Here is a 58,562-nt window from a genome sequence, read left to right as displayed (position 1 = left end):
TACCATCTCTCTCCTCTCATCGCTCTCATCCTCCCTTTTCACTCCTTGGAATTCCCCCCTTTTAACGTCCCCAAAATCTTGAAATTCACTCTGCTCCAATCAATTTTGTCCCTATTATCCCAACCGAACCTCTTGCTAATATCCAGCATCTCTAAAACTTCGTCGGCGCTGATAGAAATCTTCCAATTTCCGTTCAGGACTTTCTCCACTAGCTCCTACTCAATTTGATCCCGGTAAACGGCGTCATTAAGGACCTGGTCAACAAGCTTCAGCCAATCTTCGAAGTCGCGAACGCGGAGATTTTTGTTGACCTATTTGAGGTAGGATGAGGGGAGGGTGCCCATCATCTTTCCTTTGTGTTTGCTGGGCGTGGCGACGATGTTAAGGTGGATAGGACAGTGATTTTGGGATTTTATGGGTTTGAAGTGCAGGAAAGGCAAAAATGTGTGTGAAAGTGGTAGGTTTGACGGTCAAGTGTGGAGACAGAAGAAAGTGCTAAGAGTAGTCGTGGATGGTGGTGGAAAATGATGAGGTAGAGAAGACAAAGTGTGAACAACGTACAGAAGTGTGAGTGTGCCTTTTGATCCCAACTAAACCAAAGTATTTTTAATGAGTAATAAAGTTACCAATTCACCCTTCGTCATAGAATGGTTAAAATTAATGCGGTGTCGTATCAAAACACGGAAAATAAAAGATTAATTAGATTTGGAGGTTGGAGGCCCCTCCAAAAATTCGAAACTTCTTATGAAAAGGAATTAAGGGTGTTATTGCTATGCAGTTGAACCTTTTTAAACAAAGGTGTGCTACGGCTTCCTTTTGTCTAATTTGCAATGAGTGCGAGGAATCTATAGAACATCTTCATTTTTTTTTTTTTTAATCTTTGGGTTGATTTGGTATGGTTCGATGGCCCCATGATTACAAAGTTGATAAGAATTATATTACTAATTTTAATGCTTGGCTCTTTAAAATGTTTAAGGAGAATTTTGGGGATAAGATGGAGATGGCAAGAATTCAAACATTATTGGCCTTCACGTGTTGGCACATCTGGAAAACTTGATGTAAGTTTATTTTTAACCTTAAACCTCATTCTCCTATGCAAACTGTTAGGGTATTCAATGTGCTTATGCTATGTTCATGAAGGCAAAGGAAGAGAACACAATCTAGCGAGATGCAAGGCTTATTGTTCAGCAAGACAATCTTTGGTCTCCACCCCTTCCTAAATGGTAAAAATTAATGTTGATGCGACTTGGAAAGTGGGGGCTTCAAAAAGTTATGTGGGTGTTGTCATGAAAGACTAGAGGAAAAAATGTTTAAAGATTAGAAGAAAGGAAGTACATACCTCTAGTGCAGCAGTTGCCGAGGCTTTGGCGGTCCTAGAAGGGTGTCATTTGGCTCAACAAAGCAACTATTCTCAAATTATGGTAGAATCTGATTGCAAGCAAATTATTTATTATTTAAATAGTGGTGCTGAAAATTGCAACTGAAAGATATACCTTATTTGAAATCGCATAGGGAAATTGAGGTGTCTCTATCTCAACTGTGTGTGGTTCTGGGTGTCAAGATTGGGGAATGAAGGGGCGAACTTTGTCGCTAGATTTCGTGGAGCGGAGATGAACGATTCTGTCTGGGTCATCAAACCCTCATCTTCGTTGGTGAGAATTTTCAACAAAGATGGATTACCATGTCCTCATTCTTAGTCAGGGCTATTGAGGGATGGGGAAAACGTGGTAGCCGTGTTTGGTAGCGTCTTTTATATTCCCCTTCTCGCTTATTTGTGTTTTATTGGTCAGGTGTTTCTAGCTTTCTTTGTTTGTGGTGGTTGTTGCCTTGGAATGAATTTTCTTTTTCTCTAAAATAATAATAATAATCTTAAAATGTTTGGGGAGCAATATCGAAGCTTACATGAGTTGTTTACCAATTATAAGTCAATTTTTTGTCTGAAACTAGTACTGTACCCTATACCATGCTTAAATTATCCATATTTAATTTGACAAAAACAATTATCCATGTTTAAGTCTTAAACTTATCTAATTATAAAATTCAGTGTCTCAAATAATACTATAAATTTTGATGAACGCATGAGAATGTATGCTTGAATTTTTACTCTCTCTTTAGGGCTAGCTTTGAAAATTTAAGGGTGCTAGGCGAGGTTTTGAAGTGAGGCCCTAAAGTTCTTTGATCCCTAATTCTAGGGCTGGGCATGGGTCGGGCCCAATTTTGAAGGGATCGAACCAGACCTGGGTTTAAAAGAAATGGGTCGGGCCAAGCCGGGGACAACATTTTCTAATATAGGAACCAGACTTAACCCGACCCAATTCGGGTCGGGTCCACAAGTCCTTTGGTTTTTTTTTTTTTGAAAAAAAAACCTAAAATTTGCACAGATTCACTACCAGTGCAGTCTGCAGATTTTACAGTTTGCACAAATTCACTCCCTGCACAGATTCACATCCAATCTAAACATTACAAAGTCTAACATCTAAGTCCATAGATTAACAATACATCCAAAATAGCAACATTACATTGTCCAACATCGTTTGATACATCAAATCCTAGACATTCAAAATAACATCTGAGAGACATCTAAAGATCAAATCAATATACAAAATATTCAAGAGTCTGAGAGACAAGAACAATGTAATTAGCTTCATTCTTCAAAACTCAATACAATCATAGTAATCATACCTTACTCAACACAACATGACATCATATTATCATAAAGTACAAAGTTAACTTCCGTCAGTAAGTCTGATCTGAAAGGAAAGCCATAACTAATCAATTGTTGACTTGCACAACAGTGGAAACCACCACCGTTGATCTTAGTTAAAGTTAATCAAGATAGCATCAAGTACTTACATCTGTTGGGTTCCAAAGAAGAAGACTAGTACTTTCTTCTAATCAGCAAAGTAGCCATACTTCTCTGGTTCAGTTACCTGCAGCCAGAAAAACCAACTTGATAATCACTTACACTAAACATAAAAAGAGACAATTTTCTACATTCACCGTTGGGAATCACGAAAAGCAAGTCTAGTAACGAAAGCATGTGAAGAATAAACAATCAATGCAGTGGCTACACTTTCATAGCCATTGTGTACGAGAATCACAAGTAAATACGATTAAGGGAGCTTCAACCCCCTAATAGGAAATAAATAAACTTTCTTTCCCAATCTAACCGTTTCCACATGCATTGAAAAAGAACACGAGAATCCTAATTTCGAAAGGATAATACAGAAATCTAAAGCACCTATGCATTTCCACTTTCATTTAACACTTCCAAATACCAAGATTAAAGTAAGATAACAAAATCCCAAACAACAGAAATTGCAAAGACGAAATATTTACTCAATGAAATTAACCAAAGAAAGAAATTCAAAATTTCAGATCCAGAACACCAAACCAACACAGTAACAAACTAACTAAGCTTGTAGAAAAGCACAAAAACCCTAATTAGAGCATATTCCTCAATTGGGTAGCCGTCTTCACTCGGCATATAGCCTAAATAAACAGATAACCGGTCAAGTAAAAGAAGCAAGTAGCTCTTAAATGTTGTTTATTCACCCTGGAAAATTTCCATATAGGAGCTAATAATGTAAAAGTAAGAACCACAAGAAACTAAATAGGTATATAGCTCGACTTGCATTGATTATAGCCATTTGCCCCTCCCTCCCATAACCCCAACACCCACGAAAATAAAGTCCCAATACGCAATTGGAGGGCAAATTAACCCAGTAAAATCAACACCCAAGAAAATTCTCGATATTCATCAATCTACAAATTCTAATTTAAAAACTCTAAAGTCCCTACACCGTAAATTCACATTAATAACAAAACCCTAATTCAAAATTACCTAAATTTTAGAGGGATGATGGTTGGTAGTAGTGTCCTCGACGGCGGTGATAGGATAATGGCTGGTAGTAGTATCTTCGACGGTGGTGATGGGATGATGGCTGGTAGTAGTGTCCTCAACGGCGGTGATAGGGTGATGGTGGTCGGTGGCGGTAGTGTTGTCAAAGAGGAGAGAATCGAGGTTCTAGGACTTGGGTTATCTGGGTCTTGGGATGTCGTCGAGGAGGATGGCTGGATGGGTGGTGCCATCGTGTTGGTCGTAGTGGCGATGATGGGCTAGGTTCTTTAGGATGTCGTCGGAGTCGAGGGAGTTGAGGGAGTGATGGATGGTGGAAAGGTGGGAGTGAGGCTGATTCTGGAAACCTGGACTCGGGATGATTAGGGTAGAAACTAATGGTTCATATTGGATGATAGGTTATTATTCAATCTCGACCGTTCATTATAATTAGAAACAGGTCGATCCAGGGCCCTATTTTTCTAGGGTTTAGGACTTGGCCCGCCCTATAAATGACACAGGCCTGCCCTGCCCCATTTATTTTCCAAAACATTTGGAAGCGGCCCATACCTAACTTAGGTTACTTGCCCAACCCACAATTGCTTTACCCGTTTGCCACCCTTACCCGATTCTTTATACATTGATGAACGGATCAGAGTTGGAAGGTGAGATTGATGAGGCAATGCTCGGTAGTGGAAGAGGAATTGGATGGATCATGTGGAACAATAGAGCCGAAGACTACATTAGAAGTTTCCAGATTATGTTGTGTAGCTTGTGAACCATATCTATTGATTGACTCATTTTGTGTTTATTTTGTTTTTGGCCCATGTTTTGTTTGTTTATATGTTTACTTTGGGCCTATAGCTAGCTTGTATATATGTTTTGGTTGGTTGGTAATAAAAAATAACTTTTACCAAATACACACACACACACACACACACACAAAAATTACTTAAATATTACACGTCTCACGTTTTTAGACACACATGCACTAAATATTTGCAGTCAAGAGTCTAATATTGAGAGTGAAGAATAATAAAACTTGATGATCAAGAGAGTAAAGAACAATAAAACTTGATTGACGAGTATAATAAATTCAACAACGCCAATTGTTTGTCTTGTGTTTTTTCTAAAATCAACATTACATTAACGAATTGAATATTAAAATAATCCATTGTAATAAATTATTAAAAACCAAAATATAAATTCAAAGTTTTGATTACCTTAAAGTACAATCTTCAAAAGCATATGATAGTTAATTTAAAAAATCGATAAAAGTGGAGAGATTGGGAAGCCAAACATTTTCACTACACAAACAAACGAACTGTGATATTTCTTACTTTTTTTGTATTTATATGTTATTTACAAGATATAAAATTTTTTGAGGGCCCCTCCGAAGTGAGGCCTCTAAGCGGACGCCTACATGGACTACCCTCAAGGTCAGGTCTGTATCTCTTGTCCAATAAATCTTCACGTAATACTAGAGAGACTAAATTTTCAAACCAAATTTGCAAATCAAATGATTCGTCATCGATAAAAAATAAGCACGTTAATCGATACTTAATTAATAATATAAGGGGTTTTCTAACTTTAATCCTTGAAGAATAAATTTAAAATAAACCTGGTGTTAAATTACATATTGATTATAGTCCCTTAATGTGTCCTTAATTCAAAATAATTAATGTGTATTTCATTCAATGTCTCCCATTAAATATTTAAATTTAGGGTAAATATCAATTTACTACCCTCAAGTTTTGTGATGTTCAACATTTGGTACATGAAGTTTTTTTTCGTCCTAGAGTCATAAGTGTTAATTTTAGGCAACAGTAAAGCGTCGTCTTGGGTAGAAATTGAAGGCTTGTTCACCTTGGAAGCATCTTCCTTGTCAGCTTCCGTAGTAGTAACTGAAATTGGAAATCAGAGACTGAAAACCCTAAAATTGGAAATCCGCATCATGGTGGCAGAGTGAAGGGTCGCCTAGGCCTCACAGGGTCAAAAGGAGAGAGGGCGAATGGGTGGGTGTGCGAGGTGGGTGGGTGCACGAGAAGAGGAGAGAAGGGAGGGAGAATGTGGGGAATGGGTGGGTGTGCCGGGATGATGGGTGCAGGGAAGAGAAGGGAGGAAGAATGAGGGAAGGGGAATATGGTTGTGCCCATAAACTTTTTTTTTTAATCTTTTTAATATTCACGTGGCCCCTATATTGACACGTGATGCCCTAGTCATTGTCCACGGGGACGTCACATCATCAGTTAACAACTGATTTAACAGCTAAACCAACAGATGTATGAGATTATCTCAAAATTAACACTTTAGGTATGACTCTTGGACAAAAAAAACTTCATGTACCAAATGTTGAAAACCATAAAACTTGAGGATAATAAACTGATATTTACCCTTAAATTTATTAATATACACATTTTAATTTATTTTTTGACCAAACAAAAGTTTTTTTAATTTATTAATTCTATTTAACATTCTTTTAACTTGAAAAACTCATTTATTGTATCTAAATGTTAATACTGAAATGTATGTACCAAAATGTATATATCCAAATGTACGTACCGAAATGTATCATATTAAACTAATGTACATAAATATGTGTATCGAAATGTATGTACCCAAATATATGCATCAAAATTTATTATATTAAACCAATGTACTTAAATGTATATATCGAAATATATTATACCAAATTAATGTACCTAAATAATTGTATTGAAATATATGTATTGAAATGCGTGTACCTAATATAATCATATATACCAATGAGTAAATGAAGTTTTCTACTAATACAATCAACCATCCATAAAGATGGGTTGGGTACTGTTATGTATTTTCCTTATCGTATATACGTGGGGTTGGCAGTGGTACACTGCTCTGCTGCTCTCTCGACCTCCTTTGCTTTGCGATCATGTCAGCTTCTTGGCACGCTCTCACCGGCCTCGGAGCTCTCTCCGTAACCGCAAAACAGCGCCGTCTAATTCCTTCACCACCATCAGTTGCTCACTGCTTTCTCGCCAGCTTCCAAGAACTGTCGACGGAGCCTCCGCGAACCCAAACCACCGGCGCCGCTATAAGCTTGAAAGACGCCGGCAAGACCGAGAAGCAAAACGACATCGTTCCCGATCATAACCAAGCCGAAGAAGTAGAAGAAGACCATGGAATTTCCAAAATCCCGGTCCCCAGGCAGAAGTACATCCCCGTTTCCAAGGCCGAGCTTCTCGACGGCGTCGTTTTGAACTTGTTCAAGGACAGCAACGGTGAAGACGACGATGACTTGCAGAGCTTTCTTCTTCTCTCTTCGTAAGCCCCAATTGAACGACGTCGTTTGGGCTCTGATTGTTTGGGACATTTTGAACATTCAATGAAAAGCTGTTTGCTTTGCAGGTGCTTGGACTCCATTCTTCACGCCGAGCACAAGGGAATTTTGGAAGAAATGCGAGCTGATTATTTCAAATCGAATTCCGCGGAGAACAAGCAAAATGGCGATTTGGTTGATGGGCAGAGCTCGGATTCTGCTAATGGGAGTGTCATCAATGGAGTCGAGAGCATTGAGGCAAATGAGGATGAAAAAAATGAAGGTGGAAACGCAATGCCGCAGTTAGATTATGTTTTGGAGTTGCGAAAACTCTTGGGTTCTCCGGCTAAGAACGTTGAGAGGTATCACCAGTTGCTCTACAAGTCAAGTTTTCTTCTGTTTTATGATTTTATAAACAAATTTGTAATTTAGAAACTTATACAGCAGAAGTTAGGAGCTTAGAAAACCTTCAATGTTAGAGGGATAATCCTTAGTGCTGCCGGTTTTTAATATACTTGCTCTAATATCGGGTTGAAGTTGTATATGTGGGTACGTATAATGCATATGCTTGTAATTTGTTACAAAGTATCCTAGTCAATTTCATTTGTATCAGCAGAGAACTCTTCATCTCATTTCATGGTATGAAATCAACTGTTATAAGGGAAATAGGACAAAGGTGGTAGTTTTTCGTTGTCCATGTTGCTTTACAAGGTCAGTAACTTTTGGGGTAAAAGTTTGACAAGATTGAAAGAATGATGGTATAACCTTTAAGAGGCAGGCACAGTGTATGTTTATGTTCTATTTTACTTTTAGTTGTTGTTCAGACTCATGTATGGAAGCCTTTGACATCCTATGCAATCTTTTCTTGTGTTGTAGAGTTGCTGTTTCCACTCGTTTCCAGCGTTCTTTCATGCAACTTCTTAATGATGCTCAGTTTGAAGAACTATCCGAAGGGGATTTAATGCTGACTTCTGCATTGAACACAGATTATCTCCTTACTTTGCCCATATATGTTGACTGGAAGAAGGCATCTGAGTCCAACGCAATTATATTCAGGTGAGTATATTTTTAGGCTCAGTCCTCTGTTTTCATTTTTATATTAACCTTTGATCGCTGAACAATAAATTTATATGAACATTTTTTATTGAGCCGACCGCTTTCAAGTTAATGTCAATTCCTCTTTCAGGCGAGGATATGCAACAGAGAGGGAGAAGGGTCTACTACTTGTAGAAAAACTGGAGTACATACAGTCCAAAATTCTACAAGGAACCTTCTTCATCGTATCAAAACCGTTGGCGAAATTTGGGAGCTGGATAGTTGAGGTCATTGTGTTTTTCAGAACAATGGCTGCCTTCATCCTGGGGCAGCATCCTTCAGGTTTCTGTTCCTTTTCTCAGTTTCTTTATATTTAGTTTGACATTTTTTTTCTCTCTTGGTTTATGACAGGCATTCCAAGTTGCTTGCGAAACACCAGAAGTACAAGACTTGACTAAAAGAATGAAGCTTTGGCTTAAGGAATTGTCTGTTTTCCAGCAAGCATTTCGTTATAGCGAACAAACTTTTGATGATCTGCTGGGAGTAGAGCAACTATCAAATAAAGACCTCCCAATTTGGCTGGCGGCACAGAGGGCAGTATCTCGTTATGAAGGGCGTTTATCTTCAGTTGGACCCCGTGGAAGGCTCCTAAAGAAGTTGCTTTCATGGATTGGACTTATTTCCCCTACACCAGAAACACCATTTGAGCTGGATGGCGATACTAATGATTCTGACCCTTATGCAAGGTTTTTTCCACTACCTTTTACTTCTTCACATTTCATCATACTTCATCCATGTTTTTTTCTATTTCCAGCTGCTTTCTTCTTTTCATCTAATTCAAAAAGAAAAAATTGAACTTAACTAGCTAAAAGAATTAATAAATATTAATATTCTTGACTAAATGAATTCAAGCTGAACGTGTGGTGTTGATCTCTCAAAGTTTGATTTGTTTTGTGTCTTCAACTATTTATAATTGAATACTATGTGTTGTAACTTGTACTAGGTCTAAGGATCCTCTTTCAAACCAAAAACCTAAAAATGATTATACAACCAGTTATGTCACAAAAGAAATGATTATAGCAGTGATTGTGCAGTAAAGATTAGTCTTGAAGAATTCACATGGAAGTTAAACGTTACTCGATTGGCCAAAGAAACTGATTGGTGGTGTAATGTTATTTTAACAAGTGATTTTACATTTTTAACTGATTGAATTGCTTTTATATGCATTGATATTGTAGTTGGAACTTTATTGGTCAGCTAATAGTAATATTGCTTCCTCAGGCCGATCTTCTTATCAAGGATATCACTCAGTGACATATGGAGGCCTGCTACTAGGAAATACTGTGGAAATGATATTTGGAAAATGCTAAAAACTTCTGTTTCTATTCTCTTCTCTCAGTCCATCCTCCAGGTATTGCTCATATATAGTTTAATTCACTTCCTTATTGCCCATTTCGTATGAGCAAAGTTTCTGCGGTTATTAGTATTTCTGTTACTTGTGGATATGCAAGTTACAAGGTCATGGTAATAGTATATGGTGTTTTGGAAATCAGGAGGCAGCATTTCAAGAATTAATTTTGCTTTATACCCAAGAAGTAGATGGCAGGAATGCTGACTACAATGCTACTGTTCCATCGTTGCAGTTAAAGATTTATGAGAAAATTCCCATTCCGGATCTACCAGTAAATACTTCTGTCTCAATTTTAAAGTTCATCCATTGTAATTTTCATTTCTTCTAGCATATGGTTTTGTAATTTTTTCTGTGCCAGCCTATGGTATTCTCATTTGTTTCACTTTGTAGGTTATCTTTCCCCACAAAAAGCTGTCTTTCCGTATCATAGACACGGTATGTTTATCTTTGCTACATGCTAACAATTATGTAGCTTAGTGGATCCATAATTTGCTGAAGTATCTCTCCTCTCCTCACCTGATTCTGAGTACCATCATTTTATTAAATTTTGACTTCCTTTTTATTTTATTTTATTTTTTTTTTTCACTTGCTAGTCCTTTACTAATAATTTTGACTTATTTTTTTACCACTTGCTAGTCCTTTACTAATAAACATTTTGAAAACTTAATGAATGTTTTTATCAGCTTGGTTTTTGTTGCTATGACTTATCTATGCATCTTATCACATAAAGGATGCTTAAAATTATTTAGTTGGTTGTTTATGGTTTTGTCACCCTTGGAGCCAAATCCCACTTCCTTCTTGTGGAGTGTCGGTGAATTGAATTCTAGTCACTTTGGTTCTGTATAATTTGACCGATGAATTAGGAGAAAATTAAGTAGGATCTGTCTGATTATTGAACAAAGCCCTTTCAGATTTTGAGCCTCATTTCCGTGTACTGTTTTAACTTGCAGGTGCGCTTGGACATTGCCTCAATACTGGGGCTTTCGGCATTCTTCATAAACTACAAATTTTTTAATGTCTTATCTTCCCCGTATGTATTCTCTTTGTTTTTAACTTTTCAAGTAGTTTGCATAGCTAGATCTCTCTCTCTTTATGGGTGGGTGTGTGGACATTCCCTTGTTCAAAGTACTTGTTTCCTCCTTTTGTTTTTTTTTGTTTACATGTTCAAGAACAATTGGTACATCATTATGTTCTATACTCTTTAAGGCTGTGCATATTTTAAAGCAGTACATTTAGGACATTATATGCCTTTTCTTCCAAGTTAAATTTCTCTGTAATTGTCATGAACATATCCTAGTTTAATCTAATACCAGGTCAGCAATAGTTCTTGATGTGGTTGCAATCAGCGCTCTTATAATTTATGTGTCCCGTGTGGTTTTGGGATACAAACAGACGTGGGATAGGTATCAAGTGAGTCAACTATATCTTTGGATTCAAATTTGTACAGTTACATAGTTCTAAATGCTAATTTAATCTGAGGTACTTAAGTAGTGATCTACTAAAGGAGGTTTTTGTTACAGCTTCTAGTCAACATGACGCTCTATGAGAAAACCTTGGCAAGTGGATTTGGCTCAGTTCATTTTCTTCTGGATGCTTCTGAACAGCAACAAGTATGAAACTATTTCAATTATTTGAGGTCGCTGGATATGTAGGGAGAAGGGTACATTAAGGCGGGAAAGTAGCAGCTTAGAGATTATAAGGATTCATTTACTGGGAATTCAATGAGTTTTACACAAGTTAGGGAGAACTTCCTAAATATCAAAAGCAAAACAATGACAATGTTAAAAACAATAAGTTGCATTCTGTAAATTAAACCAGAAAACAGCTTAAATCAGTTGCCTCATTCAGTTAGTTGCTGTACTAAATGGTTTAGTCACATGTTAGGTTAGGTCCTGCTATTAGATTGGTATCCTGTACTTTCCCTACATGACATCCTTTGCTATACTTTTTGCAGTACAAGGAGGCCATTTTGGCGTATGCAATCCTTCTCAAAGCAAACAAGGGGAAGGTTTGATCTCACTGCCTAACTTGAGTGCTATGCTTCATGTTAGAAGTAATTTTACTCTTCACTATGATCTTTGTTCATTAAATCGACTACTAGGCTTGCTTCTTATAAATTATCACCTTTACATATTTTTGTTGAAAGTACACTACTACTATTGTTCTCTTAAACTCATGTAGAATGAATCTATATGAACATTATATTGTTGATGAATCGGAAAAACATAGGCAGCAAAGAATAACAGCAGGCTGTAACAAGGCTTGTGAGTACACTGAGTAGCATAGCTGAATAATAAGTGAAAAAATCGGTAGTGGTATGGATAAGGAAATCAAAAGATAGCTGAAAATGATGAGTGTGTGCAGAAAGAGAACAAGGTACTTTCTCCTTATCATGTTCATAGTCGAACATTTGATCCTAATTGATTTTTTTTGCTGATAATGCCATTGCCGTTATAGAATGTTTGCCTAGGAGGCACATAGAGCAATGGTTTAAACTTATTTGATCATTCAAGGTCTTACAAAAATTGATGGCTACAATGAAGAGTCTTTCTAGTTTCCATTAAAAAATATCTACTCGCTGAACTGCTAAGATTCATGGGGCAAAGTTCTTGTCATAATTGTGAGTTTGAGAGGGCCAGATGTATCTGTACAAGCTCTTGTTTTTGGTTTAAACATATATTTTCTTGCACTCGATCTGAAGTTCGGTATGTTTCTTGCTTTAGGCATTTCTTTAGCTGCACGAAGCACCAATATTTTTTTCTATGACTGCAGCTCACGTGTCGCCAGAGTGTTGGAGACGACTGCGAAAGATTTATGTATGATGTGTTTAAACTAAAGGTAAAACACCAACGTCTGTTGCACGTCAATTTTAATATATTGTAGGGGTGGACCGTGGAGGCACTGCCTCCCCCTGTCTGTGCTTCCAGTGATTGTTGGCTTGAACTTTAAACTCATGCAGGTTGAAATGCCAGTTGACAAGGCAGTTGCTACATTATTAAGGCTGGGGTTAGCTACAGAAACTCCTATTGACGGAAGGATTAGTTTGGAGGCCATTTCCTGTTCAAAGGCACACAATTCCCTGAAAGAACGTTGGAATAGTTTGCTCGGTTAATATTTCTTATTGCTGGTTTGCAGGTCCAGGTCCCATCAATATATACATGTCGCTGCTACAAACCATTTTCACGGGAAGCTTATAGAAATTATATCGAGTAATTGTATAGGTTATATTACATCAAAAGGTGTAAAAGTTTCATTTCTTGTTTGAAGGTAGAAACAGGGAATGTTGTCAGGAGAAAACCAGGATCAAATATTTTCAAGAGGACAGGTATTCATTACGCGATTGAGGTTACGATGCTTGTGTATAGGAAGGAGTCCATACTTAATAGTTGGTTAAATACCTTGACACTCTGAGTATTGTATAGAGAATGCAATCAGAAATTTTTTTACTCACTCTCTCCCACCTGCATGATTATATTGCTTTACCGTATACTACTGTTGCAACATATCATATAACTTCTGGTGATCGTTGGCAATGCTGGAATGAAGCTTCGATTGTAGGTTTTTCTTTCGCTTGCGAAACGCTTTGGTCCGAGTACAAAAGGAAAACGAAATATTGTGATGGCTGTGGCTCTTCATGCGTTCCAGTTCCAGATTAGAACCAAACCCAAACATAACGTGAATGTAGTGCTGTTCCTGGCGACCACAAGGTTCTACGCGGATCTTTGATAGTGTATTAGCAATGCCAATATGGTATAATATATCCAAAAGAGTCATTGAAAGATTTATTTGTCACTCCAATTTTCTACAGGAGACATTATTAATTTTGTATAACTTGACGTACAAGAAAAGGACGTTTCTTTATTTTTTTGTCTTGAATAATATTCAAGCCCAACTGGCCACTTAGTACAACGATTTTTCTTCACTTGTAAGTGAGAGGTCTTATGTTCGATTCTCGCCGAAGACAAGTTTGAACCACATTATTGCTAGCCCATTATGAGGTTAAGCCTACTCTGTCCTCTTAGTATAGATAATATTGTTTGTTCAAGAAAAAAAAAATATTCAAGCCCAAACGTAGTTTATAAATAGTCAAGCCCTAATGCAAAACCTTAAAACCCTAAACCCTAGCTCCTCCTCTGAATCTTTGTTTAATCTCCTCAAATTTTCCGATCTGTGTATCCAATCCAAATATATCCTGATGACAACGAAAGATGCCTCCTAGAAAGACATTCTATAACTGCATTGTCCGCAAAAAAAAAAATTCAATTAGAATCATATTGTTCGACCGTGAACATGATAAAGAGAAAGCATTTTGTTTTCTTTGCGCACACGCTCATCATTCTCAAGTATCTTTTGATTTCAATCTCAATATCACTGTCGATTTTATCCCTTTTTATTCAGCCATGCCAGTCAGTGTACTCACAAGCCTTGTTATAGCCTGCTGCTATTCTTTTCTGCTTATGTGATAGGAGCATATTTGTGCAGCATTATTATCATTTCTTTGCATTTATTTACTTAATCTCTATTCGCTATAGTATTTTATGTTATTTTGGTTTTATTATAGGTTCAGTTGGTAAAGTTAACAATTGGAGGTTAAATGGAGCAAATAGAAGCATTTTTGGACTTGGATTGGATAACATGTGTGGACTGCACAAACGATGGATGTTTTGGAGTTTAAATGGTGTTAAACATGTGCTGAAATTTTAAGGAATTGAAGTTGATGCATGGAAGACAAGGAACTGCATGAGAAGGAGTCCTAGTTGGAGTGAAACACTACCAAGAGATAAGGTGGCAGTTGTCCACTATATCCTATCCTATCTCCGGCTGAATGAAAGAGTCCTAGTAAGCTTTAAATGCTCTCCAACCGATTCCCTAGAGTTCTACAATAATCCAAACTCTCTTGCACACTTATATATACTTCAATTCGTACTTGAATTTTCTTCACTCACACCACCTTCTCACCTATGTTGCACCATTCTACCATAATTTTGTGCAGCCATTCAAGTTATTCTACAATTGAAGATGCATCATTTCTAATTTTCTATCTTGTTTATTTTGTTTCAATGTTTATTATAAGTTGATTTTCAATTATGATGAACATGTGTAACTTAGTTCTTTTTAGCTAGAGGTGAATTCGAAGCCATAAACATATGTCTTATATGCATTGATTACATCCAATTGTTGTTTCATAGAACGTGAATGTGATTTACTTATCTGGTTTGTAGAGAACTTATTCTTTTATGTTTATTAAGGATGCCTACTTAGCATGCATGCATGGATTTGGAGCTAGAATATAAGTGAATTTTACCTAATTGTTATGAACTTGTATTCAGAAGTAATAAAAATCAATGGACGATGATTAAGTTAAATCCTTTGCAAGAGTATCATGATGTTCATAGTTACAATTGCTTTGTCAATGCTTATGATTTTCATGGAACTTAATGATCTTTGATATGTAATTCTATCATACTGTTCATAGTTAGGAAACTTTACAATAACGATTTGAGTTGTGCGAGTTTGAAAATTTTGTTATTTAAACAGATGGTTAAGGTGATGGTTATGTTATGTGGCTCAACCACTTAGTACCATTGTTGATTGCGAGTTTGATACCACTTTATTGTACTGCACCCACTTCTTAGTGTAAATGTATTATTGAATCAACAAAAATAATTAATCAGTGTAGTAATTTTTTTCTGTCAAGCCTCCGAGTATAATATGAGTAAACAAACAAAACAAAACTACAAAGAGAAAGTGGGATTCGTTTTGGGCCTCCACTCCAACCCAAACCAAAACAACAAGTGGTGGTCAATTGCAATGACCTTGCTACCCCTACCTTCATCCTCTCTTTTCTTCATCCTCATCGCATCACCCATTAAACAGCCGTATTGCTGTCTACTATTCTACTTGTGTTTAAAAATTATAATTAAAATTGAGAGAAAAAGAGTCAACGATTAAATTATTTCGTATGGGAGGGACCACAAAAATTGAAAGAATGGCAGAAAGAGGGAGTGAGAAAATGGGTTGTCAAGACCAAATTATTGGAAAGGGTGTGGGTTTTTCTAGCTCTATAAAACACTTATCTCATTAATCATATTTTTCTCATTCTTTCTTTGGGTGTGTTTTTTGAATTAGTGTTGTGTTAGACCTGGACCTAGTGGTGAGTGAGAAAGAGTTGAAGATAGAGAATAGAGAGAAGACAAAGAATAGGGAGAAAAATGGGTGCCTTTTTCAAAATTTCAAGAATTTTCTTCTAAGACTTAGGAACTCAAAGATGGCGTATATGACAAAGTACACAATATCAACATGACCATATTCAACATCATTGACATAGTTCTTGACTTGAAAATTGTGTTTGCATTTTTGGATACAAACAAGGGCAAATTGCAAGCTGAACTTGTACTCTTTGGCCTCTGTACTGTTTTGACCACCCTTTGCTGTGGAATCTTTGTAGTAAAGTTTTGCCAAACCTAAAAGTATATGAGTAACAAAAAGGAAAAGGAAGATGCTGAGGCTGAGGGTGAGATCAAGAAAGGGGAAATAGAGGATAAGGTTGCTGTCGAGATTAATTTTAGAAAAAGGAATATGCTGAGGCTGAGATCAAGAAAATGAAAGGGGAAGATGAGGCTGCTGTCAAAGGTGAGAGCGAGAAGAAGGGGGTTGATGTTGCTGCCATAAGCGATTAGAGCAAGAAGAATGATTGATCAAGATGTTATTGTTGCTTGCTACCAGTTAATTCTCAACAGCTATAGCTAGTTTAATATAACAATAATTTAGTTTAGGTTAGTTCTTTTGATGGATGGTGGATTATGATCTAGTGTTTGTTGTTGTTAAAGCTTGGTTAAAGTATGAGAGATCAAGAGGAATCAATATTATTTTCAATAATGTTTATGTTTTTGTTTTTTCGTTAAATTTATGCTTTATACTCTTTTTGATTAACTAATTATGTCCCGACTCCGAGCGAGAGTGTCATCATTTCAAACACATCCTATTTTAATCTAATAAATAACATGTCAGCAATATATCTTGATGTGATTCGATTGCAATCATTGCTTTATTAATCTATGTGTCTCATTGTTAGGAGTTGAATCACACATCATGTTCTACTAGAAAAGCTTCTAGTCAGCACGATGCATTATCATAGTGTACGCGAGGTCAGGCAGCATATTAAAACCAACAAATGTGTGTTCAATGATTGTTGGTTTAAACCAATGTAGGTTGTAATGCCAATTGCAACATTACTTATGGAAGACTAGGGCTAGTTGCATATACTCCTATGAATGGAAGGATTATCATGCAAGTCATTTCTTGTTCAATAGCATAAGAGGAATTCCTAAAAGAAAGATGAAATATATCGAATTAAATCAAATTTATTAAAAAAGACAAGAATTCATCATGCTATGTAATGGTCGAGGTTATGATGCATGTGTATAGAAGGAAAGAAGCTTATACTTTATGGTTGGTTAAAAACGTTGAAACTTGGAGTATTGTAAAGAAAATGCAATGATATACCCTATATTTTACTCTCCTTCCTCATGCATGATTAAATTGCATTATTCTCTACTAGTTTTGCAACATATCATATGACCTATACTGGTTATACCCAAGAAACTTGTGGTTGAGAAATGATAATGACAACAATTCAATATCTGACAAGTGCAAGATGGGTACAACATCGAGAAACAACACTTCTTTAGTCGCATCTGAAACAACAAGATATGCAACAAGATCATGTATATGTGAACCTGATTATACTGTCTTCAGTTGTGATTTAAATTTGTTCCAACTTTTCAATGAATCTTCTGTTTTAGTTTTTCATTGTTTATTTTTTTTTAGTGTAATTTTTTTTCATTGTACTTAGAATAAGGTCACACGATGATACAATTCACTTAAATTATGAAATGTGGAATTGATTTATTTCAATATATGATGGAAATGAGATATATCAATGTAGTTTAAAAACTTGAAAGGACAGTTTGGAGGTTTACCACTACCTCTTTTTGTGGTAATTGGGCCTTAATCTTACGAGCCCCGTTTAGATTATCTAAAATGTTTCTATTGGGTCTCAACTCAAGTGCAAGTGTAATGATGGGTTTTATGTTTGCATCCTTAGAAAAGGCTTCCATGCACTCCTCTTTGCTGATGTTGAATATGATGCACTCATCGATTAAATGGTGCACCTATTTATAGTCATGTATGTCACCACCATTAATTTTCATCACCACAAAATATCAAAAAATAAAACAACACCACTTCAAAAATGTCATTAAGTGCTCTTGGTTTACAAAAACTTGAGAAAAACTAAATTTCGCGAATTGCCTTGTGACGTTTTTTTTATGTATCAATCCTATATATTTTGAATCAAAGATTTACATCATCTCGGTGATCAAGAAAAAGCAGAAGAATTTTTATATAAATTATAACAAGGCTTACCAAGTAGATGTATGAAGCAGAAGAGTCTCCCATGTTTATATATTCTAATATATATTAACTAATGTATATAAAGTTCTTGCTACCCCAGCTGCAGAAGACTTGTAGAACAACGAAGAATTTGAAAGGAGAATTCAAAAGAAGAAGGGGCCGGAGAGAGAGATTTCGAGAAACAAGAGGTAGCTGCTGGATGATCATAAAAAGTGAACACTGATAGGTTAAAGTTTAAGAAAAATCATGAAGATGGATCGTATAAATAAACAAATAGAAAGTGCAGGTCAGTACTTGGGTGATGTGATATTGAACTTCATGGTACATTCGGAAATGCTTATGTATGTAACAAACAATTTTAATCATACGTCATCAACGTATTTGTTTTATAAATCATGATTTTTATTCAAGTAATTGTTCATTGAATGAGGAACTAGCAAGTACACACTGAATATGTTCATCAATAAGCTTTTAATGCTCTCCTTAGAGTCTTACTCTAATCCGAACTTTCTTGTACGTTTATATATACTTACATCAAAAATTGACATTTTCTTCACCAACACCTTCTCACCTCTGTTGCACCCCTCTACCATAATTCTCGACAGCCGTTCAAGTGATTCTACAATTGAAGAGGTAGGATTTCTAATTTTTCATCTTGTTTATTTAGTTTCAATGTTTCTTATAAGTTGTTTTTCAATTTTGATGAACATGTGTAACTAAGTTCTTTTTAGTTAGAGATGAATTTGAAGTCATGAACACTTGTTTTATATGAATTGATTACATCCATTGTTTGTTTCATAAAAGTGAATGTGATTCACTTATCCGGTTTGTAAAGAACTTATTTTTGTATGTTTATTAAGGAGGACTACTTAGTTTGCATGTAGGGATTTGGAGCTAGAATATAAGTAAATTTCATTTAATCATTGTGAAATTGTATTCACAAGTAGTAAAAATCAATGGACGTTAATTGAGTTAAATCTTTTGCAAGAGTATCATGATGTACATGGTTACGATTGTTTTTACAATGCTTCTGATTTTATAATCTTTAACATGTTGTTCATAGTTAGGAAACTCGAGAAGAACAATTTGAGATGTGCGACACTTTGGTGTGGTGTTGGACATGGACTTGGTGGTGAGTGAAAGAGTTGAAGAAAGAGAACATAAAAAAAATGGGTGACTTATCAAATTTCAAGAATTGTTCTCTAAGATCCAGAAACGCAAAGAGGGTGTGTGACAAAGTATATGGTATTAACATGGTTATATTCAACATCAATGTTAAAGATTCCGACTTGAAAAATGCATTTGTACTTTTGGACACAAATAAGGGCCAAAGTGCAATTGGGCTTGTACTATGAGGCTAAGGCTGAGATCAAGAAAATGGAAAGGGAGGATGAGGTTACTGTTAAAGATGAGATTGAAAAGGAATGTGTTGAGGTTGAGATCAAGAAAAGGGAAATGAAGGATAAAGCTGTTGTCAAAGATGAGATTTAGAAGAATGATGATGATGTTGCTGCCAGAGATGAGAGCAAGAAGAAGGGGGCTGATGCTGCTACCATAAGTAATGAGAGTGAGAAAAATGATTAATCAAGATGCTGTTGTTACTTGCTGCCAATTAAATCTCAATAGTTATAGCTAGATTAATATAATAATAGTTTAGACAAGTTTTCATGTTTTGAAAGCAGTGCATGACAACATCATTACCAATACCATCAAATATCTCTCTCTATAAAAATAATCATGTTATCATTCATTCATTGGTCTTCCATTTGATTTCTTAATCAATTCAGAAATTCCATAACCGAAAATGTTTTTTCAACGATGGCAGTAGCAACTGGAAGAGTTAATGCTAATATCACAAGTATGTAAACTAGCGGATACACCTTGTCTTTTTTCCGCTAGACCATTTTTTTTTATAGTTTATATAGAATTAACGTTGGAATTGAAATGCATTCTATTTTTTCATCTGTAGTTTAATTAGGGCTTGCGAATTGGAATGCAAAAGTACACACACACACACAAAATTGAGTAGGGGCAGATGCTCCCTAGGCCCTATACAGGTCCATCCTTGGTTGTCTAGTGGTTTTATTTTGGAGTTATTTGATGTTTTATATGTACCTTCTTTAAGGAGTTTAATTTTAGTTCCACAACTTGTAAAATCCGATTATGCTTTTACCGGTGACGATGAAAGTATTTGGATTTACTTGAAAAATAATCCAAACAATGTTATTGGAGTTTGTTTTCTAATGAATGGTCTTTGCTCAGTTGCAAATGAATTGGATTGTTTTAATGTGATTTCCTTATTGTCAATGAAAATATTAAATTCAAATCAATTTTCATCAATGCTATGGTATAAAAGACTAGGTCATATTTCTAAAGCCAAAATGAAATGTTTAGTAAAAGAAGATATTTTACCTAATCTGAATTTCAATGACCTAGTGAATTGCATAGGTTGTTTTAAAAGGAAAATTGACAAAAATAAAGAAGAAGGGTTCAACAAGGAGTCTAAAGCTTTTAGAGATAATCCATAACGATGTTTGTGGACCCTTTCCTACTAAAACTCTTTGTGGAAATATATACCTTGTGACATTTATAGATGACTATTCACGATTTGCATATCTTTATTTGATCTCGGAAAAATCTTCAATTTTGAATTGTTTTAAAGCTTTTAAAACTGAAGTAAATAATCAATTGGATTTAAAAATCAAAGTATTAAGGTCGGATAAAGGAGAAGAATATTATGTAGGTATATTGAGGCAGAAGAAACTTAATCCAAGAAATGTCTTGTGTAATTCTGTGGGGCTCCCTGACAAGTCTAAGGGATATAGGTTTTATTCTCCAAATCTTCCTCTTAGAATTATCGAGACTGACTTAGCAAAATTTATTGAGGAAGATGATAATTCACTAAGTTCAAATAAGGAGAGTTCAAGTTCATGGTTTGAAGAAACCAGGGTAGTGTTGCCAAAAGGAAGTGTTGATGGATCATTTGGTGGTCAAGCAATTAATTTCGATGACTTGTAGCATAGTCAAGAAACTCTACTAGTGCAGCAAGTATTGAATGAGTTGCCATTAGAAGATGACAATCATGTAGTCAGTGATGATCAAGCAATGGAAATAACAGGTTCTTCGTCGCAAACAGGAAGTAGGTCACTTGAGCAACAAGCCATTGTTGAGAGAACAACGTTGCCATCAAGAATAAGAAGATCAGTGGTTCCTGACGATTATTTTGTTTATTATCAAGAGATTGAGATAATTGAGGGAATGATTGAGGATCCAGCAACATTTGGTCAAGCCATGCAATCTAAACAATCAGAGTTCTAGAGAAATGCCATAGTGGAAGAAATGAACTCCATGAAAGTTAATGGAGTTTGGACCCTAGTATAAGCACCAGAGAACACAAAGGCAATAGGGTGTAAATGGATCTTCAAAACGAAGAAGGATTCAACAGGCAAGATTAAAAGATATAAAGCGAGATTGGTGGGTAAAGGATTCACTCAAGCTGAAGGGGTTGATTATAATGAGACATTTTCTCCAGTCTCAACAAAAGACAACCTGCAAATTATCCTTGCACTGGTGGCCCACTATGATCTTGGACTTCTCCAAATGGACGTCAAAACGACCTTTCTTAATGGCAATTTGGATGAGGAAATATATATGGAGCAACCATTTGGTTTCATGAAAGAAGGAGAAGAATGAATGGTTTGCAAATTGAACAAATCCATATGTGGATAAAGCAATCATCGAGGTAATGGTTTCTTAAGTTCGATGAGAAAGTAACTACTATTGGGTTTAGTGAGAATAAAATAGATGACTGCATATGTTTGAAGATTTGTGGCTCAAGGTACAATTTTCTCATATTGTATATGGATGATATTCTTCTAGCAAGCAATTGTATGAACCTATTGATAGAAACAAAAGCTTTGCTATCTAAAACTTTTGAGATGAAAGACATGGGAAATGCGTTTTTTTTCCCTGGGATAGAAATCATGAAATAGAGCCAAAGGGATGCTTGGACTCTCGCAGAAATCATACATAGAGAAGGTGCTTCAACGATTTAATATGCATAGGTGTTCGAATGGTGAAGTGTCAATAGGGAAAGGAGATGGGTTGAACAAGTCGTAGTGTCGCAAGAATGATCTCGAAAAGCAAGGTATGAAAACCAAACCCTATGCATCATTGGTTGGGAGTATAATGTATGCTCAAGTTTGTACGAGATCGAACCTTGCTTTTGCGATTAGTGTATTGGGAAGGTTTCAGTCGAATCCTGGGGAACAACATTGGGTTGCTACCAAAAAGGTGCTGAGGTACTTGCAAAGGACTAAGTCATTCATGCTGACATACAAAAGGGTGCAAGACTTGGAGCTTGTGGGATACTCAAACTCCGACTTCGCAGGTTGCGTCAATGATAGAAGATCAACGAGTAGATTTTTTTTTTTTGGCAAGAGCTGCAAAATCATGGAGAAGTGCCAAGCAAAAGGCCATGTCTACATCGACCATGGAAGTTGAATTTATAGCTTTGTTTGAGACAACTAAGAAAGGTCTATGGCTGAAAAATCTCATAACATTTATGAGAATAGTGGACACCATTCAAGGACCACTAACCATACATTGTGACAACAAAGCAGCCTTATTCTTTCAAGAAACAACAAGAAATTTGAGGCCACTCGATTGATGGATGTCAAATATCTATCAGTGAAGGAACATTTGAAGAAGGGAAATCAAAATTGAGCATGTTGATACAAGACTGATGCTTGCAGACCCCTTGACTAAGCCACATGCTGTGGGAATTTTCAAAGATCATGTTTCGAATATAGGAAAGCAAGATGGGTTTTTCTCAGCAGAAGTGTGGGAGTAAAAGTGTAGAGTACTGACGGATTGCTTTTCAGTTCAGGTTATTTCAAGTTCATCACTGACATTGCAAGTATAAGTTTTTCTTAATTATTAGCATGCAATAAAATGTCTAATCCTTGTTCCAAAGAGCATGTGTGACTGAATTTTATAATGCAGGGACTTGAAATGGTATTGAAATTGAGCATTCTGAGTTCAATCAAAGAAAGGGATTTGGATAATATGTGGGAGAAGTAAAGTGAACAAATATAGAATGTGTATAAATGCAGTTTCACTTGCATTATGCGATATAAACTTAAAACTTATGATTTCAGAATGAAGCAGTAGTTTTACGTGTATTATTTCCTGGAGTTCAAGTTTCTAATGGATATTGGCAAAGGTGTATATGATGATTAGTGACATAAATTATTTGTGATCACTAAGGAATGAATTTGCATTGACATACATCTTGTAAACCACAACTAGTCAACGTTCATGTGGGAGTTGGCTGTCATTGTTTTCAATATATGTGTAATTTCCTGCTCACAGAGCATTCATTCTTCGATATAGGGTTCTATCACCATAAAAATATTAAGGGCTTGAGTGAGTAGAAGAATTGACGTGAACTTGAGACAATGTCTTCTTCAGGTAAGAATTCTAATTAGTCTACACAAGTGATTAGGATTATCAAATATGTTGATAATGTTTCCAACACACATCTCTCCTTACTAGAAAATTAATTGTAGAATTAAATAGAAATGCTTTTAATTACAAATGTTAATTTAACACGCTAGTTTTGTGTTTACATGAAAGGTGTTTACATGAAAGGAAGCTGACAAAGCTAATGTGGTCCAGGAACAATAACTCAATTGCATCAATGTTGCTTGACAATGGCCTTGAAACTCAACCACCGCCATTCAAGCTAATGGAATATGACCACATATATCTTTTAAGGGTTCCAAATAATGTCGAAGGGGTAGTGGATGAACGCCATCTTACAACCCGTAGAGCACAGGGTCCTAGGGAAATAAATAGGCCATGGTGGGCACTCAATGGTACAAAGGAGCTGATGAAATTTAATGACAAAGGGCAAGCAATAGAGCCTCCCCATATTGTTGCAAGATTTTCCAGGTTCCTAGGAATGCTATCCCAAGAATCATCATATTGTCCAATTAACATTTGTAAATAAATATGGACCGTGTAAACAAAACTAAAATGGGATATGCATCTGTTTCCTTGTATTTGAAATTCAAATATCTCTGATAGCACAAGTATTGTATCATTGTAACATCCCATCTAAACGGTCCATAACAATCTAGTCAAACGGATACCTAGGGATCAAAGAAAAACAAATCGATATCGAACTGTCATGAGTTTTTGAACATAAGACCTTTCACTCATTAATAGAGCACTCCATAGAGTTTGTTTTCCTAGAATTCATACATTTTGGTTTTGCTACTAAGGTGTTTTGTGTGAAAGAGAAATCGGAACTTGTGGTTTGCATAAGGTAGACCAGCAAAATGAGTTAGTAGAGACCCTCGTATTCAATTTGAGAGGTCGGGATTGCCTCCTCCTTGGGCTCCGAACAATGGAATCCTGAATGAATTTCTGTCCCAAAAAATGGGGGATCCCATTTCTTAAGGGATCTATACAAATATGATCGACAAATTTCATTGTTCCAACTAACCCAAACGTATGAATTAATCATGCCGGGATAATGAAACCGAAAACAGGACGAAAGGCCTCTGTATTCTTCAGTTTTCCACAAGGGAGAGGGAGCAAGGTTCACAAGAATGTACCTGGTAAACATTACTGCTCATGGAAAAAATAGACAATAGTCTTACGATATTTGTTGAGCTAAACCGTAATCTCATCAGCCACATACCACCTTCGAAGCTTTTCTTCACACGAAAAAAATAGGTGCCGGTAATTGGTTTCACTAGCTTTCCCCATTACTTCAGAGGTTGAGCTTTGGTGAAAACAAAAACTCCTCCACCGCCAACCGCGCGCCCCAAAAGCATATTAGCATCCAAGTAAGAAAGGTAATATAGTCCTCCGACTGATTGCCTACTGTTTTAAACAAAGTATATGATCATACTAATGTATATTCAGGAAGCTTGCTAAATGTGCTCTGATAAATATGATTAAGAATGACGTACCTTCCTGGATCTCTAACGGGAATTTGCGCTTTGAAAGTCCGGAGGTACTGCAAGATCTGCACAACAGAATTCATATAATCCTCGTTATTATAGACGAAAAAGAAAAAGTAGAGTTGCCTTAGAGCCTACAGCTCTTCACTAATTTGATAAGTGACATTAATTGACCTGTAAACTTAAAAACGATCGTGGCAATATTGCTGGAGCTATTAGAGCCTGCAGCTCTTCACTGATTTTAATATCTTGAACATTAATCTGCCAAATACAACTTGCAGAATTCAGATAATTAATTTTAAGAAGAGCATCGAGAAGTTTGCGTGTTTAGAAAATTGTAAAAGACGATGTAAAGCAATATGAAAGCTCAGAAGACACAATTATATTCATGACCATCAGGTCAAATGAATAGTAGCAAAAGTCACAGCTTGCAGCCTTAGTTAAAACTTCAGAAGAGGGTAGTAAACTGACCTCTTCGAACTGAAGGTAGATGTTACGCACAGAAACAACCGAAAATTTTGCAGAAACTAGCAGAGTCGCACCTTCTTGTTCCTACAAGGGGCATAGAACTCATATAATCTATACAAATTTGACGTTTGCGTTTCATGGAGAAAACAGAAGCATTCCTACAACCTACAACCACATACATGTACATATATATATATATATATATATATGAGCAACCTTTTTGGAGTTTATATTATCTTCTATACTTGGTAAAATTAAATAATCTGATCTTATCTATATTCTATAGTATCTTTTGCTGATCAAATCGCAGAAAATCATAAGCAATTTAAATTAAAATCAGGATGTACAAGCATAACCCAAAATACATTAATTATAGTCATACCAAATACAACGAAACAACATGATTTAAGAAACTAGATCATACCCCTGAACAATCTAAGAAACAAAATTTTCTAACTAAGAACTCAGAATACTCATTACCTCTAACAAAGGTGGAATGCTCCATCTGACAACATTACGGATTACTCCCCCGTTGGTCTGGTCTTTGCATTCAAATTTCTGAAAAATTTGCCCAACCTATCCCCACATTCATGTTGAAATAAGGGAGGATGAAGGACAACAAAAGAAATCAATAACTATAAAGATATAAAAGAAAAGGCAAGTCAACTATGGCACAACTGAAAGTGTTAAAAATGTAAAGACATTAAGTTTTGTGAGTATGAAGTGTGACCCGTAAATTGAAAAGTTGTTCAGGTAGAAAGGATTTTAGCCAGTACATTCATTGAAAGATTACCATTTATTATGAACAGATGAAAGCAGGAAGATTAAGGTAATTGAAGAATCAGAATATTCAAAGAATATAAAACAATGCGAAGGAGACCAAAAGCTCAGGGGTTTAATATAAACGGATTATTTTCTTTTGTCTAGGTAAAAAAGCATGTTAAGCTATTTTAGAAGATGATAAGATTCCATAATGTGACATTCGTTGTTTATACCTGAAAAAATGGTAGCCTTTCAGCCGCTTCCAGAAGAATGAGAACGTCAGAAGCGGAAGTATATTGCAAACGCCACGTCCCATCCAATTTCACCAAGTCTATTGGTGCACCCATGTTATAGCCCTCCACACTCACCTGGCAGGCTTTTACACAAGTTATTATAACAAAAATCCCACTTCTATGAACTTGGATATTCCGAAACCATCAACTACATAGCATGTACCTGATGTATGTTAATGCAATTTCATGAACGAGATTATACGACAGAAAAGAGATATATAGTAACAAAATTCATGTAATGAAAATAAAGAGACCACACCAGAGCCTCCTCTATAAACGAGCGTTGATCATCAGTTGTAACAAGGCCCCTTCCGGTGTCTTGTATAGCTCTCAACAGCTCATGTTTCTTGCTCTCTACCTCAAGCTCCACCGTCTGGCATTGATAAAGATCAAAAATTTTATGTGATAAAAAAATGAATTGAGCGAAAATATTTCAAGAAGAAAGTAAGATGAGAAATGAGAAAAGTAACCTGGGCTGCTTGGGTAGCAACAGCTGCAAGACATGGAAACGATTTCTGGGCGGACAACTTTTGTGAGGCAATGAGCATGGAGCTATAAGGCTTAATCTTATGGACACCTCTTGTTGCATTTGAAGGGAACAATCGAGAAGAAAGTGCTAGTTCCATAAGAGATTGATGCAAATTTAGTTCACGAATTACACCTATAGACATAAAATCAAATGCAATTCAATTAACCGTTCTTATAAGATACTGCTCACAAAAATTATAGCATTTAGGAGAGATTGAGTTCCTATATAAACCCTAATGGCATTTAATTTGCTCCAATAAAATGAAAATGCTTTAAAAAATCTAGAATTTGTATTCCTCAAAAGAAAATCTGCATTTTTATTGGTCCATTTCTCTTTACGTAAGTTCAATCAATCAGCAATTTTGCAGAGACCTTTCATTACAAATCCAATTCAAATTCACTGAAATTATCTGAAACGGCAAGGGAGAAGAAGCTAGAGAAGCATGAAGACACACAAAAATATAATTATTCAAAATATAAATGAACTGACCTCTATTTAGCTCTGTTTAGAAGCAACTCAAGAACTTCTAACCCTATCTATCCATATAATTATTCAAAACTGAATGAACAAAAAACAATTAAATAGGAAAAAAAAATGGTAAATACAGCAGCTCCAAGTGAAACATGCAACAGGGCAACTGCAAAAAATAGAAATTATCAAAAGCAACAGAATACCTGGTAAGATTTCTTCCTCTGTGACTGTTTTTCTCGGGCTCTTCTCTGCTATCAAGTACCCAGCAGCAGCAGGAACCTGCTCCACTCCCTTGTTCTTTCACTTTTACTTATGAAGTTCAGGTAGTTAAGATGGTGGGGTCCACTTTTAAATGTGATGATGACGGGCCCCATGGGACCTGTGCTGTTTTTTTTTTTTTGTTCGCGTAAATGGGTCTTGAGCTACAACAGGCATAAATGTGGACTTACGAGGGGTGGAGCAGGTCATCGGCATATTTCATTTTTGGGCTTGGTACACAAAACTTGCATTATTCTTTTCGGTTGATGTCACGTACACCAAATGAATGATGGAACACGTTTTCTTCATATATATTTTAATTAAATTGTCAATCAATTTCAACTTGAATTAAAATAAAATTTTGATTGGTGGCAAATCATTTGGTGCAAAAATTTGATATGCCTAACATTATTCTTTTCAATAATAAGAAAATAAAACAAATATTCTTGTAAATTGTGATATTTTAATTTTGATCGGGGAAAATCCTAGTTATTACCAATAATAATAATAATAATAATAATAGAAAGTTACTCTTTCATATGCATTCAAGTTTGAATATTCTTTTCAATAAGGAGAAAATAAAAAAAATATTATTGTAAATTGTGATATTTTAATTTTGATTGGGGAAAATCCTAGTTATTACCAAAGTTATTCAGAATAATAATGTCTACTAATTAATAAAACACTCATTGTCAACCAAAACCCTATGAAATTTCCAGTTTAACCCTCTAATTAAACATAACATGAATAAGAAATACGGGGCAAAAATGTAATTTCACACAACCAAATTTTGCAATTTTTTTTCAAAGTCTCACCTACATGTAATCCTAACGTATCGCTAAAAGTGCATTACTATGTCTACAAATTTTGTTATGTCTAACCTTCTTACTAATAGAACACTTTTAGTCAACCAAAACTCCACAAAATATCATTCTAACCCTCTCACCAAGATTGAACAAAATTAAGAGTCATTGGCAAATTAATAATTATATATAACATGAGTTCTATTATTTTTTACGCCAGCCTTACAGTCTTTTAAGTAATTTAACATATTACATCGTATACTATAAAAAATAAACATGCTCTGTTTGTCAATGTTATTGTTCTTCTTGTTGATATGATTGATAGTTGAAAATAACACGAAATTTGGAAAAAAATTAGTATTCGGTTCTTAACTATTAATACTCTTTGATTGGATCTGATTGGTTTTCAAATTTTGATAAAAAGTCTTTAACATTAATGTATTAATGAATTTATATGTCATGTTAGTTACATAATTTCTTTTTAAATAAAAATAGGTAATTGATAATACAGTTTTAATACTCACACCGTCATTAATCTACTAATTAATTTTTAGTTTAAAAATTTTCCTAGATATAATAAAATAAAATAAAAATAAGTTTGCACTCATTAATTTTATATAAAATGTTTTCAATTTTTTAATTTTTTTTTTCAAACGATTGTTTTTGTTAGATTAGATGTTAGACTAGTCATCGACAGGGTTTAACCCACGCTATCATGCAAGGACACGACACATTTCCACCACTGTGGTAAAGGGTCACTTGCTGAATTTTTTAATCTTAAACATATTCATTCTTAAATATACCAATTTGTTATATATAAGTTTTTGGGCATGAAATAGCAGCTTAGACTAAGAATTGGCTAACCCGAGTTGAAAAGCCACAATCCTATGCCTAGTAAAGATCCCTCAGGCTAATGGGCTTTCAGCCCAGGAAATGGTTGATTTGACCGTGTCCTCATAAAAGTAGGACTGCAAAAGGATTAAGTTTAGATGTGCCTCGGTCAAGTCTTAGGCAAATTGAAATTTCCAAGGATCAAAAAGAGTCTTGATTAGATGAGAATTATTTTAAGGATCGGAATTCATTCTTGATCAAATAAGATTATTTCATTCCCATAAAAGGATAAAGTTCAGAATTTTTGTTGGAATTAAAGAGGCCGAGATTGTATGAAGATGAAATCTTGGCTAAAATGAAGTCAAAGAGATAAATGAAGAATATTCAGGTAAATGCCGAGCAAACACAACCTTATTAAGACTCTACCTTGGTAGAGTTGTTTATCTTGGAAACCATCGTATAAATAGAAAAGATTCTACAACATGAAAAGTCCTTCAACTCAAACACTCTACGCGAAAACCCTTGCTCTACGTGAAACCCTTTTCACACCTCTAAGAAAAATACTAACTAACCTAACCCTTTCGTCAACACATCTTTAGTTTAGATAAGTAACCAACACTATATTGACAACTAACGACATCTTCAGTTTGGATAAGTAAACATCACTGGAGCCGTAGATTCAGACGATTCAGCAACACATTCAATTTGGACAAGTAAACAACATTGCTTCTGGTCAGTTGTTTATCTATCTAAGTCTTGGTAGTTGAAGAGTTTCTACCTTTCGGCTAAAAATGTCACTTCATTAGCTTCTCGGTGAAGTAAGGTGTAAGGTTACTTCGTGTTCAACACATTGAAAGCTTAACCGGTTATTGAACTTCGGAGTTGTCTAGCAACCTAGTCTTTAGGTTCTAGAACCCAAGTTTGAGATGCATTCCTTTTTCGACTGTAATAGCTCAAGTGCAAAAGTCAACAGCGTGTTCACACAACCACCACCACATCTATTATACTCACCTAATGAAGCTTGATTGCGATTTTGCACAGCAGCATTCATAGTTACTTAGCATGCACTCCACGTTGGCGTTGTAATTTTTAGAGTAAATAGTAAGATATATCAAATTTTTTTAAAATATAAAATATACCCATTTTTAAATCTAAAAATTCATTCACTTTTTTCCTAATCCATTTTTTGAACTTATAAGAGTACATTCTTTTTTGTAGATTTTAGAATGTATCCATGCCAAGTTTATTAAAAAAATTATCAATATTATTAAGCCTAATTAGTATTTTTGGTGTGTGATTTTGAATAATGTACTTATGTGTTTGGGTTTGAAGAATCTACCAAACATTATGGTACAATAGTTATTTGGTTATGTTTTATAAATGTACCCATGTTTATCTATATATGTTCACACTTGTTATGACAAAACATGATTTTCTATTGATTTTGAATTTTTTTTTCTACGAGGTGGGGGGAGTATAATTTATCTTTCACTATTTTCAATTTCGCAAATCGTAGATTTTTTTTTTTTAATTTCAATAATATAAGCAACTGTAAAGTTTAATTGTTAATCTAAAATATAATAAACGACATAGAAGTACATTAATTTTAGAGACTTCGGCCAAAATTTGAAAACTAATAAGATTTCAGTAAAAAAATATTGGAAGCTAGATACCACATCCAAAGTCTTTCTACTTACAAATTGTTTAACCATTTTTAGACATATCCATTTAGTGTTAAAAATGTTAAATTTGGTATATTCATATTTATGACTTGTATTATATATTTCTATTTTAATTTGTTCCCATATATTGAATTTCATTTTTCCCCATATTTTAAAAATTTTATTTTTTCTCTTATGCACTATTCTAAAAATTTCCACCTAGTGCCTAGGAGGCACTAAGTGGTTGGTGACCACCACGATTAATTTCTAGACATTTAAAAAAATAATAATAAGAAACTGCACCCAGGACAGCCTAGAACGCCTAGGCCCACCTAACTTGTGACTCATTTAGACAAAAATAAATAACTTTCATTTAGCATTTATTTTTTCAATAAATTGTAAGAGACTCCTTGTGTGACATCCCACATCGCCCAGGGGACTGATCCTTAAATGTATATTCCCACCTTACCTAGCACGGGGCCTTTTGGGAGCTCGCTGGCTTCGGGCTCCATGGGAGCATTCCCAGGATGGGTGACCCATCAAGAAGTTCTCGTGTGAGTTCCCAGAAACAAAACCGTGAGGGAATGGTAAGCCCAAAGCGGACAATATCGTGCTACGGTGGTGGAGCGGGCCGGGGAAGTGGTCCTACCCGGGCCGGGATGTGACATTGGTATCAGAGCCTAACCCTGGTCGTGGTGTGCCGACGAGGACGTCGGGCCCCTAAGGGGGGTGGATTGTGACATCCCACATCGCCCAAGGGACTAATCCTTAAATGTATATTCCCACCCTACCTAGCACGAGGCCTTTTGGGAGCTCGCTGGCTTCGAGTTCTATGGGAACTCCGAAGTTAAGCGAGTAGCGCACGAGAGCATTCCCAGGATGGGTGACCCATCGGGAAGTTCTCGTGTGAGTTCCCAGAAACAAAACCGTGAGGGCGTGGTCGGGGCCTAAATCGGACAATATCGTGCTACGGTGGTGGAGCGGGCCCGGGAAGTGGTCCCACCCGGGCCGGGATGTGACACCTTGGATACTTGGATGAACACTTATTATATGCTTGTTTTTCATGTTTTCAATAGGGGTGGGTTTAAAAAGCCGAAAACCAAAAAAAAAAACCGAACCGAACACTTAATCGAATCAGTGGTCTAGAAACCAGACCAGACTGAACCAAACCGATTTATATTTAATTATTTAATATATATTAATTATATATTAAATATTCAAATACTCAAAATATGAAGGCTGGAGGTTTCAAACCCCTTACCTCCTGGTTGAGAGAGTTTGCTTGCTTGCTTCAGCCAACTTGACAGCAAGCTTTGTGTTGTTAAATTCATATTTATACTGATTCTGGAGTGCAGTTCTTTATAAGATTTGTAAACACAAAACCCTAGCCAGTAGCCGTCCACCCATTTACTCCCATTTCATGTTCTTTGACTTCTCAGCCTCCTCTCTCCCACCGTCAAGAATCTCTCTCTCCCACCATTGAATTCTTGTAGCTGAAATGATTTCTTCTTTGAACACTCGAATGTCTACAACTGTAAACAATTTATACAAGGATTTGCAACAATCTGTTCATCATTTTCTGGTGGGTCACCGCCGCGATGCCTGTTTCAAGAAGTTTAGGTTCGAAAACGATGCTCTCGTTGTATCGATTTCATCGATTTTGTTCCCAATCTTGTAAATTTGTTTAATTTGTGATTGAGTGATTGGGTTCTGAATTGTTACCCTCTTCTCCATAACCCGTAGCAACCCTCCCTTCACCAAAGATCCCCAATCTCTCTTATTTATTTGTCGATTTATGGGTTTTTATGCTGCATCTGTTTTGCTTTTCTTGCTTTTCTTGATTGTGCATGGTAGTAGAAGGGTGAAATGGTAGATGTCTGCTGTAATGCATAATTCAAATTTCTTGAATGTAATTTGATTCACTTGGAAATTAAGAAATACAAGGATTGTTGTTTAATTACTGATGAGCAGCTTAAATCTCATTTGTTTCCCGATGGTGCACTTAAATTTCTTGATTGGTTTAGATGTAATTTGTCAACAACCAGTTGCATATGTTTGTTTTTAAGGTATCTTATTAAGTGCATTTGAGGACAGATTGAAGAATGTTTTCAATTTTTTTGGCAATTCGGAAATCTTTTTGCTATTGAAGAAGAAGACGAAGAACAAACGAATAAAACATTAAAAAAAAAAAAAAAAAAAAACGGAACTAAAAAAGCTGAACCATTTCGAACCAAACCCAGCCCTAGTTTTCAATATATTATAGTACTTTATGACTTATATATCACTCTAAGATGCAATTTATATCTGAATACAATTATTTATTTTTTAAAGTATAAGTAGACAATTATTTATATATGCTATAAGATTTAATGAAAAAAAAAAAACAGCTTAGATCCTCACCTAGACGCGTAGACTAGGTTCATACCCACCACCTGATTAGCGCCTAACGGTTTTTTAGAACCATGCCCTTATGGGATACATTTTCTTCTCGTGGATAGATTACTTCTTGTGGGTACATTTGACCTCACGGGTACATTTTTTGGTATAAGGGTACATATTTTTTCATAAGAAATCAAAATTTGTTTCAAAATTCAAATCCAAATTCAAGAGACCATGCAGATGCCACAATTTGTAATATAATTGCACGGTTACCATATCAATTTACCAATATGCTAGGGTAAGGGAATGGCTAATTAAGATTTTGAAATAAATAAAGTGCAATTGCTTATATATAAATAAATATATATATATATATGTATGTATTAATACTAATGATGATGTGTACAAAGTTAAAAGATTTTAATTAAAAACTGAAAATTAATAAGCTTTCATTTAAAAAAGCATTAGTGGTTCATTAGTGGTTAAGGACCGCATTGATAGTCAGGATGACAACAATTTGGTTTAGAGACGGAAATGCTATATTCATTCCCATACCCACTGGTTAACAGATTCCTCATTGGTTAACGGTTACATTCATCTTCATTAATACAAAAAAAAAAAAATCGTTCAATTGACACATTATAACCTTTATATGCATCAACTCCTTGGCTCTCAAACTCTTGAATATAAATGATAAACTTGGAGTCTTTGATGTATAAAACAAAGGGATCAATAAAAATTAAAGCATTAAATTCAAAACATTGATGATGTTGGCTAATCTTTCTATAAACACTATTGAATTTTCATTGATTTTAAAACCTTCGGGGTCTCCCACAAATGCAACTTTCTAATTCCCAGGGCTAATCTCTCTCTCTCTCTCTCTCTCTCTCTCTCTCTCTCTCTCTCTCTCTCTCTATATATATATATATATATGTGTGTGTGTGTGTGTGTGTGTGTATATATGTAATGTATATAATAAAATATGTATTGTATTCTAAAAAAAAATACATTACATTATATAATAAAATATATATTATTCTCTCTCTCTCTCTCTCTCTCTCTCTATATATATATATATGTGTGTGTGTGTATGTGTGTGTATATGTAATGTATATAATAAAATATGTATTGTATTCTAAAAAAAAATACATTACATTATATAATAAAATATATATTATTAGGGACGGACTCGGGGACATATACGGATTTGGACCATTGTAACCATCGATGATACCGTAATCGAAAATATTCACGGTTTTTTCCCATATCCGAAATATACCCGAACTTTCAATCCTAAATTCTCTCTATTTGGGTGGTTATCTACATATATCAGATTTAATGGGTTAAATTGTCATCTCCACTTATAGACTTTAAATTTAGGGTGAACTGCCAATTTAATCCTTGAATTATTACTTGAGTGAAAATTAAGTCTCCAAACTATTTTTTTCAGATTTAATGGGTTAAATTGTCATCCCTATTTATAGACTTTAAATTTAGGGTGAACTGCCAATTTAGTCCTTGAATTATTACTTGAGTGAAAATTAAGTCTCCAAACTATTTTTTTTTTTTTCCAGAAAAATCAGCCCTTGAATCATACAAATATTCAATTACATTCTTCATATTAGATTCAAAGCTACTATAATCAATTTGGGTCAACTTAAGTCATGTTACTTGCATGCTATATACATTGGATAATAGATTGGTAATTTTTCATAAATAAATCGTGTATGAAGTTAACTTTGAAGGGTAAATTAGATGTTAGATTTGCAATCTATGTGAAAATGTTAATGGCCTATAGGCGAGAAATGATGGTAGTATACTTTAAAGTGTGTCAAGTGACTTAAGTTGACAAAAAATTAGATAAAATAGCTTTGAATATAATAATATGAATGAAATTAGTAATTTTTAATAAATTAAGGGACTTCTTTACTAAAAAAAATCATTCAAAAATCTAATTTTTACTGAGATGATAATTCAAGTTACATTGTATGACAAAAGCTTATTATTAGATATAATACAACATAGAAAATAGAGATAGGAGGTTATGAGTGATTAGATGGAAAATGATCATTGTCGGACCCTTTTCCTAGGGATCTCGTGATCTCACCCATTCATCGTACATTGTTCAGTCATAAATCATTTCAAAATTTAAAATTAAATATGAATAGTATCCAACAAAAACTAACTGCATGATATACAATAAACGGATGAGATCATAAGATCTCTTGTATCCCTAAAAAAAATGATCCGGCGAGGATCCTTCTCCTGAGTAGATGTGATAATCACCCCTCATGTGTAATGTGCTCACTCAGTGGACCAATTAACAAGACTATCCTCACTAACACTGTCACATACTCTACAGAAATCTGAACAATGCTTTGTTTAATTGAATTTAGCGGTATATACATAATACAAAAATAAATGATAATAAAGATGATAAGGACAAATAGGACATGGACTAGCATGTGCCACCTCACTTCCTTTCCCTACTTGCCTTCTTCACTGTCTTTGTCCTTTTCCACTCTTGCACACCACACCACACCACACCACACCTAGATCACAAATCTAACTAAATAAAATCAAAATATACTTTTATTTTTTATTTTTTTGAATAAACGACTAAATGGATGGGAAAAAATAAAAATATTTAAATATACAAAAATAAAAGAATCATTCTGACATGGAATCGGAAACCATATTAAAAAAAAAAAATGGTAAGAAGATCTTCTATTTAAATTAAAGTTTGTAAAATATTATAACAAGATTGTTGATAGTTAAATTATTAGTTACGTGTTAATTAATATATTTATATTCTACTAGTGTTACAACATATAGTTTACAAAGTTAATCTAAAAATTTAGTTTATCAATCATTACCTGAGTAGATGTGATAATCACCCCTCATGTTATTCATTCGACTCTACTAATTCCACTCCTTTAAGATAGTGTCATAACCATTACACTATGTTTTGATAAATATAAACTTGAAATTTAGATAAAAGTTAGAATTTATAAATTAATATACACCAATTCACTTGTTTGAATTTAAAAACATAAAAATTTAGAATTTCAGCGGGGAAAAAAACTTGAAATTTGGGATCTCCAATTTCCAAGTTTAAATTTCATGTAAATAGGTGTCATTTTCCTAATTCTATGATCTTTCCTTTGTTCTTTAGGTTAACCCAACAAAAAAATTCATAAATTCTAAAAATTGAAATCTCGTCATTTCAATTTCCGTCATATTAAAATTCCTTAGTAATCTTATATTTTTCATCCAAACATAGTGTATATTTTCTTATAATAAAGAGAACACATAATCATTTGATCTAACAATATTTATCTTTGACATTATTAGAAGAGCGCTTTAAATTCAAGTGCAATGAATGATAATTGATAAAATAAAAAATAGGACAAATGAGGAGAAAATAAATGTTTTCTCCTTTCAATTCAGTTATGTTTTTGTGTTACCATTTGGTCTATCAAACAAAATGAAATAAGGAGAACTTGGATGTAAATAAAATATTACTAAAAAAATTCTATAATACACCAATATATTATATTGGACGAGATTTATATGTCAAAATTTAAGGAACCCCAGTTTAATTGTTTATGCATTTAATACAACGACATATTGTACAAATTTACAAAAATGTGGCGATAAACCCACGCACTTATTTCACCGCCCACCTTTTTGAATGAAAATTTTAATGATATATTTATCCTCTTGTAAAATGACATCTAAAACCTAAGCAAAAATAATAAAAATTAAAAACAAATCAATCTGTATCCATAGACAATCTTTTCGTCTAGTTTATTCATATATACTAGCATATGAGCACACATAAAGTGCGTGAGAAAATTTTTTATTTTTGTTTTTGAAATAGAAGTAGAGAGGAAGAGAGTGATAGAGAATGTGAGAGTGTGAAATTTTTTTTTTAAATTTTAACTTTAATTTTTAATTAGAGATATGTTAGGATTACATGTAAGTAAGGTTTTGAAAAAAAAAAGTAAAATTTGGTTGTGTGAAATTACATTTCTACCCTATATTTCTTATTCATGTTTTGTTTTAATTAGAGGGTTAAACTGGTAATTTCATAGAATTTAGATTGACAATGAATGTTTTATTAATTAGTAGAGAAAATCATTTACAACTTTTAATATTTATTTTTTGAAAAATAGAAAAACGAAATGGTGAAGGAATTTAAATCGATGAGACTTTTGGGGCGTTTGGTCGCGAATGTGTGAATTTGGAAAATGGCATAAAGTTTGGGTTACGGGATTTGGAAGGGGAGGTGATTTTTAATTTGGGATCTTAGAAAGGATAAGGAAAGACAACAAAGATCTGGGAAGAAATGGGGATGCTTTTAGGCCCTCTTTGATGAGCTGGGTGAAGTTGAGTTTTAGGAATATTATTCGATTGATAAGGACATGTAAAACAAAGCTTGTAAACTATGTACGAGGATAGGTTAGGTAATCATTCTATTGTGGATTCATAACTCATCATTATGTCCAGTCTTGTCCATCTCACATTTTGACATAACAAATAAATGACTTAACTTAAATTCATTTTAATTGGTCACAACCTACCCTAATCAGCCCACCAAGAAAAGGCAAGGAAGTGGCAATCGGGTTGGCGATATGGCCAGTGAACAAAATTTGAAATACCATTAGACCGTAATACTAAATGTCAATTATCTGCTTTACTTTTCATAGGAGGTGTGATAATAAAGCGTGTAGAAAATTAAGAAAAAAAGGATGAGCCTAGCAGCACTCATTTTAAATTTATCTGGCTCATATTGCACGTATTAACCCAAGTAAAAACAAACGCATGGAACATGTAGAGTTAATACTGGTCAGGCAAAGATATGGTAAGAGTCCAGCGACAGTACACATCCAAAAAAAAAAAAAAAAAAAAAAAAAAACCCGAAAAAAACCAACCGAAACAACTTTCGCCGAAGCATCACTCACCAGGCACGTGGCAAAGCACCGTTGGTTATTCTTGAACACACCACTCAACCAACTTTCGCCAGGTCATCAGTTATCCTTCGAATCGTAGGATCCCCATTACGTGTCGGATTCTACCAGCCACATGCCGCTAAATATAATACAATCGCCCGCAGCGGATCCCACTCGTTGCTCTCTCTGCCAATTATACCAATCGCATAATAACAGTCCGTGTCATCTGAAAGCTTTCCCTCTCTATCTTCCTGCTCTCTCTCTCTCAACCTTCTCTGCAATTCGGTCGGAACCCTAAGGTTTTGGTCGATCTTTGAGACTCAGATCTCGAAATATCCACCCGATCCGCGCCCAAAATGCCGGCGGTGTACGGTGCCCGATTGACCACATTTGAGGACTCCGAGAAGGAGAGCGAGTATGGCTACGTCCGCAAGGTTCGTTCCACTTCCACACTCGATTTGAATGGATCAGATTCATCCAATTCGATATTAAATTCGATCTGTTTTGTTTGTGTTGTTGCTGATTGAATTTTGAAGTGATTGGATCAGTGCCCTGTTTCTGTGAATTTTGTGATTATTCAGATTTGATGGTTAATTGAAAACATTTAGTTGGGTTTAATTGATTCAAGTAGTGGAATTTATGTGTTACTGTGATCAATATGTTTACTTGATCGATGAATTTTGCTGATATGATTTGCATTGCCCCAAAATTGAGTGATTGATTAATTGGTGGGGAAAAAAAATGCTAAAGTTTAATTTGTTCAGTGATCTTTGTTGCTGGAGCAGCAAAATTTGAGTACTTTTCAGCTGCTTTAATTGCAAATCACATCAATCTTCGCTTTTTTGGGTTTGTCGATATGATTCATGTACAAAAAAGGTTTGGTCAAAAGTTTTTTTTTTTGTGTATGCGTATTGGTGGCTAATTGGATGTGGAAAATATATAATTGATAGGTCTCTGGACCAGTCGTGGTTGCCGATGGCATGGCTGGAGCTGCTATGTATGAACTAGTTCGTGTTGGACATGATAATTTGATCGGTGAAATTATTCGGTTAGAAGGAGATTCTGCCACAATACAAGGTTATTTGTTATTTCTTGTTCTTTTTTTTTTTTTTTTTTTTTTTTGCAGTCATATCTATTCATATTTGGCTTCCCTCATTTCAGAGAAGTAAATAATCAGCTAATTTACGTTTGGATTTGGTATAACCATAAGTTTTTCTGTCCATTTCAGTTTATGAGGAAACAGCTGGGTTGATGGTGAACGATCCGGTTCTACGTACTCGCAAGGTGGGTTTGACGTCTTGTTTTACCCTCTTGTTTTTTCTGTTGTTTCAACTGCATCAGCTAATATTTTTTTATGTTGGTGTTTCAGCCTTTATCAGTGGAGTTGGGACCTGGGATATTGGGAAATATTTTTGATGGAATCCAGGTTTGTTTATATTACTTTGCAGCTATCCCTTTTTCTATATTGTTTTACGAACTAATCTAATTCCATTTGTACTTCGTATTATATTTAATCAACACAAAACCTCAAAAGTTTTGAGAAAATTATCTTAGATTGGAGCAATTTTCTATGCTTACTCGCTTCTTTTCTTATTCTCTCTCTTTTTTTTTTTTAATGATTTATTATTTTTATATCATGACAGAGGCCCTTGAAAACTATTGCTAAGATATCTGGTGATGTCTATATCCCACGTGGTGTATCTGTCCCAGCTCTTGACAAAGATATACTTTGGGAGTTTCAGCCAAAAAAAATAGGTAACCTAAATCAAATTGATGTATAGCTATTTATCAGAAAGAAAAAATTGTTTTTATTATGGCTTGATTTTGAAAATTTTAAACTGTGGGTGGCAGGTGAAGGTGATCATCTTACCGGTGGAGACTTGTATGCTGTAAGTTCTGTAGCATTGAACTCTTGGTTTGTGAAAAAATTTCTGAAATATATTGTACTACTCAAGTATGATCATTTTCGTTAAGTTGCATCTTAGTTTGGGCATGTGTATCTTTTGCATTGCAGACTGTCTTCGAAAATAGTCTGATGGAGCACCGAGTTGCACTTCCTCCTGATGCTATGGGAAAAGTTACTTATGTCGCACCACCTGGTCAATATTCATTGAAGGTTTGATTATGACTTTTAATTTACTATTTGGTATCCATTTCTCTGGTCATCATTGTAACTAAAATTTACTATAATTCTATGAACGTGGTTTCTTTAGTAAGTTATGAGTATGTTTATACATTTGCATTTATATGCATGATACAGGTTTGTCTTTATAGAGCAAGCACTACTTGAGTCATGAATGGATTTTCTTGAACGGTGTGAGTTGACTCTTCCTGTATGCATTTGCAGGATACTGTATTAGAGCTTGAGTTTCAAGGACAAAAAAAGAAATTTACTATGCTTCAGGTCTGTATAGTTTGCTCTTTGGTTTGAGCTTTCAGAGTATTCATGCTTGCCACTATGATCATTATTGTAAACTGTATTTAAGTTGTTTTACATAATTGCAGACTTGGCCTGTACGTACACCTAGGCCTGTTGCATCAAAGCTTGCTGCTGATACCCCTCTACTCACTGGGCAGGTAGATTATATTTTTGCTTTATAGATTCTTCTATCTTTTGGGATTACTGGTTCCTGACCATTTTTTTTATCAGCGCGTTCTTGATGCCCTTTTTCCCTCTGTTCTTGGTGGGACTTGTGCCATTCCTGGGGCTTTTGGTTGTGGAAAAACAGTTATTAGTCAAGCTCTTTCAAAGGTAAAAACATGTCATTATTTATTAAAGACTTCCTATAGTTATTTATACACTGGAACTCATAGTAGATGTTTTTCGTGTCTGCAGTACTCGAACTCAGACACTGTGGTTTATGTTGGTTGTGGAGAACGTGGAAATGAAATGGCAGAGGTATGTATTCTATAATCAGATCATTTGTTACGCTTTTTGAGTGTCTTGGATTTGATCAATTGAAACTAATCAATGATCCAGGTGCTTATGGATTTCCCTCAACTGACAATGACTTTGCCCGATGGTCGTGAAGAATCTGTCATGAAGCGCACAACACTTGTGGCCAACACTTCTAACATGCCTGTGGCTGCTCGTGAAGCTTCAATCTACACTGGTAAACCTTTTAAGCTATGTCTCACTAAGGTTTCACCGATCTATTAAAAACTTTCGGGTGCAAGAGGATGATATGCTATTTTTATAGTCCACTTCACCACCTTTGATGGTCCATTACATATGCCTGGAAAAGTATAGACATAGCTATGGCTCAAATAGGAATTGGACTCTTCCATTGAATTTTTCTGGAAAGTTTACTTATATTTGGGTAACTTCCTTGCTGATGTTACTGGTCTTGTGTGGTGAACTGAGTCAAATATTATTTTGGGAAGTGTGTTCATATTCTTTACCTTTTGTCTTTGAAATTTTCAGGAATCACTATTGCTGAATACTTCAGAGATATGGGCTACAATGTCAGCATGATGGCAGATTCAACATCTCGATGGGCCGAGGCATTGCGTGAGATTTCTGGGCGGCTGGTAATTCTCTCTTATAATTTATTTTTATGCAGGATGCGTTTTTATTGGTTTGGACTCTCACTTTTTAACACACATGGCATATTTTAATCACAAACTACTTTGGAAGTTTTGCTTTTTTCTTTTTTCATAAATGAAATATAACATTCATCCCTTTAATGGCATTTCTCTTGCTTTTATATACAGGCTGAAATGCCTGCAGATAGTGGATACCCTGCTTATTTGGCAGCACGTTTAGCATCATTTTACGAACGGGCGGGTAAAGTAAAATGTCTTGGTGGGCCAGAGCGTAATGGCAGTGTGACAATTGTTGGTGCTGTTTCTCCTCCAGGAGGAGATTTCTCAGACCCTGTGACATCTGCAACACTTAGCATTGTTCAGGTATAATTTGCAATCTCATTTTTATGCATGACATTCCAAATAAGAGACTTCGTGTTGATGCCTTCTATGATTCTCACCAATGGGAGTTTATCTTTTTTCCAGGTTTTCTGGGGTCTGGATAAAAAACTTGCTCAGAGGAAGCATTTCCCCTCTGTGAACTGGCTTATTTCCTACTCAAAGTACTCAACAGTATGTTCATAGACTGTTACCCCTTTTCTTGTTGGCCTTTTCTTGCTGGTATCATTAATTGAGCGGTATTAATTGTTCATTCCTTTTTGTTGGTCACAGGCATTAGAGTCTTTCTATGATCAATTTGATCCTGATTTTATCAACATCAGGACAAAGGCACGTGAGGTTTTGCAGCGAGAAGATGATCTCAATGAAATTGTCCAAGTACGTCTTTATTTCTTGTTATATGGATTAGGTTCTCCAATCCCAAAAACAGAAACCATTTCATTTGTTAGTATGATAAGTCCTATAAAACGTGTAAATTTCAAGAGTAGGGGGACATTTTAGGCTTTGTAATATCAGATCGATATTTGGTTTGAAAGATCTCCAAGGTTTAGCTGATATATGGATGGTTGGATAGTCCTAAACTGATATCTGTGGTTAAATCAGCTTGTTGGAAAGGATGCTTTGGCTGAAGGAGATAAGATCACCTTAGAGACTGCAAAGCTCTTGAGGGAGGATTATCTTGCACAGAACGCATTTACTCCGTGAGTTCCAGCTCTATAATCCTCTCTTTGAACTATATCTGTTTTAATTATTCATATGTTCCGTTTAGTTTTTGGTTGGGCCTGGTAAGCTTACTCATCTGTTACATGTTTTTCGTGGGTGGACAGATATGACAAGTTCTGCCCATTCTACAAGTCCGTCTGGATGATGCGGAATATCATCCATTACTTTAATCTGGCCAATCAGGTGAACTATTTGCCATTTATTTACCTTTCCTGTTATGACCTACCATTTCTGCGTTAGCAATATCTTTGGGATGTCTAAAGAATTTGTCTCTAGGTTGATAAAAAAATTTGTTTTCAACTTTTTACCGCAACTAAGCTTTCTGTCATACATTTATAACTTCTGAGTTCACCTTGGAGTGGCTAATTGAATCAGCAATGGTCGTCGGCCCTTTACTGATTTTATGTGGTGCTCAATATGCAGGCTGTAGAGAGAGCTGCTGGCATGGATGGTCAAAAGATAAGTTACAGCCTAATCAAGCACCGTTTGGGAGATCTCTTTTACCGCCTAGTGTAAGTAATTTCATAATGCTGAACAACAGGAAACGTTTCAAATCTTATTGGTCTTAAACCTCTTACCTGTTACATGCAGGTCTCAAAAGTTTGAGGATCCGGCTGAGGGGGAAGAAGCTCTTGTGGCAAAATTTAAGAAGCTACACGAGGACCTCACAAGTGGTTTCCGTGCTCTTGAGGATGAAACCCGGTGATTGAACATCTCAAAACAAAGAGTTTAAGGTTATTCGAGTGGCTATTATAAATCGAAAGGTCCGTGGATTTGTTTTTGTTGTGCACGAAGAACGACAGTGTTAGGGTTTTTTATGCCACTCTGGCCTTGCTCATGTGGCACTTGCTCTAGTTGGAATGTGTAGCTATAGTTTCAGTGATTATAATCCTGTCATATCCTTGGGGTTTTTACCCAGAATAAGAGACTAAATGCCATTCCTTATTTGTGTAGTTAAACAATAAGGTATTTGTATCATTTCGAGTTTTCGTTTCCGTGGACAGTTTCACTTCTCTCTTAAGAATCTTCATTTTTATGAATCGCTTAGTTGACAAAATGGTCATTCTCGAGAGACGGGCTACCCGAAAGCAGTTTACTTTGAGCCAAGTAATGACATTGAGATGGCCGCACGAACGTTTAGAGGAGCAAGTGGAATTCAGAAGACCCTAAAGACGGAAATCAAGGTTCAAATTACGTTTCTTTTTCTTCTTCGTTCCAGCAGCGGCTTTCACATCCAGAGCCTTTCCCTTCATATTCAGCTTCCCACCAACGACGTTCTCATAGGACGACATGTTGGTGTCTATAAGATGAAAGAACACAAAGTTATGCACGTAAACACGAGAGCAATGAACGAAAACAGTAAGCATCCGCGGCAGAGAGCATTCATAAGTATCAAACTGTCCCAGTCTCCCAATCTCCCAAAGACAAGGGAAAAAGAAAGTATACATTAACGTTCCTACGACGAAATATGAAATTATTTATTGACCTAAAACAAATTTCCTACATAATCAAAAGCTCAATTGAACTCAGAAAAACCTTTTTCCAGGTTAAAGATTGTACATGAAGAGTGTACAGCAGACAACCCCAAGATTAAAGATTGTACCTGAAGAGTGTTTTATTCCAAGTTTTACGATTAAACCATCCAACCGCCAACGGAATGGGATTGGTTCGGATTCGACTTCTCCGATTTCTGGGTTTTTGATCTTATATTTTAAGCCCGCTTTCAAATAGACCGGCCATTTATAACCAAGACCCAATGTTTCAATTTTTAAGCAACTTGAATGGACGATATATGTTCATTCTTAAGTAACGTTCTGTTTCAATAATATAATGTCATATAGATAAAAATTCACACATTACTTTTATACTGTTGGACTGAAGATGTCAAGCTGGTAGTGACATGTAAGTACACTTTTTGGGCAGGCCTTTGGTTCTCTTAAGCATTATGATGATTTTAATTCCAAGAGACACTGGTTATGTTAGTTGGTTAAGGTGGCGTGTTAGTTTTTTTGGACTTGTGTTTTGATTCTCTTTTCGTAGGTAGTTTGGAATCTCTTGTATCATAAATTTTCTTTATTAATGCTAGGAAAGTGACTTGCATGGATCAAGTACACTACCACAGTGGCGTCTTGTGCCAATACTACAATGTCATGTGAAGAAACACTTCCACAAATAGTCGTGTTATTAACACAAGATACCATTATGACAATATACTTGTGTCATGTAAATCCTACGATACAAAGTTATTCTTACTGTGTTGGTTTTTTTTTTTTTTTTTTTTTTTTTTATAAATGGGATGAACTAGGATCTATGTTTCCCTTTTTATTAGAACTTTATGGTGCTTTTAAGTTTCTCCTGATGAATTGAGACTTGACGTACGTTTCCCTTTTCAAGGTGTTTTGTTTTCTCTTTTAGCTGGGATTCCTGCTTCAAGTAGATTTATTTTGTTACTATATAAACATGCATGCGTTTGAGATGCATGCAATTGCATACAGTCGTTAAATCTTCAGACGCTTGTATTCACTGACCTCTTCTCTCTCTCACACAGAAAAAAGCATGAGTAGTAATCGCCAGACGCTTCAGTATCACCAGAAGCTTCAGTATGTTGGTTTCAAGGTGGAGTTTACTAGTGGTTGTTCATGCATGGGATGTTGGAAGAAGCTGCTGAAAGTGGTGAATTCTGATGGCGTGCTTAACAAATATCCATTCAGAGAGGTAGGGAAGTTGGTTCTGGGCGTGACGGACGACTTCGATCCACAGAAACTCGTCGCGGAGCTTAAAACTTTACACCAAGTCAAGACGATAGAGCTATGGAATCAAAAGGATTCAACAAACAGTCAAGTCGAACTCAACAACGAACTCAAGATCATGGGTGGTGGTGAGACTAGTAAAAGTGGTGGCAGAAAAGGAGGTGGTGGGTTGTTAGGATGGCTTAGTAGAAGAATATGTAAACAAATAATGGGTTGCACCGCTAATGCTAACAAAATTAAACCGGTGCTTGTAAGAAGTAGAACTGAAAGATGGGGTGGTAGCAACAATGGTGTTGTGATTGGTGACGACGATGAAAACGAAAGCGAACATGTTGGTGGACATGAAATTAATCGAGCGCCGCTGCGAAGAAGTAGAAGCGAAAGACAGGGTGGTGGCGATGATAGGGATGTGCAACGAATGCGTCATATAGGTCGAGTGGGGAAGACGGAACAAACGGAGCAAACGGAGCGGATGCACAAGATGTCGCAAGAGTTGGAGGAATCTGACGAGGAACCTGAAGTTAGCCTAGTGCATAGAAGTAGAACTAAAAGGCAGTGTGGCAACGATGCTAGTGTGATTGCTGACGATGGGAAGAAAGGCAAACGTGACAAGGACCGCGAAATTAGCCACAGAACTAGCAGAAGTAGGACTAAAAGGAGGGGTGGCGACGATGGTGTTCTGATTGGTGATGACGGAAACAAAGGAAAACATGTTGAGGAGCATGGAGTTAACCAAGTGCTTAGCAGAAGTAGAAGTAAAAGACGAGTTGGTAACAACGGTACTGTGACCGATGATGATGGAAACCAGGGAAAGCATGATAGAAAACATGAGATTGATGTCGTCAATCATAGAAAAGATAACAAAATAAGCAATGACAGAAGAGAAAGGAAAAAGAGCAGTGGTGGTGGCAATGCTAGGCATATACATCAAATGACGACGCAAAAGGGCCAGACGGAGCAGACGTGGCAGACGGCGACGGGCAGGGAGCCGATGGAAAAGATGGACTCAATGTGGCAAGTGTTTGAAGACCAGGATCAGCAGAGCTCAAACTGGAGTCATGTGTACTAACAGTACATGCCCATGTATTAGATGGCATCGCATTCACAACCAGCAATATTTCATTTTTTTTACTTTTTATGAAGGCTTAGACGGTATTAGCTTCTCAGAGTAGGATGACCCTCAAGCTCGAAAGCGAAGGGTCCTACACTTACTGGGAGATCACAACCAGCAATTGATCTTTCTTTTGTGTGTCTTGTAATATTCTTGTCTTTTAAGACTACTCATGTTTTGTTTTCCTGTCAAACTCATATTTTTGTTTTAGCTAGTATTAATGAGAATCATGCCTTCTTAAAATTTTCTATGAATCGTTGCAGAAAGTATATGAAATTGTTTATGGTTTTAGTAGGGTCTATATTTTTTGAATTATGTCTTATTAAGGATGAAAATAAACTAAACATGTAAATAATGTTTATAGCTAAAGCAATTAAGAGTGCTTACCCTGTACTCGAGATTTTGTATTCGGTTTCATCTTTGTCTGCATTACTCCTTTATGAAATTGTGATCAATATTTGTGGAAATTTGTAATTTGCAAACCACCGAGACAAATTGAGAAGTTGCTTCAACTTTTTGATGACATCAAAAGTTCTCTCTTCTCCTCCCAACTACTCTCTCTTGTTTCTTATTAATCTAAATCAGATGCACAACCATACCGTTTTCCTGGTCTCTCTTGTTTCATACCAAGTTCGTGCAGAATATAGACCTTTGTAATGATCCCGATCGATTCAGGGAGGACGGGTTGGGAGAGAAGAATATCGATTGGTGGGGAGATGGTTTCTGTAGCTTTACTTGCTCATCCGAGATGCTCTTGGCTCCTCGCATATATACTATTTAATAAGAGAGAAATAAATCAAACGAGCTTTCAGAACTTCATCAAAATCTAAAAACTGCTATCAAACGAGATCTAAAGAGAGACTGAAAAATGAAAAGAGAATAAAACGGTAGTTACTTGGAAAGGAAGGCAGGGTCAAGCTGCCAGATATCATTCTAATACCACTCACCTTATCTAGTTCTTTCTGTCAAAATTTTCATAGGGTTTCGAAAACTCGGATATCTAAGGAACACTCAAAACTCCACCAAAATTTCGATAAGCTTTCCTTTCGTATAGCATACAAGTTTAGCCAAGCCAGCGTTGGAATCCTGGCTTCACTGCTGAATTTGAGATTATAGGTCTGTTTCTCCAGCTGCTTGTTTAATGTCTCACAGGACAGAAGTCCATGAAGGATTAGGGAGCAAGAGAAAGCGCAACCAGGCTACAAAAGAAAAAGAAGGGGGGAAACCATGTCACTTTCAAACACGTACATTAACAAAATGGAATCGCTGGCTATCTGGTTGCCCGATTCACCAACATTAAACACAAGACGACTATAGTTTCGTTAATTTTTCCCTTTGCAATTTAAGTTACTTTCAATTTTTCCTGATGATATTGGATTTTGTATTATTTCCTTTCAGGGTGTTGTGTTTTCGTCCTCAAGAATCCTCTCTCAACCGGAGTAATATATTATGTTTACCATATAAAGAATTGTTGACATGTATTTGATAAATTCGTATTTTACGATCACCAAAACTTTATTTCATTGCTCTCAAGTTGAATTTCATCTGTTCTTGCAATACTTGTAGGCTAAAAGTAAGCGACGTGCCGAAGCAAATCGATGGCGTGAATAATTTTGAGATAGATGCAGCTACAGACAAGTTGGATGTGCTAACAGCAGACAACGTCGTACCTTATGAGGACTAATAAGCACTTAGTCACAACCACTCTTCATGACTGAATATCTTACGGTAACGGCATCCCTCTAAGACTGAAAATTTTAGCATCTTCCTCTTTCTCAATGATACTCATAGTCATGCCATTCCATCTGTGCCCGCAGTTTTAGGGACAAAAATGATACTATTTACAATGTTATTTCCCAAGGGATACTATTTACAGTACTTACTAAATGTATAGACTTGACCAAATAATCAATTACACCCTAACATCCAATTAGGGTGTAAGAATTGAATAGTTCGGTGTAGTCCGATTTGATTCGTGTTTTGGTTTTGAATTTCAGTTCCAATTGCCCAAACTCAACGGTATCCTAAAAGTGGACGGTGACTTGACTAGCATCATATCTGGATTCTTTATGATAAAATAATAAGAGAGATTTAGATAAAATATTATTATAGTCTAGTAGTATTTCTCTTCACTGGTAAGCGAGGTGGTTTTAGATTCGATTTTCGCTAAAGGCGAATTTGAATCATATTATTGCTAACCCATTGTGAGACTTCGCTTACTCCCCCTTAGAGCTTTAGCATAAATAATATTGTTTGTTAAAAAAAATTAATATTATAATTGAAAGTGAACTAGGTATTTGAGTCATTTTACGTATAGAAAGTTGGATACAATGATCATTAAGAAGTTGAATTTTTTAAGGGTGTTCAACGATAAAAATTGGGTGTAAAAAGAAGTTTCCTACTAATTTAATATCAAACTCATCATTGAAGATATTTAAACTTAAAACTTTATACTTACAAGCTGAAAAAAATAACACTAAAATGCAATACTAAATGTTTGATCGTATTTTAATTTTTGAAATGGTAGTTATGACCCATAGCAATTAATCATGCAATTAATGAATACGCGAGGACCTGCTCGAAATTGCATGACTTTTGTGGCCTAAGGAAACACCGCATGACTTAGCGTTGCTTAACATTGCATGGCTTTAGTCTTTAAAGCTAATGAGCTAAAATCAAGAATAAAAAACTCATTAAGTGAACCAAATAGGCATGGATAAGGTGTTCTTCTAGCAATATTCAAGATGATCTTCCAAATATTCATAAGCCATACTAATTGAGAAGTTGGAGAAAACCTGAGAGGCCAGCAGTTAATTCGATGAAGAGCAAGGAGATATACATTAACGAGGAAAATTTTCCCAAAAGAATTATTGACAAAATAAGAAAGATTTTATTTGTCCAAAAATTTAGCCTGCCTTGCCACAAGAATGTTAAATGGATTATAAGCATATATAGTTGATAACTATCATTTACAACCTAAAACAATATAGCAATATAAGAAATGGTAGAAAACAAACATTAAATTTGCCATTACCCAATCATGTACTTGATCACAAGGTATAATCTATAAGATTAGAAATCATAAGGAAAACAAATGTTGAGTTAATAGTAGTCTCACATAGCAATCTCTAACAAAAAAGTTGAAAATAAAAATGTAAACGCATCTTTGAACCAGTATCAATTCTTCCTCAACAAAAAAGTTCCAGTTTTTCTTGCAAAAACACACACAACCTAGTGCTCGGTTTTCCAAACATTACAACCAAATGGTGCTGCTGCTGGTGTTGGTGGCCAAAGCACTGAAAACTGGAATTCGTCCATTAAAAGTCCAACTAAACAACCCTGCAAATTAACTAAACTAATTACAGCCATTTTACCTAAACATAAATAGAACAGTTACACAAACCCTACAATCAAAGGTCTAATTTTCAACTAAATAAAACAAACCCATAAATAATTTCAGTGTCATCCAAAATCACAAATACACAAATCTAAAATAGAGACTTTAAAGAGCTATTTGAAATTAATATCATGTATGATTCTAAATTTCTAATTATAATGGAAATGAAATAGAAAATTTATTCATTTAAACACTGCATGAACAACACAACACCATCACGCCACAAATTCCAATTGCAATGATACATGCTTGATCACACAAACTTTTTGTTCAGCAATCTGTTTACGAAACAAGGCATGGTACATTTTCAAACAAGCTCCCCTTTTCGGAAAAAAATGAAAACAAACAAACTTCTCTTCTATTTGTTAGATTATTATTCTGTTAAAATCTATTTTGTGTTCCTAATAAGTAATAATTGAAACAATAAGTGAAAGCCATACAAGAATTACCTTTAGCATGCTAGATGAAATGCCATTTAAACTGTCAATTCCAAGAGAAGACATTGAAGAGGCAAATCTTAACCACTATAAATTTCAAGCCATTGAAGCAGCCACATCATAAACGTCTTCAGAGCCAGATGTCTCCACAGATTGATCAGTTTCTGAAGTAACGTCTGAAAATGCAATGAGGCCATCATCTACTTTCATGCCTTCGGCAACTTCATCAGAAAGTAATTCTTGCACTACCTTGGAAGATATCAAACCCAAACTTCTCATCTCAATCCATAGTTCAATAACTGAATTAGAACGATATGGTCTACAAAGGAATTTTGATAATCTCAAGAAAGTGTTGGAGCTCAGTTCTACTTTTGCTTCTATCATCTCTTAACCATATTAAGATCTCTTTCTTTAACAAAACCAGAAACCATTACATTGTATGTATGTACAGTAAGAGCCAAGCTGACCTCCTTCATCTGGCGATAGAGTGACCAAGCCTCTCCAGCTCTACCACCCATAAAGAGCACTATAATGGCAACTGTGTATGATGCAGCATCAAGTGTGTAGCCCTGTTCAACTACTTTTCTAAACACTTTAATGGCCGCATTAAATTTACGGACCTTTATAAGCCCATCCATGACCACAGTATGAATATAAGCATCCTGTCCAGGGAAACTCTGGAGAATCCCATGATACGCATCAACTGCTTCGTCAACTCTTCTTGCCTTGCATAACCCATCTACTAATCCAACAAAAGTATACTTATCTGGGGTAAGGCCTTTATCAAGCATATCATTATAAAACTTTACAGCAAGAGACGGAAACCCGGCTTTACAGAAATAACAGAGGAGTGAGTTACATAGCAATAAGTCAGCTTCTATGTCAAGTCCACAAACCAACTTGGGTAACATATCAAACCTCCTAGACAAACACAAGGTGGATAATAATGACGAGACAGTAAAAGAATCAGGAGCCAAGTTCCGTGATCGCATGCTAACGAAAACATCAATGGCATCATCACACCTCCCAGCAATTTGGCAAAGGAGTCTATTAACACATTACAAAGAACGAGGTCAGGGGCATATCCCTTAGATTCAATAATATTTAGAATATTGAATGCTTCACTAACCATATTAGATTTTAAAAATCCCCTGATTAAAGTCGTGTATGTTACAATACTAGGAGAAGAACCAGTCTCAATCATCTTCTCCAATAACTTACCAGCCACATCAAGTCTCTGCAACCGACAGAACCCATTCATCAACATACTCCACACAGTTACAGACACAGCGATACCCAAAGTAATCAATAGACCCAAAACTTGATGCGCCTCCACTATTTTACCCATTTTGCATAAACAGCTCAAAATCATCTCAAATGTCTCCACTTTTGGGTGATATCCCCATCGCAACATCATTCCAAACACATCTCCAATGTGATATAAATCATTGAGATTACATAAATTACACAGTGCAATGTTAAAAGTAAAAAATTTTGGCCTTCAGGTCTATTTCAGAAACTTAATAGCTAAATCCACATGCCCAATTTTGAACAACGCATCAATGATTATGTTCCGAGCAAATGTGTTTGGAGTAAAGCCATAAGTACCCATTAGCTCAATAGCCTCAAAGACCATTGTATACATTTCGCCACGCCAATAAATCCTCAACAACAGCAAAAATGTTTGAGATTTTACAACACACCCCATGCTCTCTACTTCCCTAATAACCAATTTAATGGTTCTGTATTGGTGCATCACGTGCTTGATCACACCAACCATGTGATCAATCACAATCTTATTGTGAAAAAAATTATGTTATCCAGCACACCACAAGAAGAATCTCAGTGCAATCAAATCAGAAGGGCAGTTCAATAAAGTGGAATGCACAACTTGATGATTGAGTTTACTTCTTTGTCGGTCAAAAACTTTCGGGAAATTTTCCCGGGTTTTGTTAGTTGGACACATCTTTGGTGATGAAAAGTGGCAGATTGGCAACATGCGTAGTGCTCTGATGATTTGGGTTGGCCCTCTGTGTAGAAAACAATACCTAAATCTCCATACCATTTCCATGAAAGTTCAACTTTTCCTGCAATGCAATGCAATCCAATCCTAGGCACCAAAAGAGCCCTAGAGTATTGGCATTTACGTTTCAAGTGATAAGACTGATATCTGACCAGAACGGTTCCTAAGTTTTAGCAGATACAGACACATAAAGGGAAAAATAAAAAAAAGTACTTACTTTCATCTGCTTAGCATTCATAAACCCTGGATTACTGCAGCATGCATGAATGAATTAGCTGAAGAATAAAAACCCATTTGGCCTTTGGGATTTGGGAACCAACCCACCACTCGTACAATAAATAGTGAATAAAATAAACCCATCACATTTAACATGGAAGCAGCAGCCGCAACATATAATCAAAAGCAGACAAGTACCTGAGTAGGAGAGTGCTCCGACTGGAGATACAAAATGGAGGTGTGGAGAAAAACAATTAACAAATGGGAAGAAGAAGAAGACGACCAACAGAAAATTGGTTGGGCTTTTTCTTTGGGGGCTCAAAATATATAGCTACAAGAAACTAATTTGGGCTCCCAGACCACACTCCAGCTGCTCCTGGTTTAGTAGATTTTCTTATCCAACCCATTGCTTCTCGGATTCAATCATTCTCTCTCTCTTTAACAAAAATTAAAAGAATAATATAGTTTGTGATCAATAAATCACGTTATTAAAGATATAAAAAGAGTGATATGTCCTCAGTTGTATAATAGAATTTTCAGTAAACTTCGTGTCAATAATGCATAAATCGTAAAAAATAGATAGACGGTTCATAATGTGTTTGTCAAATTCATCTATCTATTTTTGCCGTGTGAAATACGGGCCTAGAATCTCTCTGTCTCTCTCTTTTTTTCAAGAAGGTTCATAATGCTTTTAACAAAATTTCGATTCGGTTTAGATTTTTAGAATCCCGTCCCAAAAGAGATTTGTTCAAGATTCAGGTTACCATTTTTTGATCAGGATCCCGATCCGAACCACCCCCAACTCTATCGGTTGCCCAATTGAACGGGAAATTGGGTTAAATTGCCCTTGGTTCCAAAAAAAGGTGGTCTTCTAGTGCAAAAAATGGAGGGTAATTGGGCCAAGGGCTTGTTCCTTTCAGCTGCTCTTGCAACTTGTGTTTGGGCTTGCACCCTACAGAAAATGGACTGAATGGGCCCCCCATGTGCACAGCCAGAGCCAAATGGCTCATTTTTCCATCAAGCTGAGTTGTTAGATTTCCAACGATCAGTTGATTTGGACCGTTGAATTTCTAACGATAAAATAAATTTGTAAATTTTTCTGCAGCTGCCATGTGATGCAATCTGGGGCATCCAACATACATTTTTTTGAAAGTCAATAGCCAAAATTATTCTAAGGTAAATAAAAAAACCAAAAAATACCCTTTTTTTTTTTTCTATACATACCCATTCTCCTTCTCAATGGTTGAGGAAGCTCCTCAATTGACTTCGTGGTCGATTCATAAAACTTCAAACTTTTGATTGGATCGTTAATATTATAAATCACTTTACAAAGATAATTTTTGCAAAAAAATCAATAAAATATGAGAACATTTTGTCATCAAACTATACAAAAACAGACGAACGAAGTTTTGATCTTTACAAAGTGGTTTATAATATAAATCGCTCCGATGATAAGATTAGAACCTCGGCCATATGTTTTTGTATAGTTTGATGAATAAATGATCTCAAATTTTATCAATTTTTTGCAAAGATGATCTTTATAGAGTGATTTATAATGTTAATGACTCCAATCATAAGTTCGAAATTCTATGAATTGGCTATGAAGTGAATAGATGAGCCTTCTCAACAATTGATGAGCCAAGTTAATACCTTTCTTTTTCGTGTTAGCTTTATTTCGAAATGGTACTATCTGAAAATGACAATAATGCCTCTCAAAGTTTGATCTTTTGGTCCAATCCCCCTCAAAGTATATTCTTTTTCTTGTAATGGAAGGAAAACAAAAAAACTCAAACTCTTGATATAGGAACGGGAGTGACTTTTACATTCTCCCTCTTTTTTCCATTTTCGGACTCCTCTTTTCTCCGTCTCCCTCTTTTTTTCAAGACAATAACAAAATAAAAGGTACCGTGAAAAAAAAAACAAGACTATAAAAATCACCACCCAAAATTTTAATAAGATTTGTGTACAGAGAGTCATGGTGAAGAGTTGCTTATCCATCAAAGCGGAGTAGGTTGAACTTCCCTATGATTTATGGCTGTATTGAAGCATGGGGACTCTTTAGCTCAGAGGAGGTGTTGCCTCTTGGTCTTGGAGATCCATGGACCATGGTAGTAGTTTTCCATGAAATTATGTTCATTGGACCTTTGATTTAGAGTGGTGCTTTCCACACACTTTATTTTTACTTCATACACTGATTTTTATCCTCTAAATTACTTTAATTCATTCGATCCGACACTCGAAAATTGAAAAACATGTATGAGAGGTAAAAAATAGTGTGTGTATAGCAACACCCTTGATTTATTATTTGACATGTTTATTTCATTCAATTTAATTAGAAATGAGACATAAAAAAGAACAATACTTGACTACTTAAATAAGGAGTAGGAGTTCCTACCCAAAATAAATCGCCGTCGATTTATAGAACTCAATTTTTATAATTAGCATTATTCATATTATAAATCACTTTATAAAGATCCATTATGCCAAAAATCAATTAAAACTAAGGTGATTTGGTTGTCGAACTGTATAAAAACAAATGAACGGAATTAGTAAAATCATTATGAACCGTTTATGTATTTGCTAGAATAGATTAATTAAACGACCTTAGTTTTAATTCATTTTTTTTTTTACAAAAATGATATTTACAGTGTGATTTATAATATAAACGGGTCTAATCCTAAACGCAAGGTTATGTGATTCGAATATGAAGAATTTTGAATAAGAGTTCCTACTCATCTTTGAGTAGCCAAGTATTGTTGCATAAAAAATTAAGATTTTCAAATGGATGAGAGAGAACACCCTCAGCCACCATTTTTCTCAATTCTGCGGCGGATTGGTTTCCATATTGACCGGAAGTGTGCAGCTTTTGGGTTCTCTTTTGATGTCACCATTGTTTTCTCCATTGTTTCGAAGTGGGCCCAAATTGCAGCATATTATATTGCTAAATAATAGGTGAAAGAAAGTGAAGGGAGTCGAGAGTGTATGGTAGGTCGCCACGCCCTTGTCCTGGAGGCTCTCCGGCTAGGGAAGAGCTTGCCATCTTAACGGGGAATTTGAAAAAGAGTGACGAACCCAGTTTTTTTAGTTGTTCATAGGTTGGTCTAAAGAATGAGAGTCGTCCATCAAGTTCGTTGTTTATTAGTAGCCCAGTGGTAGAGCGGTTGGCTGTTAATCAACTGGTTGTATTTTTCGATTGCTTGTTCAAGAACTACGACCTTTGGCTTTAGAACTAAACCATTTCCTTGTATTTGAAAAGAACTTCCAGATTAATAGGAAGGAAGCTTAATCAGAATGGAACGAATCAAAATTTTCTTCTATGATCAATCCGTATAAACATCAACTTCAAATTGGATTAGTTTCTTCTCACCGAATAAGTGCTTGGGCCAAAAACCCTACCGAATGGAGAAATAGAGAAATAGTTGGAGAGGAGGTAAGTCCTGCTAGCATAGCTCTATTTTCATTTCCTTGCAGGGGTGTGATATCCACAGCTCTTTTTACTTTTCACTCTTTTAATTTTCGGTCGTCGGATCGAATGAATTGAAGAAAATAAAAAAACAGAAATCAACAAAGGGTGTGTGAGAAGTAAAGAAAGGTGTGGATAGCAAACCCCTTCCTTGTATACCCAAGTCCAGGTATAGTGGTAATTTATAATTAATGGCAATTAATGAAAACAAAAAAGCCTGAACTTGTACATGACATATTCATAAGCAAATACAAAACTAATGCTTCCTTGGACAGTCGACAAGACCAATACCACAATACACCAAAACTTACATCCCCAAAGCAATCGTACACAGCATTCTCAAATCACCAAATGAGCTTTGAGCAGAAAAAGCGAGTTCAACCTCGCACCCTCGTCGATGCGAACAGGATTCCGACTCTTCAATAGATTCCGGGGATGACCCTGTAGGAAACCTTCTGACAATATAACTTCCAGTATTTGCCATACCTGCAAATGCTCCTCGTCAGAATCTCAGTCAAAATTACATGAAATGCTTGGAACTGTTTCATTTTTTTATGGCTTTTACAACTTAGGTACTTCATTTTGAAACCAATAGAGGTCATTTCAGTTTTTGTGGATTCCCCAAGAATGCATACTATATAACAACAGGAATCTGTATCTGCTTACTTGGAGCGACATCGGTCATCATCCCTCTTGGCTCGGTCAAGCAGAAGGGTTGTCAGAAAAACCACATAGAAGTATGGTAGAAACTGCAGGAAAACAAGGAAAAAGTTCAGCTAAACGGCAGGAAACTGAAGCATGCTAGATTCTGTGGATTTCTGAACAGTCCAGAAAATCAACAATAAAACACTAAGCAAAAATGGTTACATGATTGAAAAGAGCTGGAACAGTCCAGAAGAAGGCAGCTGATATTTCTGGCACGTAGTGGAAATGACGTGATAAACCCCACCTGCAGTAGAGCAATACACTCAGCAATGATTTCAAAACTGTTCTCTTTTTAAATCTAGCACATGCATGAATTAGGATAGGCAATGTGCAAACACGAGAAGCATACCAACAAAAGCATGGCTCAACTCACTCCCATTGTGCGACAAAAAGAAGTTACAGAAATACTCAGTTATATGCGTGTGCACAGAGGTGTTGTAATTAAAAGAGAGTTGAAATTCTCACCATCCTGAGGTTAGAAGAAGGCTCGTCTTTGTTTCCCCGGATGTGGTAGTGTATGAAGCAACTATCTGACATGGGCAAATCTCTTTTATGTCAGCCAAAATAATCTCAACCTGTGCATACAATGAGTCACATGATAAACTTCATGAGAAAAAACACCTTCGATGGAGCTCTCCCCCAAACCAAGCATTTGCCATTTGTTCTCCGAAATTCTTGCCTTTGCCTATCACAATCATAGTTGATGTATATGCAAAGGATCCCGGCCACCAGAATAAAAAGTGCTAGCTGGAACAGGAGGTTGGAGATTGTCAGAAACGTGACAAACAATGATAGGAAGAGAAGAAGATAAATGACTCAGCTGAGAAGTTTCACACATCGTAAAAATCAGTTGATTCATATTTGCCAGAATTGCAGCCAGATTTTTTACTATCTAAAGTTTTTATTTATCCGTTCTTCTCTTTCTTGCACCGGAATTGTTTTTTCCCATTTGTCTTTTTTATTCATCGGAGGTCCACTGGATTTCACTTTTTCAGCATAGTCCTCTCAAATTCTGAAAATACCTTGACTCGCATAAGGACAAGACCTTATCACAATTTTGTGCATGATGCAATGAAACCAAATGCAAGGCATATAAATTCTTTGACATTAAGAAAATTTCACAATATTCATACAAACAACCTAACCAGTAACCAAACTCCAATGGTTAATTTTTTTGGTCAATGGCCGAAGTCTAAAGGTTAATCCTTCTCTTTCCATGCTCATTGAACTTTTAGAACCAGGAGTGTACATAATAAGTTAATAACTATCCACCATTCGTTACAACCCCTATATAAAAAGAAAATGTGACCTAAAAGGCAAAAACGTAAAGTAAAAGCCAGCCTTGTAAAATAAGGAAATCACTAGTCAACTAACTTAGAAAACACCTTCATAACCAAATACGTTTACTACTAAATTACTAATGTGACTCATA

At 35.6% G+C, this 58,562-nt stretch overlaps 4 protein-coding genes, 1 long non-coding RNA gene and 1 pseudogene across 10 annotated transcripts in view; 3 read left to right on the top strand and 3 right to left on the bottom strand.

The window, feature by feature from the left end:
- Window positions 1–6,667: 6,667 nt before the first annotated feature.
- On the top strand, window positions 6,668–13,032 carry LOC125468320. Of its 4 annotated transcripts, none has more exons than XR_007250698.1 (14): window positions 6,668–7,141; window positions 7,226–7,498; window positions 8,013–8,192; window positions 8,323–8,458; window positions 8,583–8,917; window positions 9,453–9,582; window positions 9,725–9,853; window positions 9,973–10,017; window positions 10,533–10,612; window positions 10,896–10,992; window positions 11,103–11,192; window positions 11,537–11,635; window positions 12,355–12,420; window positions 12,542–12,616. XR_007250698.1 is itself a non-coding variant. In XM_048563930.1 (14 exons), exons 1-14 carry the CDS (start codon window positions 6,750–6,752, stop codon window positions 12,692–12,694), a joined length of 2,160 nt encoding a protein of 719 aa, XP_048419887.1. In that variant the 5' UTR covers window positions 6,669–6,749; the 3' UTR covers window positions 12,695–13,032. The 4 variants fall into 4 exon arrangements, 3 of the variants coding, with proteins under 3 accessions (XP_048419888.1, XP_048419889.1, XP_048419887.1); XM_048563930.1 differs by having other exon boundaries at window positions 6,669–7,141; window positions 11,537–11,590; window positions 12,542–13,032; XM_048563931.1 differs by lacking the exon at window positions 12,542–12,616 and having other exon boundaries at window positions 11,537–11,590; window positions 12,306–12,405.
- Window positions 13,033–22,581: 9,549 nt separating this feature from the next.
- On the top strand, window positions 22,582–24,730 carry LOC125480869. Its single transcript, XR_007261150.1, has 3 exons — window positions 22,582–22,885; window positions 23,392–23,469; window positions 23,635–24,730. It is a non-coding gene; the product is annotated as an uncharacterized LOC125480869 (long non-coding RNA).
- LOC125480868 (probable plastid-lipid-associated protein 10, chloroplastic) lies at window positions 24,554–27,823 on the bottom strand. 3 transcript variants are annotated; one of them, XM_048592098.1, is made up of 10 exons: window positions 27,698–27,773; window positions 27,513–27,581; window positions 26,965–27,155; window positions 26,754–26,867; window positions 26,435–26,569; window positions 25,920–26,015; window positions 25,443–25,523; window positions 25,146–25,232; window positions 24,981–25,036; window positions 24,554–24,891 (listed from the first exon to the last, which is right to left on the bottom strand). In XM_048592098.1, exons 3-10 carry the CDS (start codon window positions 27,118–27,120, stop codon window positions 24,774–24,776), a joined length of 843 nt encoding a protein of 280 aa, XP_048448055.1. In that variant the 5' UTR covers window positions 27,121–27,155; window positions 27,513–27,581; window positions 27,698–27,773; the 3' UTR covers window positions 24,554–24,773. The 3 variants fall into 3 exon arrangements, with proteins under 3 accessions (XP_048448055.1, XP_048448054.1, XP_048448056.1); XM_048592097.1 differs by lacking the exon at window positions 27,513–27,581 and having other exon boundaries at window positions 27,698–27,823; XM_048592099.1 differs by lacking the exon at window positions 27,513–27,581 and having other exon boundaries at window positions 24,554–24,888; window positions 27,698–27,823.
- Window positions 27,824–38,614: 10,791 nt separating this feature from the next.
- Window positions 38,615–44,023, top strand: LOC103937154 (V-type proton ATPase catalytic subunit A). Its single transcript, XM_009347066.3, has 20 exons — window positions 38,615–38,815; window positions 39,332–39,458; window positions 39,610–39,665; window positions 39,751–39,807; window positions 40,025–40,136; window positions 40,233–40,270; window positions 40,396–40,497; window positions 40,729–40,785; window positions 40,887–40,958; window positions 41,032–41,133; window positions 41,218–41,280; window positions 41,362–41,494; window positions 41,806–41,912; window positions 42,096–42,290; window positions 42,393–42,479; window positions 42,579–42,683; window positions 42,909–43,006; window positions 43,133–43,211; window positions 43,452–43,540; window positions 43,620–44,023. The coding sequence occupies exons 1-20, from the start codon at window positions 38,738–38,740 to the stop codon at window positions 43,732–43,734; spliced, it is 1,872 nt and encodes a 623-aa protein (XP_009345341.1). The 5' UTR covers window positions 38,615–38,737; the 3' UTR covers window positions 43,735–44,023.
- Window positions 44,024–49,971: 5,948 nt separating this feature from the next.
- Window positions 49,972–53,312, bottom strand: LOC103937155 (annotated as a pseudogene).
- A 3,285-nt stretch (window positions 53,313–56,597) lies between these two features.
- Window positions 56,598–58,562, bottom strand: part of LOC103937156 (7-dehydrocholesterol reductase) — a 5,818-nt gene continuing 3,853 nt past the window's right edge. Inside the window, exons 9-13 of the mRNA XM_009347067.3 lie at window positions 57,752–57,877; window positions 57,596–57,660; window positions 57,293–57,374; window positions 57,092–57,174; window positions 56,598–56,911 (exon numbers count right to left, since the gene is read on the bottom strand). Of these exons, the coding sequence (XP_009345342.1) occupies window positions 56,845–56,911; window positions 57,092–57,174; window positions 57,293–57,374; window positions 57,596–57,660; window positions 57,752–57,877 (423 nt within the window). The 3' untranslated portion in view covers window positions 56,598–56,844. The remainder of the gene's footprint in view (window positions 56,912–57,091; window positions 57,175–57,292; window positions 57,375–57,595; window positions 57,661–57,751; window positions 57,878–58,562) is intronic.

The sequence above is a fragment of a genome, unplaced genomic scaffold (assembly GCF_019419815.1).
Source record: "Pyrus x bretschneideri cultivar Hongxiangsu unplaced genomic scaffold, Pyrus_bretschneideri_v1 Contig37, whole genome shotgun sequence".
In the NCBI taxonomy this organism is placed as follows: domain Eukaryota; kingdom Viridiplantae; phylum Streptophyta; class Magnoliopsida; order Rosales; family Rosaceae; genus Pyrus; species Pyrus x bretschneideri.
The sequence above is the reverse complement of the archived record's forward strand: the minus strand, read 5'-3'. Positions and strand labels throughout refer to the sequence as shown.

Bases quoted from the DNA above. Each gene is read 5' to 3' on its own strand.
- LOC103937154 (XM_009347066.3), top strand. From the start codon at position 38,738: ATGCCGGCGGTGTACGGTGCCCGATTGACCACATTTGAGGACTCCGAG. The intron at 39,666-39,750 runs GTGGGTTTGACG...TTGGTGTTTCAG, and splicing joins CGGTTCTACGTACTCGCAAG to CCTTTATCAGTGGAGTTGGG. The intron at 40,959-41,031 runs GTAGATTATATT...TTTTTTTATCAG, and splicing joins CCCCTCTACTCACTGGGCAG to CGCGTTCTTGATGCCCTTTT.
- LOC125480868 (XM_048592097.1), bottom strand. From the start codon at position 27,120: ATGGAACTAGCACTTTCTTCTCGATTGTTCCCTTCAAATGCAACAAGA. The intron at 26,570-26,753 runs GTGTGGTCTCTT...AAAGCCTGCCAG, and splicing joins CGTTTATAGAGGAGGCTCTG to GTGAGTGTGGAGGGCTATAA. The intron at 25,037-25,145 runs GTCAATTAATGT...TCTGTTGTGCAG, and splicing joins GATCGTTTTTAAGTTTACAG to ATCTTGCAGTACCTCCGGAC.
- LOC125468320 (XM_048563930.1), top strand. From the start codon at position 6,750: ATGTCAGCTTCTTGGCACGCTCTCACCGGCCTCGGAGCTCTCTCCGTA. The intron at 7,142-7,225 runs GTAAGCCCCAAT...TTTGCTTTGCAG, and splicing joins AGCTTTCTTCTTCTCTCTTC to GTGCTTGGACTCCATTCTTC. The intron at 8,193-8,322 runs GTGAGTATATTT...TTCCTCTTTCAG, and splicing joins TCCAACGCAATTATATTCAG to GCGAGGATATGCAACAGAGA.